The sequence below is a fragment of the Muntiacus reevesi genome, chromosome 1 (genome assembly GCF_963930625.1).
Source record: "Muntiacus reevesi chromosome 1, mMunRee1.1, whole genome shotgun sequence".
Taxonomy (NCBI): domain Eukaryota; kingdom Metazoa; phylum Chordata; class Mammalia; order Artiodactyla; family Cervidae; genus Muntiacus; species Muntiacus reevesi.
In genome coordinates this window covers 95,433,565-95,505,504 of record NC_089249.1, presented here as the reverse complement: position 1 = coordinate 95,505,504, position 71,940 = coordinate 95,433,565, and the positions used below count along the sequence as shown (strand labels likewise).

General features: G+C 41.6%; 1 protein-coding gene and 1 pseudogene across 2 annotated transcripts; both read left to right on the top strand.

Moving 5' to 3' along the window:
• The first annotated feature begins 24,506 nt into the window (after window positions 1-24,506).
• On the top strand, window positions 24,507-65,166 carry AHCYL1 (adenosylhomocysteinase like 1). 2 transcript variants are annotated; one of them, XM_065907241.1, is made up of 17 exons: window positions 24,508-24,898; window positions 49,995-50,106; window positions 52,272-52,415; window positions 53,758-53,858; window positions 54,265-54,367; window positions 55,985-56,079; window positions 56,662-56,768; window positions 57,593-57,709; window positions 57,955-58,018; window positions 59,061-59,149; window positions 59,486-59,556; window positions 60,129-60,223; window positions 60,303-60,401; window positions 60,799-60,867; window positions 61,310-61,388; window positions 62,506-62,626; window positions 63,115-65,166. In XM_065907241.1, exons 1-17 carry the CDS (start codon window positions 24,779-24,781, stop codon window positions 63,119-63,121), a joined length of 1,593 nt encoding a protein of 530 aa, XP_065763313.1. In that variant the 5' UTR covers window positions 24,508-24,778; the 3' UTR covers window positions 63,122-65,166. The 2 variants fall into 2 exon arrangements, with proteins under 2 accessions (XP_065763314.1, XP_065763313.1); XM_065907242.1 differs by lacking the exon at window positions 63,115-65,166 and having other exon boundaries at window positions 24,507-24,898; window positions 62,506-62,630.
• Window positions 41,822-42,558, top strand: LOC136162992 (M-phase phosphoprotein 6 pseudogene; annotated as a pseudogene).
• Window positions 65,167-71,940: the final 6,774 nt, after the last annotated feature.

The window sequence follows — 71,940 nt, the reverse complement described above, 5'->3', positions numbered from 1 at the left end:
ATGGATCAAATTAATTTTTTTCCAAATGGCCAATAGTTGATAAAAAAAAAAGGACACCTTTACCATATATTAAATTTCCTTATTTTGAATACTTATTATTGAATCTTGTACTTACAGAGTCCGAAGTTCAGTAGATCCAAAAAACGATTCATGAAAGGAGAATCATACAATTGAACAGCTAGACTTTGCTCTGCATTGTTAGTCACTCTAAAAGGGGCAACAGTGGACAAACAACAGACAGTTAAAACATAATTAATACTGCATTTTGTAATACTGTGGTCAATGTTTCATCTCCTTCATTTACCAGATGTTGCTGGCTGTGGAGACATTGCCCTATCTTGACATATTGTGGTTTGAATTATAGCTTCTTCCTCTGGAGAATATCGTAAAATATAAATGCAGTTTGATATGGCCATTTTTATCTGGCATGGTCTGTGGAATATCCTCAAAGGTGCTTAAAGTGCCAAGAGACTGAGGTGAATAGGAAAAAGAAGAAAAAATACATTTAAGAACCTAGACCTCTGAAACAACCCTTGGCATATAGCATCAACCATTCCTTGTGCACCCCAACACAATTTTAATGTTGAGTTATTCACAGTCTATCCCTCCAGGTTAGACTCTAAGTTTCTTAGGGACATATACTGGATGGAGACTTGTCTGTGTTTAATCGCAGGGCTTAGCCTAGAGCCTGAAACACAGTAGTTGCTTAAAACATGTTTGGGGGATTAAGGAAATAAAGATCAGGATAATGAATCAATTCAAACCACCTCCTTTGAATGCTTTATCTGACACCAACACTACTCCCTTCAACCTGACCTGGATTCTGAGGTCCCAGTATGCCCTTTTACTTAATCATTGATTTCCCCACTTATCCACTTGTCTGTCTTCTCCATGACAGTGTGAACTCTTTTTTTTTTTTAATTGAAGTATAGTTGATTTACAATATTTTGTTAGTTTCAGGTACACAAGAAAGTGATTCAGATATTTATATATATATAATTTTGGATTATTTTCCATTTATAGATTATTAAGATATTGAATATAGTTCCCTGTGCTACACAGTCAGTCCTTGTTGTTTATTTTATATATAGTAGTGTGTATCTGTTAAACTCAGACTCCTAATTTATCCCCCTTCCCCTTTTGTAATGGTAGGTTTGTTTTCTATGTCTTGAGTCTATTTCTATTTTGTAAATCAGTTCATTAGTACCATCTCAGATTCCACATATAAGTGTTATCATATAGTATTTGTCTTTCTCTGTCTGACTTACTTCACCTAGTAATAGATAATCTCTATCAACGTGGTCCATCCATGTTGCTGAAGAGTGTGAACTCTTTAGAGACATGGACTCTTCTCCAGTTTTGAATCCCTATAGCACCTAGTGAACACTCACTAAACATCCGTGGAATGAATAAATGAATTGCAGTTACAGAGGCAAATTATTAGAAAAGGTCTGAAAGTTATTAGGGGTAGCTAGTGTCTCTGGTCTTCATGTCCAGAGAAGAGATGTCTTCCCAGGAGAGACAATGTGGTTGAGAAGAAAGAGTATATGCTTCAGAGAAAGACTTGAATTCTGATTCCAACTCTTGCCACGTTGGACAAGGTGCTTTTTTGTTCTGAGCTTCAGTTTCCTGCACTGTAAACTAGAAATAATTAGGACTGAAGATAAAGTTTGGAAAGTTCCACCATAGGGAAGGGCATGCAGCAGGCCCACTATAATAGCTGGGCTACTGCTATTGTTATTAATATCTACTATTATTGTTAATAAGTGGTATAAAGGAAACACAGAGGAAACTGTTAGAGTTTAGATAGCTTTGGAGGAGAGAGTGTGGGCATAGATTGGAGTATGGCAGAGGGGCCTCCAGTAACCATCAAAGATACCTACTCTGTCAGGCACTCCACACGTGTCATTTCATTAAATCCTTGCAACAAACCTTAACATCAGTGGTATCATCCTAACTGCCAAAGTGAGGAAACTTAATCACAGAGCAGTTCCCTGAGTTTCAAAGTCACAGAGCTAGTAAGTTATTAAACTTAATACTTATCCTATCCTGAATAATTCAGGAGCTGAGAATGTTCTGGGAAGAAAACCTAGATTAGAGACCTCAAGAACTTAGATTTTGAGTTAAGCTGGGCTAAGTTCTTAAGTAAGATTACAAGGCTACACATACTTATTTTTTCATTAACCTGAAACTTATCACCCCTACTGTTATTAAAGATGCCTTAGCATTTTTAAATAACTGAGCTTGTGCTGAACCACATGGATTGCATTTGGTGTGGGAAGCTGGTCCTTAGAAAAAAAATCTCTACCTGTACCTCTGCCTTTAGCAGCAGAAAGTTACCAGTAGTTTCAGGAAAGCTGCCTTTTAAGGAACAGTCCTGGGCCTAGCTTATCACATGAAGAGAGAAGTTCATTGGTTTGCATTTCCCGAGCACACATCAGATGTTTGCCTTAGCATACCACACATTCTCAAAGGGCACAGAACATGGAGACTCACCCCAGGCCTGGCTGTCGCAACGCATCATCTCGCTGCAGCTTCTCTGACCCCCCTCTCTGGTGTATCTGAAGTATCTGACCTCATCTTGGTTATATACGTCTCTTCAGCATCAGTTCCCACGCATTGCCTGCCATTGTTGTGCAAGCCTGCTCTCCACCAACCAGATGGTCTTAAATGTGCTCTGACTGCCCCCCGCCCAGTTCCCAATAAGTTGCAGAGTGCTTGATAGGTATTCCAAAAATATGCTCTGAACTGAGAGGTTCACTGAACAAGAGGATACGAGCAATACCTCCTCTTGGCATCAGTTTTATGTAGCATCAGTATTCAGGAGGGGTGGAGGGGGTTGTGGAGCAGGGAAAACTTCTTTAAAACCTCTCTGTTTGTGTATACGTCTCCCCTACAGAGAGTCCTGCTGAAAATAAACATACCCTCCCCTGTGTGTCTCCACCACAGGCGGGTCATAAGACATGGATAAGAACTGGCTTCTCTAGAGGAGCTTTTCCAAAGGATAGCATCTATTTACTCAGCAAATATTTGCTGAGCAAAATGGGAGGAGGAACGGCATTCCAGGGAGAGGAAACAGTTTGAACAAAGTTAAAGATGAGGGAAAGCTAGGTGTATGTATGGGGTCCAGTGAGCAGAGAAATTTAGATGATAAAATCTGAAAGGCAGGAGGGAACTGATCAAGAAGAGCTTTGAATTCTTGGCAAAGGAGTTTGGGCTTATTTCAACAGGCAAGAGGGAGTCAAAGAAAAATTTTGAGCAAGAGATGGACAGAATCAAAACAGCTCATTAGGAAAATCAATTTGACAGTAGTGGCTAAAATAAACTGAGATGAAGAATAATTATATAAAGCAATCAGCAATGGTAGAATACTTACTATGTATCCAGCACCATGCCAAGCCCTTTATATATATTGTCTCATTCAATAAAAGTAATCGTGCATTTAAGATTCTGTGCCTGGCACATGGTGTCTTCCAATCCTCATAATCACCTTGGGAGTTGAGTATTACCACCTTAGTTTTACAGATGATGCTTGACCTCAAAGCAAGGATGTTAAGAATATTACATTCAAGGTCAAAAACAGAGAGAGTGGCAAAGCCAGGATTTAGAGTCAGATCAGTTCTGATTTAAAAACTGATTTTTTTTTTTTTTTTTTTGCCTGAGCTACATGGCATGCAGGGATCTAGTTCCCTGAGCAGGGATCAAATCCGTGGACCCTGTAGTGGAAGCAAAGTCTTAACACTGGACCACCAGGAAAAGTCTCCTGAAGCTGACTGTTATGAGAGAGAGATGTTAGGAAATAATTGCAAAAGTCCTAACAAATGGTGATGAACTGGGGGAGGGGCAGGAGGTAAGAAAAAGAGAAAATGGATATACAGCTAAATTCTGAATACATAATAGATGGGACATGGCAACTGACAGACGATTGGAAAGAAAGAGTAGCCAAAGAGGGCCCAAGGTTTGGAGTGTGGGTGACCAACAGGAAAGGGGGCACTATAATGAAAATCAAGAACAGAGGAAGCAAAGTGAGTTAGAAGGATTTAAAATATGCTGAAATATGTCAGTGGCATTATCAAGTATAGGTATCTTGCAAGAATTTGGAAAAATTACTCTATTCCTTACATGCTGTTCTTCATATATAAATTCTAATTCTTTCCTTTGAAAAAAATTGTTTATCATTTAAAATATACATAATATAAAAGTTACATTTTAACCATTTTAAGAGTTCTTTCTTTTTTAAATTAACATAAATGGATTTCTGGTCTAGCATGCAAGGAGCTTGGAAATCATCACTCCATCATAACACCAAGTAAAAGTCTGGACAGACTGGAAAATCAGCAACTCTTCTTAGATCCATCAGAGAAATGAGGTCTCAGGGCAAACTGCTGCTCCTCAGATTGGAGAGACAGACAGACAGACACAGAGACAGACACAGAGCATCACTACTTCCCAGAGCAGGAACTTCCGTGAAAACAAGTATTGGGGTGGAACAACATACACTGTAATTAATTAATTGCTAGATGCTCAGGATGGACAAGTATGAGAGCTTAAAACTCCAGGAGGTCCAATCAGGGGAGATTCCCCACACTTCTGTGAGTTTTAGCTATAGGAACTCTACCAGGCTCTCATAGAGAGATTCTGGCAGGGGAAGGGGAAAATGACCATACTGAAATAAGCTAGCAAATTCTTTCCGTTCCTCTTAACAAGGCCTGCTCTCAAGAGGAACTGCTTTACCCAACTTATTGGACCCAACTTACTGGGGTTTTATCACAGCTTAATCAACCTGGGGGAAGGGAAATACTCAATTCCACTCTTGACATTCTGTTCCACCAAAGGGGAGAGAAAATTGAGAATCACATATGAAATTCACAACCCAGGGGCACAGACTCACTAACAGCCTAAGTCCTAGTCATAACAGTACAGAATGCTTACCTTCCCCCCACACCTTCCCCCCATAACACAAAAGGCCTTTTTACCAATGTTCCTTTTATCCGGTACCCCATGTCAGGCCTTCAACCAATTTTTTTAAGTTGCAAGGCATGTTAAGAGGCAAAAAACATAGTTTGAAGGGACAGAGCATACACATAAAAACCAGATTCAGATATGGCAGGAAAGTAGGAATTATTAGACCAGAAATTTAAAACAACTATGACTAATATGCTAAGTGCTCTAATGGGAAAAATAGACAACATTCAATAACAGATGGATAATGTAAACAGAGAGATGGAAAGTCTAAGATAGAATCAAAAAGAAATGCTAGAGATAAAAAAAGAATACAGTAACAGAAATAAAGAATGCCTTTGATGGATTTGTTAGTAGACTGGATATGGCTGAGGAAAAAAACCCTGAGTTTGAGGATATGCCAATACAGCTCTCAAATTGAAAAACAAAGAGAAAAAAATGCTGAAAAAAATGGAACAGAATATCCAAGAACTGTGAGACAACTACACAAGGAGTAACATTTGTACAATGGGAATACTAGAAGAAGAAAAGGAGAAAATAACAGGAAATATTTGAAGCAAATCATGGCTGAGAACTTCTCCTGAATTACTGACAGACACCAAACCACAGATCAGGAAGCTCAGAGTACACAGAACAGGATAGATGCCAATAATAATAATAATAACCCTACACCTAAATATATTATATCCAAGCTGCATGAAATCAGAAATGAATAGAAAATCTTGAAAGAAGCCAGAGGAAAACTCCACTACACCTATAGAGGAACAAATATAAGAATTAATTTGACTTTTTAGAAACCATGCAAACCAAGTACTGACAGAAAAAAATCAACCTAGAGTTCTATACCTTGTGAAATTATCTTTCAAAAATGAAGGAAAAATATAAGCTTTCTCAAACAAACAAAAACTGAGGAACTCTGTTGCTGGTAGATCTGACTTGTAAAAGATGCTCATTTCTTCAGAGAAAAGGAAAACTACATCAGTCAGAAACTCAGATCTACATAGAGAAAGGAAGAACATCAAAGAAGAACTAAATGGAAGTAAAATTAAAACTTTTATTTTTCTATTCTTAATTGATCTGATAGATAACAATTTGTTCAGAGGGAGAAATTAGGAATACTTTGTTATTAGAAGATACAGCACTATTTCTGCTGTGGTATAGTGTTATTTGAAAATGGACTTGGATTAGCTGTAAAAGCATATTACAAATTCTAGGGTACATTAAAAAAAGTTGTAAAAGACCTATAATTGGGGACCTCCCTGGTGGCCCAGTGGCTAAGACTCCATGCTCCCAATGCAGGGGGCCTGAGTTAGATCCATGGTCAGGGAACTAGCTCCCACACGCCACAACTAAAAGATTCCGCAGGCTGCAAGGAAGACAGATATGTGCTTCAGCTGTCACCTGGTAAGCCACAGAATAAATACTTGTTTTAAAAAAAGTATAATTGGCATGCTAAGAAAAGAAAGAAAAATGGAAATATAAAAATGGATCAATTAAAACTACAAAAGCCAGAAAACAAGTAAAAGAAATGAGAACAAAGAATAGGGATAATGAATAGAAAATAGTAACAATTATGGTATATATTCATATATCCAACTATATCCATAATCACTTTAAATTGTTAATAATCTACTACACCAAGTAAAAGATACAGATTGTCAGAGTGGATAAAAAACCAAGACCCAATTACATGTGGTCTATAAGAAACACTTTAGATGTAATATAGATTCTATATAAATACAATTAAAACTAAAGGGATGGGGCAAGATATGCTTTGCTAACAATAATTAAGAGAGTAGCAGGGACTTCTTTCACTCAGCATAATGCCTCAGAGATTCATCAAGATTGTTTCCTATATCAATAGTTTCTTTCTTTTTAATCCATTATATGGATGAGCTATAGTTTTTTTGTTTTGTTTTTTTAAATCTATTTACTTACTGAAGAACATTTGCTTGTTTCAATTTTGGCAATTGTGAATACTCTGGCCACCTCATGTGAAGAGTTGACTCATTGGAAAAGACCCTGATGCTGGGAGGGATTGGGGGCAGGAGGAGAAGGTGATGTCAGAGGATGAGATGGCTGGATGGCATCACCGACTCAATGGGTGTGAGTCTGAGTAAACTCCAGGAGTTGGTGATGGACAGGAAGGCCTGGCGTGCTGCGATTCATGGGGTCGCAGAGTCGGACACAACTGAGCGACTGAACTGAACTGAAATATTCCTGTACAGGTTTTCATAGGAACATAAATTTTCACTTCTTTAGGGTAACCACCTATGAGTGCAACTACTGGGTCATATGGTAATCTGTGTTTCATTTAGAAAGAATTTGTCCAGTTGTCTTCCTGCACGGCTGCACCATTTTGCATCCCTACTAACAATGTATGGGAACAACATTCCATTGTACGAGAGCACCCATACGATGAACTTGGTATTGTCAGCAAGCACTTGGTATTGTCAGTATCAGTATTTTTATTTTAGCCATTCTAACATGTGTTGTGCTATTTCACAGAGGTTTTAATATGTATTTTCCTAATGATTAATGATGTTGAACATCATCTCTTGTTTATTTGCTTTGTTTATCCTCATAAGCCAAATGTTTAATAAGTCTTTTACTCATTTTATTGGATCATTTGCCTTCTTATTGTCAAGTAAGAAACATTTGAGAATTCTTTAGATATTTTTACACATCTATTGTTGGACATAAAATTTGCAAATATTTTCTCCTAGTCTGTAACTTGTCTTTTCATTTTCCTTAATTGTTTCTTTTATAGCAAAAGTTTTTAACTTTGACGAAGTTCACTGTGTCAATATTTTCTTTTTGGACCATGCTTTTCTTGTCAAGTCTTAGAGCTCTTTGCCTAACTTCAGGCCATGAAGATTTTCTCCTATTTTTTATCTGCAAGTTTTGTGGTTTTAAACTCATGATCCATTCTGAGTTAATTTTTATATAAGGTGTGAAGTTTGCTTTTCCTTGTATGGATGTCCAACAGCTATAACACAGTTTGTTGAAAAAAAGCTATCCTTTCCGGAATGAATTGACTTTGCACCTTTGTAAAATTTCCATTGTCCATATTTATGTGTTTATTTTCTAGAGTCTCTATTCTGTTTCACTGATCTATGGGTCTCTTCTGTTGCCTATATCACACTCTTTTGAATACTGTATCTAAGAAGTAAGTCTTAAAATCAGGCCAGATTTGTTTTTCTTTCAAAATTGTTTTAGCAATTCTGGTTCCTTAGCTGTTCTGTTGTATCTGTCTACCAAAAATCCCCTGAAGTTTTGATTAGAATTTAGTTAAATTTCCTTATCAATTTGGAGAGAATTAAATCTATACAGTGAGTCTTCTAATCCCTGAAGATGGTGTGCTGCTCCACTATTTAGCTCTACCTCGATTTCATTCATCAGTGTGTTATCGTTTTTGGCACATAGATCTTCTATATGTCTTAAGAGATTTATATTTAAATATTTCATCTTTAGCTATTGTGAATGGTATTGGTTTTTAACATTTTTTATTTCCAAATTTTATTTCTAGTATATAGAAATATGACTGATTTTTACGTATTGACCTTACATTCTACAATTTTGTTAAACTCATTTATTAGTTCTAGGTGATTTTTGTGTGTGTGTATGCAAATTCTTTGGTCTTCCTTGCGAATAGGGACAGTTATATTTCTTCCTTTGCAACTGGCCTTCCTTTCATATCCTTTCTAAAATCATAACCGGATGTTTAATTCTGCCAAATGCTTTGTGTGCATCAAACCGCTATCATTATGTTGCTTCTTTGCTTTGGGTGGTGGAATGGGCTGGTTAATCGAACATTTAATGTGACAGTATAACCTGATTGAGAAATTCATCATATCTGGTTTTCTTGGTTGTGGACTCTTCAGAAAAGAATGTGAAGTATTTTTCCCACATCCTCCCAGGACAACAGCTGGGGCTTCCAGTCCTGGAGGTCACAGAGGATTGGGGCTAGTTTTCCAACTGGGAAATGGGAGTAGCCTTACCTGTGGGGGGGGGGGGGCACTGATTTCTGGTACCTGAGAAAAGGGTGGGGGATCATGAGCATCCACATGTGGCAGAAGTTGAGATCCAACTGGAACACACACAGCCTCCAGCCTCTCAAGATGGCAAAACCTGATATGAAGACGGCCATGAAGGGGAGGCAGGAAGAAAGACCACTAAGTGGTCAGCTGTTGGGAGAGGACTCTGTGAGTGGGCAGCCCAGCAGTCCGACTGGAGAAGCAGTGCCCACAGACAGAAAGGACCAGCACTCAACACCAGTTACAAGGAACAGAGTCACCAGCGCTATCTCTACTGAACGAGAACCAGCTTCCCCAGTTCTACAAGACCAGGCTCTTGGTGTGCTTGTCTGGGGATTTTTTTTTTTTTTTTTTGAGTTTTATTTTTAAACCAGTGAGCCAACAGATGGCTATCACCCTAATATGATACTAAAATTCTCACCAACTATAATGGTGCTTGGGACCTGATTAAATAAACTTGGAAAAATAAAGAATATTGGCCTTTCTTTCCTATCCAGTATCATGGGGCTATTCATTCTTTGCTTACATGCAACATCATGAGGAACACTTGTTGCTAAGTCACTCAGTTGTGTCCAGCTTTTTGCGACACCATGGACTGTAGCCTGCCAGGCTCTTCTGTCCATGAGATTTCCCAGGCAAGAATACTGGAGAGGGTTGCCACTTCATTCCTTGGGATATCTTTCCGATCCGGGGATTGAACCTGCATCTCCTGCTTGGCAGGAGGACTCTTTACCATTGAGCCACCTTGGAAGCCCAAGTAGCTAAATTTTTGTTTTCATCCTTGCTAAGATGTGGCAAGCTTGCTGGGTCAGTCAGCTCGTGGATTAAACTCCTTGGACTAAAGGACCTGTACTGGACCAAGACAGATAAGGGTGAGGGAAACTGGTTCTAGTCCTCACTGTATCACTAATGTATTTTACAGCTCCCGAACAAGTTTCTTCAACCTCTCTCTCTGTGCCTCCGTGTTTTGGTCTATACAATTCTCAGAACCAAAACGTCTTTGTCTCGTGGGAGCCCTCAGCCTGCAGCAAGGGTAGACAACATACTTGTAAGTTAAATGACACATGTGTAGAAACTGTAAACATCAATACTCTCCCATGTGCTCCAGTCAAACCAGACTGTGGACCATGTTCCAGAACATACTCTTAAGTTTTGCCCCTATAGGTTTGCTCTTGCTGTTCCTTCCATCCAGAATAAATGCCCCTCATTTCTGCCTTTTGAAATCCTACTCAGTCTTTGAGATTCAACAAAAACAACTCTCCTCCACAAGTCTGCTTCCACTCCTTACGCAGAAAACCATCTTTCTTCTCCTGCAGGCATCATGTGCCTTTGGCTTTAGTCACAGGGAACATTTTACAAGCTCCCTGAAGGCAGAGGCTGAACCTCATTCATCTCTACATCCCCTACAGGACCCAGCCTAGGATTCTGCAAGTCATGGTGCAGCCAAATGTTTGTGGAACTAAATTTGGGAACTGGGCCTAGGCTTGGATGAAGTTTCAGGCTATTTCAGGCCCTGAAATGGGTGGGGTAGTAAGGGGAAGGCTGGGGCTGGGAGATGAAAGTCCTGAGCAGGAATGTGGCCTGGGCCTTACTCACTGGAAGGGCCTCTCTGCACTCCTCCTGTCCCCACCACGCCCCCCATGCCTCCTCGCCCAGCCCCTACAGGAGCGGGGAAACACTGTGTACTTGGGACTCTCCTCTATCAGCTCCGTGGGCCCCTGAGGGCCCTCGCTCCACCCACACCTCCCCTGGTCCCTATAAACAGGGCAAAGGCCCGAGCAGGTCTGTAGGAAACAGGGTGCTATGGAACCAGGCCAAGGTCCATGCGCCTGGATTCTGGCTTGGGCCCCGCTCTTCGTCTTGGTCTGAAACGTTGTGTTGACCCTTTGTCTGACTCTGTTTGGAGTGTGGAAGTGGCATGAGCTCATGATGGAGGCTGAGTGTCTTTCCTCACTGCTGCAGAATGGGACAAATGCTGAGGGTGGGGATGAGGGAGGTTAACTCTTTTCCTGGGGAAGAGGCGAGGCGTTCATTGGGGAAGGTGGGGCCTCCAACCCCCAAAGGGCTGCCAAGGCAGAACACCTGTGCATCGTGAAGCAGAAGGGAAGTTTTTAAGGTCTGGACAGGCAGGCTTGAGGGACAGCCTTGGGGATCCAGGTCTGCTAGAGGGAGGCCCAGGAGGACGAAATGGTTAATGATTTGTTGAAAAACAGGGAGAGTCCCTCCTCCAGGGGCCCAGCTGGCTGCAAAGCCAGGAGCAGAGGCTCCAAGGGTGATGCAATGGGGCCCGCCCTGCACACCAGAGAGGGTGAGGAAGGCGTGTTCCCACCCAGCAGCAGCCTCCACACAACCAGCAGCTGACCACTTTGTCTCCTCCAGCTCCAACAGACTGACCACAGGCAGGGCCTTTGGGGTGAACAGGGGCAAGAGCCTGGCCACTTGAGATTTGAGAAGCTGTAGCTTCCACCTGTCCCGCCAGTCCCACTAGTATCTTTCCAATCAAGACAGATGGCTCTACTAGCTCCCAGCAGGGTCTCTAATTGACCTGGCAAGGAGAGGTAGCAGGCAGTGGGTGGGAGGCAGTATGTGTGAGAGGCACAGATAGGCCCTGCTGCGCCAGCTCTCAGCACACTGGCACCTCCACCAGCCCACTCTCCATTGCCTTGGGAAAGGGTATCTGTCAGGGAGACAGTGTTCTAGAAGCTTCTAAAAGACTCGGGGCAACTCCAAGTGTTGGTAAGTCAATCTGAACTCGGGCTGGGCTGCTGTCCTCCTCCCCACCCTGGGGTCTGGCAGCATCTCAGAGACATGGAGAGGATGACTTTTACTTCTAGGAAGGACTCTTCAGGGTGGGGCACAGGGAGAGAGTAAAGAAGAGGGCTCCTCTCTCAGAAGGAACCCAGATTTGGAACCCAGATTTGGTGACCAAGCTCTGCTATTGACTCTAAGCCCCATGAGGACAGGAAGTGTGCCTGTCTTGCTGACTTTGGGCTCCCTGGCACCTAGCAGAGTTGGTGATCAATAAATAACTGACTGGCAGAGACATGGGCAGAGGCTGGAGGCCAAAGCCAGTTTCACAATTTCTGGAGTCTGCCTTTTCGGTAAACTCCTCACCATTAACAAACACACGGAAAAGTACACAAAGCAGCACAAAGAATCATCAGCACAGATTCCTTGAATATTGTTTACAATTACTGGATGACTTCTCAGCCTTAATTTTTATGAGCTTAATCTTTTCAGCTTCAGAAACTAAAAAGAGATATATCAGACTCTCTGGTCCAACCCAGAAAAAAGTACCTGTGGAAGTCTGGAGGGGCTGCTAGACACACAGTAGCCAGACCCAGGGCCAAGTTGAGCCAGCGAAGTGACAGCTGCTCACGGCTGGAGCAGGTCCGGCCCTCCTTTTCAAGGAAGTACAATCCCAGTGTAAACAAGTACTCAGGATCAGCAGTGACAACCCTTTTCTGCAGCCAGCAGGTTTCTGTTTATTCCTATCATTCTGGGAAGCAGGGCACAGACAGAGTTCCAAATTCTCAACAGTAACTCCATTCCCATCCAGATTTCTAGCCTGGACCCACATCTTAATAACTGACATTTGCACAATACATGCAACTTGTTCAAAGCTCTTGGATATTTATTATTTTGCTGGACTGGATCATCACAAGCCCTAGATGGAGAGCTATCATCCTGTTTTCCATGAGGAAGCAGAGACCAGGGAAAACACAGGATTCCAGTGGCCAACTTGGTAGTCGAGTCAAGACTGGAGGCCACACCTCCATCTGCCTGGATGCCCAGCTTCCCTCCACACCATGCAGCCTCCACATGAGTCAGCCCTTGTGAATTCCAGGCACTGGACCTCACATGCCCTTACGGCCAAAGTGTGACTTCTCCCAGGCCCTGTTTACAGCCAGGACAATTGACCCCACTGCTTAACATTATTGCTCCTTCTCTCCAGCAGGACCTGGTGCTGTGACCCTGGCTTGTCAACTTTGCTTAAAAGCCATTCCCATACTGTTCCTACCCTGACACACACTCTGTTTATATTGCACTGAGTTGGAAAGAACTCTAAGAACAAGAGGATAATGGCTAAGCAAACTCTTATGGCAATATGATGGCACCCTTGGGAAGCACTGACAATGATGAGTATGTAAACAATCTCAGTATGTGGTAACGTGTTTTCAAAATACTGTAATTTGACCAAAACGGAATGACATGTACGTACCAATCACAGGTATGCAAAAGTGAACTTCTGCAAACTGAGAAGACCTGCAAGTGAACCTATGTGGGTCTAGAGATTTTCATCTTCATAGGTTTTTCTTTCCTCTAAAGATTATGTTCAAAGTGAGCATAAATAGTAAAATAAATCATCCATATGATCATCATAAGCAGAAGAGGAAGAGGAGCCATTCTCCTTGGCCTTGGCCCTCGGAGAATCTTCCCGACAGGACCGGGATTGCAGAGGAGAGCAGGAAGGAGGCTAGAAGAGGGGAACGGCATTGAGGGAAGTAGGAGAAAGGCCACCAGGGGAGCCAGCGCCCAGAGACACAGAGGTACAGCCAGCAGTCTTGCCCCAGGCGTCCCCACAGGGCCAGCAGGGCAGATCAGCAATCCGAAGCCGTGTTCCCAGGGCACCTTTCACATCACTTACTACACCTATGGTGCCTCCCAGGGTTGCACAATCAGGCAGCTCTGGGACAGAAAGAAGATGGCTAAAGTGGGGCCAGTACCACAGGAGGTGAAGGGGCCTTAGGGAGAGCACAGCCCTGCCCTGAGTGTGCCAGGCCAGCAGGGAGCAGGCAGGTGTGAAAGGCGCCACCCTAGGATCGCCGGGGCCTCTGGGGTATGTGTGCACTGCACGCACATGTTAAACTCAAACGGCTCAAGTTCACCCCTTATCTCAGCAGTCTCTCCACCTGACCTGCTTCTCCTCCTCCTCACGTTCACCACTACCCACCCACAGCTCACGAGGCTCCACAGGATCTTGCTCTCAGAGCGGATCTCATTCCACACAGCCCTGCCCCTATGCCCCACCCACACTGAAATCTTTACAGTTCCCCTAATATGCCAGGATGCCTCAGGGCCCTGCCTTTTCTCAGGCTATTCCTTCAGCCTGAGATACCTTCTCTGGATTGTCCAGCCGCTTATCTGTCAAAAGTCAGCTGGAGCAGCATCTTCTGTATAAAGTCTTTCTTGCTCACCCTCCCATCCTCCACCCACTGTCACGCCCAGGTAGGGATCAGCACTTCACTTGTCTCTGTGTTCCCAGCATCTAGCACTGCTCTGAACACGTCTTCAGCAGTCACGGTGTGTGTCAGTCGCTCAGTCGTTCCTGATACTTTGCGACCCCATGGACTGTAGCCCGTCAGGCTCCTCTGTTCATGGGATTCTCCGAGCAAGAATGCTGGAGTGGGTAGCTATTTCCTTCTCCAGGGTATCTTCCCAACCCAGGGATCGAACCAGGGTCTCCTGCATTGCAGGCAGACTCTTTACCATCTGAGCCACCAGGGAAGCCCAGCATTCACTGTAGATTTTACGAATTAAAAAAAGAATGCACATGGAGTGTAATTTGGGGGATAGACAGAAGAATAAATTTGATTAAGCAGTCCCAGCCCACAATGGTAGCTGTGTGCTACCATGCTTGTGGTGACACCTCCTAGTTCTCCTGTCTCTCCTCAGACTGCTCTTTTCTAGAGCATGGGCCCCTCTGATTTCCAAACTCTTTGGAGACTACTTCCCTCCACCACACACAACAGGTGCGCCTGTCCTTGGGTCCCTGCTGTCCTCAGACCTTGGGTCCCCATAGCATCTGCCATCTCTGGGTGGGTGGTGCGGTTCAGGGGAGTAAGCCCTGACTCACCCACCTGACTCAGCAAAGAGGCTCAGTCCAGACAGCTGGGTGGGTAGGCTGGTAGCAGACCCAGGCCAGGCTGGGTAGGACATTTATTTCCTTCACGCATAAGCGGTCAAAGCCATGGCGGTGTGCGGCCATCTGGAGGGAGGAGGGAGCATGCAATGGTTCTCACCAGTGTCATGTCATCACACTCTGACTGCGTGAACTCTTTGATCTGCAGCCCACACATGGCGGGTGGGATGGCAACCACCCACGTCCTCTGTAGAGGGCTGGTTTCCAGGAATGCCCTTGGTGGCTCTTGCCTGACATGAACCACCTAGGCCTACTACCTTTCCACCAGGGCAAGGAGTGCTGGCCCTCCCACCTTCAGTGTAAGCACTCTGACTCCCCTCGGTCAGCCTCCCCGGGCTCCATTTGGGCCGGGCACTCAGGTAAGTGGAGTCACATCTCTTGATCTTCTTTCGGCTCAGACTGCAAAGTTACTGCTTCCTCTAGGTCTGGCCCTGTTGTTACCATTGTCCACAGCAGCAGCAGGCAATTCTGTGAGTCAGCTACGAGGGGAAAACCTGTTACTTTGGTTCAGGCGGAATAAAAGAGAGACTGAACTCCACTCCCCAGCCAGCTCGCTAGCAGTCTGAACATTAACATGCACGGCAGAGCTGGGGCTGAGACACAAAGCTCTCAGACAACAGGAGTTTTAAAACATCAAATCCAAAATACACGTATGCTTTTTTCTTTTTTTTTTTTTCAAATAAGCTAACCTAAGTCACATGCTTTCCTATTCATGGGATATGGAGTTTTCACCTCTATTCTAGCTAGCTCTGTCTCTGTTCTCTAAGGAGACAGCTCTGATCCCTGGATGCTGACAACAGTTTGGGCAAACCCACACGATGAAAGCTACTTTAGGCCATATATCCAAAGAGTCCTGGCTGGGCAGTCACAGCTCCTGGCCCCAGCTGAGAAATAAGAAAAGTGCCGACTGGCAGACTTGGCACCCTTATGGATCAATCTTGTATTCTGCTCCCCAATCTTTGTCCCTTCTGCTACACGAATACTGAGAGGGAAGTCGAGGGGCCTGAAAGAGGGGCATAAGCGGGACTTCCCTGGTGGTCCAGTGGTTAAGACTCTGTGCTTCAACTGCAGGGGCTTGAGTTTGATTCCTACTCAGGGAACTAAGATCCCAGAGGCAGGATGGCGCGGCCAGAAAGAAAAAAAAGTATTTACACCATCCAAAACTAACAGAACATTGTAAATCAACTATATTTGAATTTACTTTTTTTTTTTTAATTAAAAAAGAGTGGGCAGAGGAGAGAATCCTAAAATGAAGATTTGCAGAAGTGCATCCTTCCAGACACTTCCACAACCTATTTCAAACATGCAACCTCATGGGGGTGGGCGGTTGTGTTGCAGGAAGGGGGACGCCTTCCAGGGCCCGAAACTGGGCTCTTGTCTAACACTCGGAAATGAATTGTCCGAGGAGACACATGCTGACAAAGCAAGAGATTTTATTGGGAAAGGGCACCCGGGTGGAGAGCAGGAGGGTAAGGGAACCCAGGAGAACTGCTCTGCCGCATGGCTCGCAGTCTTGGGTTTTATGGTGATGGGATTCGTTTCCGGGTAGTCTTTGGCCAATCATTCTAATTCAGAGTCTTTCCTGGTGGCGCACGCATCGCTCAGCCAAGATGGATGCTAGCGAGAGGGATTCTGGGAAGTGGACGGACAGGTAGTGTCTCCTCTCGATCTTTCCCGAACTCTTCCGGCTGGTGGTGGCTTATTAGTTCCGTATTCCTTATCAGGATCTCCTGCCATAAAACAACTCATGCAAATGGTTACTATGGTGCCTGGCCAGGGTGGGCGGTTTCAGTCAGTGTGCTTCCCCTAACAACTCCCCCCTGAGAGACTTCACACTCAAGATGCTTCTTGGGAATTGGGGCGGAGGTCTCTTTCTTCTGTAACTTCTTCCTGCTGTGCCTGGGCGTAGGCCTGCCTAGCAGAGCAGAAGTCTCTCTCTACCTGATCTAAGTTGGGGTGTTTTACATCTGAAACCAGCTTTTACTCTTGTAATAACAGCGACTTAGTTTGAAACTGTCAGCGCCTCTCAGAGGTAAAATAGACAGGGGCCAAACAGGAGACCTAACAGGATGGTCATCACTGGTCCCCAGAAACAGGAGGCACCGCTGGGATGATTGGCTGGTGGTCAAGCGACAGAGCTGTGTTCTAAGAATCTTATGTTTAGTCTGAAGTTACCATCTTCCACCTGGGTGGGGGCTCTAGTTCTGTAGAAGAACTCAAAAGACATTGTTATGCATATTTTTTTTTTTTTTTTTTTTTTGAGTAGGAACCAGGACCTGTCTCAAGGCTGTACCACCATTTGATTGTTTCCCCTCTGTTTCTATATTTTTTTCCTTCTCTGATTGGCAATTGTTTGAATCTACCCGTTGGAACTCAGGGAAGGTCAAGGAGGCTGAATAAAGCCTATATTTTACAGTACAGCAGATCTGTACTCCAGAGTCGCCACTCCGCAGAGTCCTGTTCAGTTTTATTTAGGGAACAGGGCAACTATGACTGTGATAACTTTTTGTCAAAATGGGGCATAGGATCGCCTCAGCTTGGAGAAGAGACACTGAATTGGAAGTATTCCTGAGTTCTAAGTCTTAAATCTGAGTCTTGTATGATTAAAATCTCAATCTCTTGGTCTGCCATTTTGTTGTAACATACCCAGTTAGTAGTAGCTGGAGAAGGGATAACTGGAGTTTTAATAGACAAAGTAAATCTCTTTCTTTTAGAAGAATAGGCCTGAAATCCAGTCCGGACCTGGCACTTCAGGGAGACTTGTAGCCAGGTGGCCAGTTGCCTAGTTTTATAAAAAGTAAGATAGAAGTTACTAGCTTCCAGCAGACACTTTTGAGAATGGTAGCATCTAAGCCTGACACGACTCAGAAAACTCAAGTGTCTAGCAATACAATGTCTAATCTGAAATTATACCCATAGTAACACCTGGTTATTTTCTAGGATGTCTGAACCATAGCTGAGTACTCTATTTTGACTTTTAATTGTAAAATTTTTCTTTAATAGCCAAAGCAGATGGCACCATTAATGATGTCAGTGTTTCTCTAGGTATGAGAAGATGCAAGAATTGAGACTCATAAAATCTCTTGAAAAGATCTAACTATCTGAAGGCCTGTTCTGCCAGTTTTTCCCAGAGCACGGAGCGCCTCATTCCTTATCTTCACCCTGAACTCCTTTCAGGGCTGTTGAAAGTCAGCAGTTGCAGTGGCCATGATATAATCACTGTAGATGTAGATGGCAAGTGTCAATCTTCAATTGGCAAAGCCCCTTTTTGCTCACAAACTTGACGACGACTTTGAGGGGGGCATTTCATGACCATTTTATCCCATGGTGCTGAGAATGTCCATTCTCAGGTTTGGCAAAGATTTTGTCGACCGGCTTCTCAATGTGCTGTTACTGGATTAGGCCATAAAACAGTATCTAAAATTCTCTGGACCACCTGTCTTACTAGCCTCTTGGTCCAGGAAAACATTCCCTCTTGTTGCTTTTTCTCATATCTAGAGTTACACTGTCATATCATCGATTTCATAAGGAACTATATATTATTTTATCAGAGGCCTCAGTCACACATTTGGCAGTGTAAGAAACAGCAATTTTGTAAAACAGGTGAAATACAAAGAACATAGCCAGCAGTATTAGTAAAGTCACGAGTAAGACTTTAGAGCTTCCATTAGATGTAGCCCAGTATATCCCAGGTCGTCTGACTTAGTCTACTCTGTACGAATCTTTATCTTTCAGGGAAATTATACATTGGCACCACCATCTATAACGCACATAGTCCAGTTTTTTTAGTGTTACTAGACTGATTATCCTTAGTATGATTTAATTGTTTTTAACACAGAGGAGACTTTAAACCTAAAGTACCATAGCTTAGTGTTATCTATATAAATCTATCTCATAATTGTGGGAGACTTTTTTCTCCTTTGCTAAAACTTTTTTGTTGCTCTGATTTAGCTTGAGGAATAGAAAAAGGCTCAAATTTATGGCCAGAGTCAGAGTAGGCATTATTAATTGGCCCAGTGAGGGGATCTCGTCTGGTAGTATCACAGTGACCTGAATATGACTATAATTTTCTTTTTTTAAGTAAATTTCCTCAGGGCCAACCAGTTAGAGTCTTGTAGTAGAGAAATTTACCAAGGTAACCCAGAACTAGATACAGGTAATTGGCCACAAACCCACCAATTGGATTGATTTTTAAAACTAGCATAGGATCAGGCCTATGATAGAAAAGCATTTGATTTATATGCAAAGGTCTAAGAAGTCAAGAAAACATTATAAATGATCAGATGAATCAGGTCCAGCATCTTGGACAAGCTGTCTACCTCTGATGTCGTTGTCGTCTCATCCTGGTGTACTGTAGTTTCTCTTGTTTGAGCATCATTTTAAGGTGAGATCAGGTCAGCTGTCTTCTCTATAGACCAATCCAGTGTAGGGGCCTTTGGAAGTGGGAATTAATCTAAGAGTTAATTTTCTTTAGTTTCATTGTGCAAGAGCTAGTTAAGAGTACCTGATAAAAAGTCCTTCCATCCAGGTTGGAGACAGTCCCTTAAATTATGTCTTTTTCCAGTCCTGGTTGCAGGTCATGAGGCATCTAATCTTCATCCAAAGATAGATTATTGAGGTAAGCTTCAGAAACAAACTTAGGGTGTTCTTTAAGAATTTAATTAAATTTTGCATTAATATCACATAACAGCAAAGAACTATCTAAGAAATGAGTCTTACTACATGCAGACCTCCATGAACAAACTGGGATTTAACATTTTTTGAAATATCTTTTTTCCCAAAGTTACCCTCATTTTTATCAAATATAACCAAATTAAGGCTATTTTGTTTGCAAAATAGGTCTGTTCTCACTAATTTTGGTCTGATGATTTATATAACCATAATTGATTATAGACTTTTTATTTTGCTGAAACACCTATAGAATCTCAGACTGAATTTTAATATAAAACAGGGCTGGGAAACTCACACCAAAGGCTTATCACAGATTTTGAATAACAAATCTAGGTGAACTCTTCTCTTTTTAAGGTCTCAAAAATTCCTTGAGATTTTTGTACCTGTTAGTGAGATAACATTTTTAGCTCATTTGATAAACTTACTGGAAACTTAAGAGTTTCAAATTTCTGGAGGAGTCAGATAGAGAGAAAATATAATTGTTTTGTTCATAACGTATAATTTTACCAAATTATTTTCATAATTAGTTTGAGAGGAATGTTTTCCTTACTCCCAGAAAACACAAGATTTAAACCTGTAATTTTTCAGATAGAAACCATAAAAACTATAAGCATATTTGCTGGTTCATTTAGTCTCTTGTTAACTTTTGTGAAGTCATCAGGTTTCTCATTAGAACACCAAGACATATCAAAATGTTAAGAACTCCATATAATTTCTAGGATATCTGTATTAGTAATTTTACCATACATTATAACATGAGCAGATTTTTTGCTCATTTGATAATCTTTTTCATGTAATTTAACCAACCAAATAAACACAGTTTAATATCTCTCTTTGGGATGTTTCAGGGGCCCTCTGAAGCACCCCAAAGTTAGCTAGAGGTCAAAGGAACTTTAAAAGAATTCGATTTAGGAATTTTTATCGAAAAGATCAATTAAAAGCGTTTAGAACATTTGGTCAGATTTAGTCAATGTTGATGGCTGTATCATTTAGCTTGTTGATATGTCACAATGGGCGTAAATACCAAGGCTCAAGGTCTAGTGAAAGTCAGCTCAGCCATCTTGGACCTAATTGGCTCTAAGCAGTTTTCTTACAACCATGTCATTCCTAACAAAATCCACTTATCTAACTAATTGTAATCCAATTTTAGAAAATCCTGATTATGCATAACTCTTTTTAATATTTTTTCATACTTTTTACTGAAAGCACACTTCCTGCTTTCCTTTAGCAACCAAGAGCTAATTTTTATATTAGCATTTTATAGATTGGTGAGCATAAATACCAGTGATAAATTCTAAAACCCTTGCTTTCTTAAAACATTTTAGGATGGCATAAAACATTATTCATTTATGGTCCCAAATCTCTTTAGTTTTTCTGTAAAAGGAAATCAGTGTTTAGTAGTAAATGTTTCAAAATCTTATTTCATTTGGAAATGACCTAATTATTTAATAGACTTCCAATACTTGGTTTAGCACAACCCTTAGAAATTCAAGTTACGCCAATCTGGGGAGACTATTGTAGACAGATATTCTTAAAGAATACAAACTCATATCTCATTTACATTTTTTAGAAGTTTCTTCACTCGAGGTAATTTCCTTGTTGACAAACTTGTAACAGATATAATATATAACTTATATTAAACCTAGGTTTAATCTTCTTCTTGATGTTAATTACTCTAAGACATGTCTATATTAGATAGGTCAACAAACAAACATTAATATCAGATATTTAATACTGAATATTTCCCAGTTCACCTGAACCTGGAATTTATTGTTTAATTTAGAATTATTTGATTTGTAAGCGCTTACCTTTTTTAAGCCAATTAAATAGAGCTCATTTACAAATTAACCTAAAAAATATTACCCAGAGACAAAAACATACCAAGACATATTTAGACAGACACACTGCAAGATCTAGCTTCATTTTCGAAGTTTGGTCATGAATTAGATATTACAATATAAAATTTAAATAACATTTTAAAAGGCTTTTTTCCTTTTTCTCTCAGTCTCAGGTGTTAGAGATGGTCTAGATAAGTGTTCCTGAGAGCCCTGGCCTCAAGGCACAGGGAAAGAAAATGAAGTTTTAACAAAATGGCAGCAGGTCTAAATGGTGGCCAGACAAAGCAAAATGGCCGTCACAAATCACAACACAGAACAGAGTTAAAACACACACATATAAACCTGGCAGTCCTCATCAGACACTCCCTTAAATACAAGAATGCAGTCTCTCAGAAAACCTTCCATAGAGACACAGAACTTCAGATGTCTTCAAAGATTTCAAAAGGAGGAAAGGAAGCCAGGTTGAAAGAAGAAGGAGGAGGAGGCGGGAAAGGGGGGCAAAAGGGGTGGCCTTACAGACGTCTCCTGCCACCTGCAGACACCCAGGCGTTATGGGACTTTTCCCTGGGCTTCCAGAGAAGGGAGGACTGGAACTCGGCCCTACCAGAAACAAGACCAGAATTCGAGTTCTCTGCCAAGAGGAGGTGATCAGTCTCCAATCCACAGCTCAGGCTGAGGCCCTTCGACCAGATTCCTGCGTCCAGGACCGGGGGACTAGAAAAACGGGAAGGATAGGAAGGGCTAAGGAGAGGAAAGAGAGAGGGAAGGGGAGGGAGGTCAATAAAATCTCTTGTTCCTTACAGGTCGGGGCACTCTGGCCAGTTGTCCGCGTCAGGAGGAGACCAGGGACAAAAGGGTCCCAGTCGCGGCCGCTGGGTCTGGTCCATTGGCAGGCAAGCTGGCCCCTGAGTACCCCGAGTGGTCAGGATGTCAGTCTCAGCGAAGAAGATGTCCCTTCGTGGTCGCCATTTGTTGCAGGAAGGGGGACGCCTTCCAGGGCCCGAAACTGGGCTCTTGTCTAACACTCGGAAATGAATTGTCCGAGGAGACACATGCTGACAAAGCAAGAGATTTTATTGGGAAAGGGCACCCGGGTGGAGAGCAGGAGGGTAAGGGAACCCAGGAGAACTGCTCTGCCGCATGGCTCGCAGTCTTGGGTTTTATGGTGATGGGATTCGTTTCCGGGTAGTCTTTGGCCAATCATTCTAATTCAGAGTCTTTCCTGGTGGCGCACGCATCGCTCAGCCAAGATGGATGCTAGCGAGAGGGATTCTGGGAAGTGGACGGACAGGTAGTGTCTCCTCTCGATCTTTCCCGAACTCTTCCGGCTGGTGGTGGCTTATTAGTTCCGTATTCCTTATCAGGATCTCCTGCCATAAAACAACTCATGCAAATGGTTACTATGGTGCCTGGCCAGGGTGGGCGGTTTCAGTCAGTGTGCTTCCCCTAACAGTTGGAACATGGGATTCTCTGACTAAGACTTCTGAGGCCCCAGAAGCAAGTATTTCACACTCTTCCCAACCTTTTGTAAACCAGTGGGGGAAACGTTACTTCAAGCCACAACTTCTTTCTTCAGAGTTGACCTGCTGGGTCTCTGAGGTGGGAGGAAGAAGGTGGGATGGGAGGAATTTAGGAAAAGGGCCCTGGGAAGTCTTGAACACTCAGCAGAGTGGAGAGGAATCTGGCTTCCCAGTCAATCAAAGAGGGAAGGGTGAGACAGAGGGATGAGAAGGGAGGAACAGGAGGAAGGGGGATGAGACCAGCAATGAACTAGGAAGCTTTGTGCGGTGGTGGGGCTAATGAGAAGTCCCCGGTGACGAGATGGCCAAAATAACTTTTCAGAACATTTCAGAAATGTGACTTCAAATTGTTTGTGGTGTGATGTAACCTCTCCCTTGTGGCCCACAAAACTTCATTAAAAGTTCTGCTACATGTTACAGCATTATTTTTGTGGTTGTTTTGGAATAGGGGTGGGGGTTGAAAGGAGAAGAGACTGTTCTCTGCATTTGAATTGACAAGCAGGAACTAAAGAAACATCCACAAAGACCAGAATGGTGACTAAAACTTCAGATGTGGCAGAAAACTAGAGCCAGAGATAACCTTGAAAATTTCTGTCCCCCCAGTAATTCACAGAAATCGGGGAGGGGGGAGCATTGGACTTTCCACAGGACATGGAAGTTTGAGCCAATGTCATTTGAATGTCAAAGGACAAGCAACCTCAGCTGACATTGCCTCATCAGCTGGACTAAGCGTTTAGAAACAAAAAAACGTATTACACACATCTGTACTATCCAGGGCCTTGGCACAGGGGTAGCACATAGCCGGGCCCAGTAAAAGCATGTGAATAGTTCCTGAGTGCCCTAGTGCTGGCCTGGAAGCTGGCAGAGTGAAACGCTTGGGGGTGGGGGCAGGAGGGGCACGTCGACTTCTCTTCCCCTCCCCCACCCCTTCTTCTCTCCCACCCTCTTACCCTATCCCATCAGCCTCGTGACATTAAGAACTTGTAAACAAGCAAGGCCCAGCGGAGACGGTGGTGGAGGAGGTCACAAAGTGTTGCGTAGAAACCACACTGCTCTGGTTCTGTTCTGACCACTCTTACAGTGTCAAAGAGGCAAACGCTGCCTCTTGGGAAGGAGGTTCTGGTTCAAAAAGCTTGGGCATGGGGCAGTAAGCTAGTGGGCTACCTAGGGCGCCGGAAGCTTCCTAGGACTGGCTGTAGGCTGTGTTGTGTAAGGCTCTGGTACTCGTTCCCAAGCATCCCTACACCATTCTGACATTCCTACACCATTCTGGCATCCCGCAGTCCAAAGGCCCTCCAGCACCGCGGCAACCTTGCAGGAACCGCGCGCTGCTCGCAAGGTAATGGCGCCACCTGGCGGCATATAAGGGCGCGGCGCACCCCTTGAGCTTCCCTTCACCCGCGAGAGAGGAAGAAAATGTGGCTTCAGTGGCCCAGTCCAGCGTGGTGACGTCATGACAGAGCGCCGTTCTCCCCGCCTCTGCCCTCGTCCGCTGGGAGCTGCCAGTACTCGACGTGGCGTCACCGCCCTCTACCCTTACTTTGCGTCCGTGTTTGCGTGCGGCGGAGGTGGCGGCGCGGGCCGGTCGGAGCTCTGCGTTGCTGCTTCTGGTGCTCCTTTCGCCGCTGTCGCTGTCCGGCTGTCTTGGACCGCGGAGCAGAGGAGGCGCGGGCCACAGGACCTCAGCACCCGACGCGGCTTGGCGCGGGGCCCGGCGGGAGGGTGGGCGAGCGCGTGTCGGAGGGCGCCGCGCGGGCAGGCGGGCGGGCGCCGGTGAGGGAAGGAGGCGGGGGCGGCGGGTCAGCCGCGGGCCCGGCCGGCCGGGGGATGTCGATGCCTGACGCGATGCCGCTGCCCGGTGTCGGGGAGGAGCTGAAGCAGGCCAAGGAGATTGAGGACGCCGAGAAGTACTCCTTCATGGCCACCGTCACCAAGGCGCCCAAGAAGGTGCGGGGGCTCTGGGTGGCGGCGGGGGTCCGGGTTGGGGCCTCGAGGAAGGGGCGCGAGCCAGCCCCGGCCCCGGGCTCCAGTTAGTTTGGAACTTAAGGAGCGAGGTTTCAGGGACCCAGGACTACGGAGGTGGTGTGAGGGGTGGAGGGTGAGCGGCCCCAGGCCTATCCCAAGCTGGAAAGGCCGACCCAGACCTCACTTTCCTTTGTCCCTCGGCCCAAGTCCTCTGGGATCTTTTCGAAACCCGGCAGGGCCAGGCCTTAAATTTGCGGTTGACTTATCCTAGATGAAGGGCCTCAGAGACGGGAGTGGGAGAGAGGTGAGCGAAATCTGCTGACCCCAGTGACCAGCCCCAGGGGATGAGGGTGTACGGGAACTCTCCCCTCAGGTGAGCGGGTAAATCTGATAGTGCTTCTTTGAGAGCAGTGGCCGGCTTATCCAACAACTGCGTGTGATCTTGGAGGCAAGATGGGGAAAAAAAAAATGCGTGGAGCTAGCTAGCTCTTTCATGCAGGTTAAAAGCATGAGGGCAGCGTGAAATTGAAGACTGATTTTCACCTTCTGTGGTCGTCTAGTTGCTTCGACACATGTAAGAAATTAACAGTTGGAGGTTGGTGACAGCAGACACTGTCATGGATACAGGTTGATCGTAGAGTCGTGTGAATAGATCACTTTGGCATCCCTTGAGAAAGGAGCTTGGGTGGGTTGGAGGGGTGGGTGGAAAGGAGCGATTGCTCATTCTTTACTGCACTTACTGAGGCAGAACGAGTTCAGTCTATTATGCTGTGGGTTGAGCTCAAAGAACATCCTTCTAATTCTTTTATTTTGGAAGATTAAATGGCAGCCTTTGGAAGTATTAATCTAACCAGTTCTCTGAGTGGTGGAATTGGGATCCTTGGTGCTTTCTGAGTGTTTGCTGCCAACCACATTTTTATTTTCTACATCACTGGCACCAGTTAACGGAGAACAAGAGAACCTTTGCAGAGAGGTGACCTTTCTGAAACCAGTGAGAACCTGGGTAAATATTTCCCTCCTATATAAAGACAGAGTTTCAAGACTGTCCCCACCTGCAATGTTTGATGGGATGACTGTTGGTGTAAGCTGCACAAAGCAAGATTTGTAGATAGTGACAGTCCTTCAGGCTGTGGGAGAGATGATTTTTTTGTTTGTTTTTTCTTTTAAGGAAATTAACCTACCACTCCAGAAATCTAATACAGGATTGAAAAGATAGGTCACCATTGTGTGCTGTAGCGCTGTCTTCCCACAAAATTTAGATCTTACCCAACAGAATGACTTATAAAACCTTGCAGAATATCCCTTGATTCTAAGAAGTCTGATTAATCTTATTTTTAGTGCTCTCAGTTCAGCTGACTGCTTTGTTGGAGCAGTAACCCTTTGTAATCTACACTAGGTGGAGACACAGTGTACATAAGCAGAATGTTTAAGGATAGTACTTGTGTTGAGTTAGGGAGAAAAATGGGAACGCCCTGGTACCCTCATTCCCTGAACTCTTCCTCTGCCCGGAACCTTTTGTCGGTCTAGTGGCTTCAGGGATTAGGCCTCTTTAGTCTTACTTGCCTTTGTTTTAGTAAGGTTTTATTCCTGCAGGTGCCACTCTTAATAAAACAAAAGTTTGTATTGTTGACTGTAAACTCCATAAAGGCGGAGACACGTGTTCACCATTGTATCCGTCGTGCCCTAGCTCTGTACCAAACATATAGTAGGTACTCAAATAGTAATTGCCCATCTGGCTGGCAAACTGGTAATTGAGATGTCTGTATGGCTGCCTACCAGGAATAAATAACTCTTCCCCCCCCCCCCCTTTTTTTTCCAAGGAGGAATGTTGCTAATGTGTATAACTATCAGGCCAAGTACAAATGATTTTAGAAATTTCATGTTCGATTAGCTAAAGGAGTGGTCTCTGCCAGGAATGTGGGAAGACCCTGTTGTAAGTTTCCATTTGCTGGTAAATGTACCCCTGTGTTTCTTATTAATCTTGCTCTTTCTGAGCGTTGTTGTTAGTGTTTGCACAGCACTTTCTATGAAAGTGCTTTATAATGACTAATTACCCTTCCCCTAGTGATGATAAAAAAGGCCTTTATTTAGTTAATGGGTTCGTTGAGGACTAGTCAAGGTCATATAGCAAGTCCTAAGTAAACTGTTTTTTCATCACTATAGCTGAACTGGACATTATGACTTAGGTCACTTTTGTACTTCTGCCATGTGTTGATAATGTGAGAAAGCATGAGCAAAGTAAGAGAAAAAATTTTATCTTGGCGTGTATTGAATGGTGTGAGAAAAGCCCTCTTCAAATAGTGCTGTCCTTTGCCTGTGAGAATTCAGCATGACTCTAGACCAGCTAATCCTTGGATCATTCTAAGCCTGAGGCCCCTTAGGAAATGAGGACATTTCTGGTGCCAGCCAGAGGCTATAGGTTATTTCAGGGTGACCCTGATGGTCTTCAGTCAGATCAGATTCCTGTGTAACTTGTGAAGTTTTTTTCACTTTGGGGAAGTTTGGGTGTCCTTCTATTAAATGCATAAATAGCAAGATTCTAAAACTGTAATCACAAGTTACTCATTTTTGTATGCCGTGAGATCTACCACAGTACTATGTAGATAATATGACTCCACAGTCCTATTCACAGCTTGATCTGAGTATCAGAAAGCCAACTAAATGGGTCCCATCTTGAGCAAATGAGCTTCTGTGCCTCAATTTCCTTATCTGCCAGATCAGTGCTTTGTGTTTAGAACATGTGCAGATGGGTATATGTTGGGAGTAAGCAAAAATGATTTTTAAAAAGAAATATATTAGTATACTTATACTATCTGTCTTTAATGAGCATTTGAAATGACTTATAACACAGGACACATACAATATAAATGAGGAGCCCAAACTATAGAAAAAAGAGAAAAAATATTGTTAACCCTGAGTGCTAAGACAATTGATGAAGCTGGCTGATCATCACATGCAACCTTAAGCTTCCTAGGAGCTGGAGAATGAATCAGAATTACAGTCTCGTTAGCAGACATGGGAAATAATCTAAAGCAATTCCTCAGGGAGGCAACTTCTGCTGACACTAAGTTCTAAAGGATATTTTTATGTGATAGTATTAATAGCTATAGTATGATTCGTGTATTAAATCTTGTTCACCAACTGTCACTGGTGATTTCAGATGGAATTACCAGGAAAATTTGGGAGAGAAAAGGATACCTTGAGTTGTATGGTCCATGCATGTACATTGTATCGCAGCTGAAGAGGATCCTTGTTTAATGTTGGCAGTTATCAGTCAAAGTGAACAAGTCAGCTAGTTATCCATCTTCACTGGGTATTCATCCCTCTTTTTCTGCTACTTTGTATTGCAGTCTTAATATTTGTCCTTGGGCCTTTGGAAATTGAGATTGTGTCAAATTGGGTTGTTGGTTTTTTTAAATTTCCCCCTATAGTGTAAACCCAAGCTTGTTGATGAAGCCTCCTGAGACAGACATGTTTCTTTGGAAGGCCTGTCAGAACACCTGTACTTTTGAACATATGGAGTGACTCTTTAGAGTGAACATTAGGCATTTGACTAGATCTATACAGTCAAACCTTACCACCAACATAGTAAGGAAGAAGAGAAAAAGAACACGACAGAACTGCTTTTGCTTGTAGGATATTCTTTGTAGGATATATTTGAATAAAGCATATGTGGAACTAATTCATCAGAAGGGTCAGCTGAGACTTAGGAAGCGTACCACGTAGAGACCCAGTAAGTAATGCTTAGACGTTTAACCTATTAGGTGAAATCCAGGATGATTTTTTTTTTTAATCAAGGTTTTCTTATGGCTAATTCTTGGTGCAGTTTTGTAAAATTCACACCAGTACTTCTTAGATTCACTGAGAAGTGATCTGATCGATTGGCATTTCCTATCCTCTCCACATCATTAGTATCTGTTACTTCTCTTTAGAAGTGACCACTGTTTTAGTGCCAGTCTTTGAACAGGAGTCGGAGTTGTAAGAAGATCCTATCTCTTTTAGATTTCTCTACAGATATTGATTACTTCTCTTTTTCTTATTTGATTCTGTTCAGTTTGTCAGGCACAGTTTTCATATTACTTTTTTGTAAGTTCCTTGAGATTTTTAGCTTGTAACAGAAATCTGTTCATTGTCTACATTCCTTGCTGTCAGTATTATAAATCTGTACCTTTTGTTTCTTGAGGAGGGTGTCATCTGGCTCCAGTGTGTTACCCAATATAATATTCTTGTAAAATTGTTTGTAAAAGATTTTTTGATACATAGAATCATGTTGATCTTTAGTTGCCTGTGACTCCTAAAAGTTTATTCTGCCACCTCAAGTAGAGGTTTATTTATAATAATTATTTATAATAAATATTTATTTATTTATAATCTGTAAATAAACACTTTAATGCTCTCTTGAAGCTGTTATTTAAAGGAACTTGCCAGTAAAGGGGAATCATGTATACCTGACTGTTTCTCAAGTTTGGAAATTTGAATATTAAAATTTTATAAAGAAAGGCCACCCTTATACTGGGTATAATAATTCAGAATACATCACATTGAGGTAGGTCAGAAACACACCCCTCATACATGAAGAACAATCCATTCACATAGACTAGAATTTTTTTCCTGAAATCCAAGAATCCAAAGTTAAGGACAGATTCTTACCACAGATTTTCCTTCCAACTCTTGTCAATGCTATCAGTGCCTTAAATTTGGTAAGTATTTAAAAATTCACACCAATTTCTCTTCACATGAATTACTGTTCTGATTCCATATTTCCCTTTGTCTCATTTCCCTTTGTCTCATTCAGGTAGTTCTCTTGCGATCCCACTTTGGTTTTGCTGTTACATAAGACCTCTTAATGTCCCCCTTTCTGTTTCTAAAACTGTGAGGAGTAGTACAACGTAAGTTAAGCACTTGATTTTTGGAGTAAGGTTTGCCTTCAGAATCTACCATCTTGAAGTTGTGTGACCTTTGGACAACCTGGGTGGCTTAACCTGTTTGAACCTCCGTGTTCTTTTTGTTTGTTTTTTTTAATCTGTGAAATGAGGAATTATGATAGTACTATAGGATAGTTGAGATTAGCATTTAATAAAGATTAATTAGTGTCTTTATTTGTTTATAACTAGAGTGACCATATGTCCTGGTTTGCCTAGTACAATTCTGGCTTATGCCTGTTATCCCAGCCTGCTATTCAACGAGTGCCTTCTTACACAAAAGTACCCTGCTTTGTATGGAATTTCAAAATACTCTCAAAGAGCCAAAACAAAGATGTTTCTATTGGAATATCTTTCAACAGGAAATTTCCCTGACAAAAATGTTATTTTATGTAGAGCTTACTCTTGTTGAACACTAGTCTGAGTTCCAGGAGGTACATAGACAGTGGGAGAGCTTAGAGCTTATAATGGAAATGAGGTAGGTTCTACCCGACCACTCCCCCACCTCTTTCCCTGTAACACACAGTGCACCTATGGAGTATCGGTGTTGGTCAGGCATTGGCCTAGCTGAGTCCAGGAGGTTATTTCCTCAACCTGCAGTCAGTAGTTTGGGAGTCTTCCCAAACTAGAATCCTTGAATCACAGGAAGCAGTTCCAAAGGCTCTTCTGAGTTGTAACCTTAGCTTTGTGTATACAGTCACCTTCAGATCCCGTCCCTGTGTACCCCAGCTCCCTCCAGACCCACTCAGATTCTGTTTCTCTCTCCTCTGTCAGCCTGCTCTTGATTGCGTGTAACCGGTTTTCTGTTGTAGAAGTGTGTGGCCTTTACCCCACAGCAGTTCTGGACCTAGGGTGGCTCACCCTTTGCCTTTGTTAACAGTCATATGGGTTTCATTTTTGTTCCTATCTCTGTTCAGTTTTTCTAAAACAATTCAGTCAAGTACCTTAATCTCAGAATGTATATAGTGATTAGTACTGCTTAGCAATGTACAGTGGGGTTAATCATTTACTGCCCAAACAGGACACACAGTAAAAAAGTGTAATGAACTGCTGGTAAAAGATAGTATTTGTGATGTTGAGTAGAGACTGAGAAAGGACTTTTGACAACCTGAGATCTAGGACTGCAAAGCTTGTGTCTGCCCTCTTGTCTTGAAAGCCCCAATGCCTCAGCTAATGTGCCTCTGTACTTAATTTCTCCGGCTTAATGGACTTGAAGTGTTCTCCTTTACCAGCCCAAACCAGTTCAGTTCTTTTATAATGGGCACCCTGTTCTTAGTTGTGTGCTAGCAGGGAGGCTTAAACAGGAAGGGTTTGGGACTGCTCACTGTTCCATGCTGTTAATCTTGGACCTGCCACAAGTTTAGTTCTTTACAATCTGAAGAACTGCCCAGCTCGAACACGCCCTGCTGCTTCCGTGTTTGTCCCTTCTTCCCTAACCTGTGTGTGTGCAGTGGCGTCAGTGGGACCCACTGTGCCTGTGTGCTCAGGTCCCAAGGAAGATGCTCACGTGCTGGTCTGCAGTGGGCACGGCTCTGAGCTAGATGGTGAGCTGGTGAGCAGCTGAATGAAGGGCTGAAGGCCTGGGGCAGATGAGTGTAACCATGTTTCTTTCATTTTGGCCTCCCTAATGAAGCTGTTCATATCTCTGAGCTTTGAGCAGTGTTAGGATTTTGGAAGCCCTGTTTTTAATAAATGGCTCCAACTCTTCTAGTACTTTTTAATTGTATTAAGGTGAACCTTTGGAGTATAGATTTCCATGGGTGTAATGGAAATCACTGTGTCCCTTTACCCCAGGACTGGCTTGACTGCAAGTCAAAGTTTTGGGGCTATGACCTGTTCCTATTACGGTTTGAAGATCCTGAAGTCAGAAAAGAGACCTGTCAGGAAAGTTAAGAGGACTGATTCTTCTCTACCTTCTTTGACCACCCTGCACTGTTTCCTTACTCAGAGGCTTTAAGGGAAACCTTTTGGGGCTCTCATGACGGTTAGCTTTATTTTGGGCATGTAGAAAAGAGCTATTTGCTTTGAATTCTCAAAATGCAGCATCCTGTCTCTAACTTCAAAAGAGAGGTCAATTAGTAGACAAATTTGTGTGAAAGCTAGATAAATAGGTTTTTCTTTTGCCAGTTTGAGGGAATGCTCAAACCAGTGAAGTAGTCACTGGATTAGAGACTCTAGAACAGTGATTCCTATCTTTTGAGTCATGGATCCCTTTAAAAATCTTATAAAAATCACTGTTCTTTCCTCAGCAAAATTCTAGAGCACAAAAACTTACTTATGCTTTCAGAGAATTTATGGGACTCCCTGAAACTCAACTCTGGATCCTGGCTTTAAAAACCTTGATTTACAAGGACAGGGCTCTAAGCCATGGTATCTTTCTCCCTTACAGATTCAGAAACAGCTGAGATTAAATTTCCAGGCTTGCAGTTTGTCCTTGGAACAAAGCTGAGGTTGTTGTGTTCTTTTCACCTCCCTCTTTGGGATGCTCCTCAGCTTTCTAAGAGACTCATTATCAATGCCTTGAGGGTTCAACTCAGGAACTTGTGTGCACTGAAACCAGCATTTCAGTAACTTGGGGGGGGGGGGGGTTGTACCTTCTCAGCCCCATTGCCCTCAAATGAACTTTTGATACCCCAAGAGCTCTAGAGTTCATTCCATAGGAGTATTTAGAATAGGGGGCTCACATCTTTAGGCTGAGTATCAAAACTCAATAAAATTATTTGCTTCACTGTGTCTCAGAAGTAGGTTTGATTTCAGTGTAGTACTTTTCAGACTGTTTTCAGTACTGACTTGATATCTGAATTTTACTTTTCATTCAATTTCTCTAGACCAACTCTATTAAGGACAAGGACCATACATATGTATAGTATGAAGGGCTTGGCACCCTACCATGTCAATAATTGTTTACTGAGTAAAATACTGTGAGAGGATTATCCCTAAGGGAAAGTGGGTTGGACTCTCTTGGTGACTCTGTCTTACTTTCCCCTTCAGCTGGCCACTGTTGTTTTTCTTGAACCCCTCCAATGTGAACGCTAACGGAGCACCAAGAACTGCAACTGAGAAACTGATGGGCGTTTTCAGCAGCTTAGAATTGCCAGAAATAGGTCAGAGGATCTTTGGAGCTAAGATGGTGAGAACCTCAAGACAGTAGGCTAGAAGCTTAGAGGTGTCCTTAGACATAATGGGAAAGGTAATTTGAATTTCCCACCAAGTTTTGAACACTTAGCATTATTAGAGACACTGCCCACAGAATACCAGCTGAAACTGGTATTCTGGTTTACTCTTGATTTTAGCTTACTCTTAGGGTGCTTGAGATTTGGGGGCCAGTGATGACCTGAGCAGTTTCATTTTGGAATCTGTGTTGGAATCCTAAAAGCAATAAACAACAGCTCTGCCTGGCAGTGCTGAGCAAACTTGTGATTCTTCTCATTCTGCAATCCCGACTGCCCCTTCTGCACCAGAGGCTGAGCTCTGTGCTCAAAAGCTATATGTGCCCTTGTTTTTGAAACACACCTTCTTCAGAGTCACAGTCTTCAGGGAGCTGGGCCAGTGCTTGCCGTAATCAAGAACTTAGACTCTGGTTGGCACTGAAAATTCTGTGTAGGTTGTTTTTCTATAGTAGGTAACCCAGGCAGGATTCAGGGGAATGGAAGACCTCCAGAATTTTTCAGCTTTGAAAGTAGAAATCTGCTTTATAAAGGTGGCAAATGTTCAGTTGTTCCAGTAACTAATTCAGTTTCCTGTGGGTGGCCAGGTGGTATCCAGCCTCCAATAGTTGTTTCTAGTGTCCAGAGCACCAGACTTCTTTGCAAGCAAGACATGAAGATTCCCATTGTTCAGCTCTTATGGAGAATAGCCCAGCTGGCTTGTCATACTGAACTAGATGAATTGTGAATGTTAATTATACTGATCAATACAGTGACCTTGGTAACAGGCTTGTAGCTGCTGTAGAATCTGTTTACTTCGGGTTTGTAACAGAAAAGAGACCAAGCTGGTTGGGAACATGGTGTTCTAAGTGCAAGTCCAAGCAAGATGCATACTGGACAGACTGACCCTATCACACCCCTTCCCCGGAATTTCCCGGAGGGAAGCATTACTCTGGTGATGGTTTCTGTTCTTTTTTGCCAGTTGAGAATGATCAAGGTTGACAGAGGCTTGGTATTTGGTGGGGTAAAGGGTGTTCACAAATCATGAAGGTTAAAGAGAATACCCATGTTGAGGGGCACCTCCTCTCTACCTTGTTTGTAATTACGAGTGGAGAGTTGATGGGATTAATTTCAACCTTTGCATTCAGGAGAAGGAACCTCTCCTATTTGGCAAGTAGAGGGTTCAGAATTCTGCACATTCTTTTCCGACTCCACAGGGAAGGGATTAGCTGAGCACTGGGCATGTTTGGAATGAGAATACCTTGCCAATTTTTACTGAATTTGGACAAACCCATTGTAAAAATACAGTCTCTCTTCCTTAGACAGGCTCTTTGTCATGTTCTACTAAACCTCTGTGGATCCGTCTAATGGATTGTCCACAACTGACAGATGGAGTTGGTATTAAAAGCAGATTTTCTATTTCCTTGGCCTTATTTATTTCTGAAGAATACTGTCTAACTCATTTGTTCCCTGTGTTCCTTGAGTCACTTTATCAAGAGCCTGGTAAACTCCATGTGCCTGTGTTTGCTTTTTCAGATCCTGCTTAGATTGTCTCAGATCAGTCCTTCTTATGCGGTAGGAAGGGATAAAAGGTACAGTCACCTAGGCAGGTTTTTTTTTCCCCAAAATATTCATTACCTATTCATTACCGGGGCCTTAGCCTAAACCTACTTAATCAGAATGGGGAGGGGTGTGAAAGTAAGGGGCAAGTGGAGAATGGGATGAGATGTGAATTTCGGTACAGCTTCCTTAGTTAAACTTGAGAGATCCCGGACTTAGAACACTCTTTTAGATTATCTAGCAAGGCTAGTCAAAATTTTGAAATCTGATATTTGGATGGTAATGCAGCTACCACCTGTCTTGGATGACTTTGGCCTTGAGGGAAATCTTGTGCCCCATGTGAGAGGTCCTGAAAACAGCCTCTACTTGCTCTCCTTTTCCAAGGTGTACAGGGTAAGCCATAACCAGAAATCATGCCACCCTGTCAGCTTAAGGTGGAGGACCTCCGGTGTCCCGAGACCTGTGCCGGCCACTTAGGGTACATCGGTGAACAAGACAAGCATCCCTGTCTGTACTGTGACATTTACATTCTTAGGTTGTTACTTGGGTCATGTGAGTCTGGTGTAGTAGTCCTAACAATTTGGAGTTTAGGGCCCTATCAGAGCTATGCTTATCTTCCAGAAAAATTACATATGTGTAACAGTTTGCATATAAGGGGGAGTGGGCAGCCTGAAGCCCATCCATGGACCCCAGGCTGAAAACCTAGAAAACTTGCCTGGAATTGAGAATGTCGTGATTGGGATAAAGCAAGGCCGGGAGTTTGGGTGTTTGGACATTGTTTTCTCCTAACAAGACTGGGTTGTGGCTTCTTCATCCATATAGCCAAGGTAGTTTGCCAAGAACTCAAGAGTACCTCTAGAAAAAGTATAAGGAATGGCTAGAACTCCACGAAACCAATAGCGTTTCTTTAGTCTGTGTTGTCTTTGAAATGCAGAAAATGATTTTGACTCTCCATCTGCATTGCCACCTCTAGCTTCTGGTTGGCTGAGCTTCTTGGACTCAATAGAATAAAAGTCAGGTCAGAATATAAGATTTCCTTAACATGGTTATTTATATTGTGAATTCCTGGACTGAGGGTGATAGTAAAATTATACGAGATGACATTTTCGTGAAATTCTGGCTTCAAAACGTAGAAAAATCACAGGAGTTGATTGAGGGGCTGAGGCAATAGCCAAAGAGTAAAGATTGGAGAAAGATGGTAGAAGAAAAAGGAGGGCACAGCTCAGAAAGACAGTTAACTAAGCTGGTAAGCCAGGTAGCCAGGAGAGCAGCTTCCTCCTTAAGCCAAAGTGAATGGACTTAAGACCCAGACAAAAGATTATTCCTTTTTAGCCCTCAAGGGGCCTGTCACTATTGCTTTTTTATTAAATAGAACTCAGGATAAAAGGGGGAGGGCAGATAAGGTTTGGCTTTATTGGTACAAATATTAACATGTCTACCCCTAGAAAAGTTGTTGTGTGACTTGCATGAATGGCCAAACGATTGCCCAGTGTTATTACAATGTGTAACATGCTACAGAAATGTGAATGAGATTTCATTTGGGCGTTAGGAGAAAGAATTACATAAAAAGGACACAGCCCGATTCAGAGATTGGAGCACGGTGCGCTGCAGAACCCTGTGCCAACTCTGCCTTTGCCGCCCTGAACTCTGAACCACAGGCCAAGACCTCTTTCAGGTGGTCTTCACAGGGATATTCTTGTTTCTAAGGGAAGCTTTCCAGATCCACATTGAGGGATTGCTGAATAAGTGCTGTATTCAAGGCCCTTCAGGCCAAACTTCTGTAAATTCAGAGAACAGAGATCACAGTCCTTCCCAGAGGAGCCAGGAGACTCTAGATGATTCCAGCTGTAACTGCTCTAGCATATGGAAAAACAGTTCTGCTGTGAAACCTTACAACCTGCTATTTAACATAAAAGACATCTCATTGTTTGCTTAATGATGCATTGAAGCCAAAGCTACCTAATCTAGTGGAATATAATCATACCACCAGTTATCTTTGTTTTCTATTTTTAAAGAAGCCCGTTAAAATGATCAAAGGAATTTCAGACTTCACTTCCTGCATCTGTTTAGATTTGTTTTGAGGTTCTATTCAGTTTACAAAGCTTTATAGTTAAAACCTGCTCTTCAGTTTTTGGAAAATTTCTATTCTTAAAAACCATATAGCCAAGATTTTTTTACTTATTCATTAAATGAGTACTTTAAATAATGTCTACCATGGATAGGAAACCAAGATCCAGTAATCACATATCATGTCATGTAAGTCCAGAATACGTCAATAAAATTAATAACCTTACAGGAACTTTTTGTTACTTGTAGAGTTAGAGAAGTGGTACCAGAAAATGGGAAAGCATCAATGACAAAATGTATTTTTATTTAAAATTTTTACTGGGAGGTCCCCAAACTTATTATAGCTCCTTTTGAATTGGGAAAATGCAACCTCACTTGGTCTTTCAGACATGTACAAAGTACAAGGTGAGTTGAGGTGGGTGGTGTTTGAGTGGCATGCCACCATTGAGAAAAGAACCTAGTAGAATGTTCTTAATTTTATGACACATTCTCTAACTACACTAAGTGTTGGTCTGTGAAAGAAAAGTCCTCCCATCACTATTCTACACAGGATAAATACTAACACTGATAAAATCCAAATTTAAAGTATATTCTTTTGCATGTTTCAAAGCATGGTCATATCTTATGAAAATAGCCAGCGGTTTCCAAAATGACACCCCCAAAATTATTATTCAGTTTTAACCATACCAAATTGAAAATCTCTTTGTATGTATAAATAAATACAGGTGGAGTTTTAAAATTGCTTTTGATTCTGATGGTAAGCTCTGGGGTCATTTCTTTCATCCTAGTAAAGTATCAGGATTGGGTTCCCTATACATTCTCCTCCTCCCCATTCCATCCCCAAAAGACAGTTGAAGTATATATTGGAGTGGAGCTTTTTGCTTCCTCAATGTTTGGGCTTAATTTGTCTCCTCACCCTTTCCAAGTCTAAGGTATCTCTCAATGGCAATTCATAGGCAACTTTTAAAATATTTTCTTTGCATTGTTTCACTTCTCCAAAATCAGTCTGGATTTTGGAACTGGAAATTCTTTTCCCACCCCAAAGCTTACCGTGTTCATCTGGTGTTGTAAGTTCCGAAAGCAGCAGTGCAGTAGTGGGGTGTTCTGTAAACCGACCCTCTGAAGATAAAGGGAAGGCTGCTGCTTCCCCTAGACTGTTCCAAAAGAAAGATAATAGTACCATTTTTGGAGGGTTGGTTTTTTTTTTTTTTTTTTTTGGTGGGTTTTTTGGTTTGTTTGTTGCTTTTTACTCTTTGAGTTTTTGTTCTTGTTTTAATCTTAATGTTGATAGCAAATTGCCTTGACCAAGATGCTTAACCACCCCCCTGTTCTGTCATCTGTAAAGTGTAGATCCAACAGTCAAAAGATTCCAAAATGTTTCAAAAATACAAATCCTCTATAAGAAAAATCTTAAGTCACATGCCACTAATTTTGAAGCAGGTGCTTAAACTAGAAAGGCATAGAAATCTTGGCATTCAGGACCTTGGTTTTCGCTATACTATTAAATGTGAATTTCAAACTTCTAATCAGCTTTAAGTAAAAGGTCTAATTGAGTGCTCTGGTGGTTTTACTTGTTCTTTGTATGTCAAGATTTAAACAAAAATGGTGTGAAAAGACATGTAGATTAATGTTATTTTAGCAGTGTTACTGGTAAAATTTGCTGAATAACTTTTCCTATGCAAAAGTTGATTTTGACTTTTCATTTACTATACAGCCCAAAGTAAGAGACCTTTATCCTTGTGCATCTGTCCGCTTTACTCATTAGAAAATGGCTAGTCAGGAAGTCATAAGTCAGGAAAACCCAGACTTTTGTCTTCTGGTCTAGGAGGCAGAGAGTGGAGGGGGATTGTACTGTATTCATTCTGGAGCTCAGGTTTCAGTAGCTCCAGAGAAGTTGCAGCCGACAGTTTCTTTCGGCCAGCTTGTTTCTTACAGGCTATCTAAGGTTATGATTTTAAGCTGAGATTTTTAACTAAAATTGAACATAAACACCTCAAGTTAGAAAGTCAAGAAGGACGGCAAATACTGCCTCTCTACAATTAAAAATACAATTATATTTTTAATGTGACATTATCTTTGATAGATTCTTGTACATATATTAATGTTTCTACTCTCACTCTAGAAGCTTAATATTATGTATTTTAAAGAGCTGGGAAACTGAAGCTTGTGCTGCTTATCTTTAAAGTGGTTTCACCTTGTCCATTGAACTTGAAAATATCCAGTCCAACTACTGAATGGATTCTGAAAGGTCCCATTGACCCACTCATCTTTAGAAACAATACCTGTTACTACATAGTTAGTATTTAATGTTAGATCTTTAAAGTCAGGTTATGTTATTTAATATTGAGTTTTGATGGTTTTTTCCTCCCTTGATGGGAAGCAGTAGATGGTGACTTAAAAAAAGTCTCATTAACCTTTGTTGAGTGTTAGTCTAGGGTTCTGGAAACTGATCCTTTTTAGACTCAGCTGCCACTTATTGGGAATTACTTGTATTTCTTCTGCCATATCGCAGATGGGATTCACTCACTCAGATGAATATGTGAAGAGGATTTGTTTAAGTTTCTAAGATGCCATTGACTTTCAACTTTATTTACGCTAGCCTTCCAAATCAAGGAAGGAAGAATTAATCTTGTTCCAACTTGATAGGCTAAGAAATTACACAGATGACATTTATTCAATCTATGTGGCTTTCCTTCCAAAATGCCACAGACTCTGTCTTCCTCCTAGAGCTGTCCACTGATTACTTGCTTTCGGTGTTAACTTTTTTTTCTCATAGCGATTTGTTTGAAGAATACAGATTTGCCTAATTTGTAAGCAGTTGACAAGTTTTCATCTTAAAGAACATTCCAGCATACTTGGCAGTAAGGTTTGCCAGTTTAACATCTTGTACGAGCGTGTGCGTGCTCAGTTGTGTCCAACTCTGTGCAACCCTGTGGACTGTAGCCCACCAGGCTTCTCTGTCCCTGGGATTTTTCCCAACAAGAATACTTGCGTGGGTTGCCATTTCCTCCTCCAAGGATCTTCTCAACCCACGAGATTAAACCCCCAACTCCTGCATTGCAAGCAGATTCTTTACCGCTTGAGCCATCAGGGAAGCCCCTAACATCTTGTGAGCTTCCCTTAAGATCAATATTGGCACCAAAGAGCAAATTAAGGCTGATGACTTTTGATTACAACATATAAGGTTTGTAACCTTATATATATATATACACACACACCCCCACACCCACCCCTTATATAAACCAGACTTGGTCTTCCCCAGCATTCAAGAATTGTTGATTCTTTAAAAAAAAAAAAAGAATTGTTGATTCTTATACTCTATGAACCAATACAAATGATTTCCAAGTGAAAAAAAAAAGTGCAGAATATTTTAGCATGCTACCTTTTTAGAAAATGTAGAAAAAAGAGAAGGAAAATAAGAATATAAATTCATATTTGCTTTCCTCACCTCAAAAATGAACGTAACAAGTATAAACCAGAAACTAATAGAGGAGAGTGGAACAGAGTTGGAATAGGAATGGAAATGAGACTTCCCTGAGTATATCTTTTAAATTTGAGATGTATTTTATATGTCAAAAATAAAATTAGAGATGACAAAGGAAACCTTAAAGTTGTGTTTAAACAAACAGGTGAACCTGACTGCATACCTGGAAGATTACACAGTCACCTAGAAAAAAAATACTCTGCTTATGCAGTACTCTTTGTGAAATATATTCCTTTTTTGTATGAAATATATCCTAAGGACAAGAAGAACTTCAATGAAATATTGACACTTCACTGCAAAGATTATTGTTAATAATAATATTAGTCTTGTAATTTTGAAATTATTTTATATGCATTATAGGCTAAAGCAAATAAGTAAATATTTTATTGCTATTCAAAGTCAGGATTGTCACCGAAGAGAAAAGATATAAAAAGGAAAATTAGAAGTTTAAAAAATGTGTTAAATTTGAAATAGAAGTATCGATGTGAATTCATGAGTAAAACCAAAAGATTAATTTCTGTCTCTACTGCAAGAACCTAGAAACACTGACACCTCTCATAGCAATGGGGAGACATTGTATCCAGATTTTAGTTTCTAAATACCTTTTCCCTCTGAAAGAAGTGAGGGCTCCTTGGAGAAATGACTGATTCTAGACTGGAAGCAAAGAAAGAACAAAATGAGCCTGATATATCTTCTTTTGTCAGAAAGAGAGGAGTCATTTAAAGGCGATCATGTCAGAAGAAAAGTCAGCTTAAAGGAAGTTCCCGCTGGCCCAGTTTGGGACAACTGGAGCATTCAGTGCACTCATGCAATTGAGTGTAACATAGATAAATAAAAATATGGATGACAAGTTAAAAATAAAAGAAGAATAACTTTTCTTTGCAAAAGAATGCCAGCTAATATATGTGGAAGGAATGACAGAAATCATGGTTCTGTAACCCCCTCCTCCCCAATATAACTGACTCAGGCAAGGATTATGAACAGATGGTAAAGTCACTAGGGAACAGGACATTCACAGGCTGACAAGGATCACCGCACAAATTAACCTTTGCTTGCAAAGGAGAAAATTTTCTTTTCAAAGACTGATGTTAATCACTTTAACCAAGGGTTCAAGTTAGTGTCCCTGAGAGTGGAACAACCTGACTTTAGGTGCCTCCTGATGTGCAAAGTAAAATGTATAACATCAACTATTTCTTGCCAAATTTAATCTCTCTCTAATCCAGCTTCAAAGCTTTACTTTCAGTTCACAGGAGGGAAGCAATCTGAGAAATTCAAATTATGGGAGATTCTATAATGCAACTGACCTGGACTGGAGGAAAATTTTGGGGGGGGGGGGTCAGGGGGAGGGCAGGGATAGAACTTGTTTAGATTAGCAGAGACAAAAGAACCTAACAACCAAATGCATTTTGTGAACCTTGATTCCATCCTGGGATGGTAGAGTTGAGTTTACAACTATGAAAGATATACTTGAGAAAAATTAATTTTAATACAGATTGAATATTTGATGATATGGAACTGTTAATGTTCTTAAGTATTATAATGTTATAGTGGTTCTTCAGGAGAATAGCTTTGCTAGAAAGTATGCATGTGTGCATATAGAGAAAGAAATCTAATATGGAAAAGGAAAAGTTTCGGTCTAGACAGAGGGTATACAAATGTCCTTTATATTAAATTTTTTATGTTGAAAATGATCATAATAAAGATAGACAAGCATGTGCGGTGGGTCCAGTTGCAGACCGCGGCGCCCAGTGGGAGTCAGTATGGCGGCCGAGCGCAAAACTAAGCTGTCCAAGAACTTGCTGCGCATGAAGTTCATGCAAAGGGGACTGGACTCGGAAACCAAGAAACAACTAGAAGAGGAAGAAAAGAAAATCATTAGTGAAGAGCACTGGTACTTGGATTTGCCTGAGCTGAAAGAGAAAGAGAGTTTCATTATAGAAGAGCAGAGTTTCTTGTTGTGTGAAGATCTCTATGGAAGAATGTCATTCAGAGGATTTAATCCTGAGGTTGAGAAATTAATGTTTCAGATGAACGCTAAGAACAAAGCAGAAGTTGAAGAGCAAGCAGTGGACCTCGATGTGTCAGATGAAGAAATGGCTAGAAGATATGAGACCTTGGTGGGGACAATTGGGAAAAAGTTTGCCAAGAAAAGAGACTGTGCCATTTACGAAGAAGATGAAAATGGAGAAATAAAACCAATTAAAGCAAAGAAGATGTTCTTAAAGCCCCACGATTAAAGTGGAGGCCTTAAGATATGGCTCAGGGATGAAAGCATATTTTGGATCTCACTCTGTCAGCTCCTTTATCGTTATTAGGGCCATAATGTTTATTTGTAAAGAAATGTATACTTTTGGAAACATGCTGGTTTTGGAACAGATGTGTGATGGATGTTATACATCCTTTGCTTAGTGGTGTTCATTAAGAGTGGACTTTTAACCCTAGGTCTTCAAATATACATAGGTATGTGGTAGCTTCCTAAAGATTATTTTATCTCAGGTTTTTTTTCTAATATAACTCTCCAGTCACTAACCTTAAATTGAACTCATGAAAACTAATACCAGTGTTTAAATTGCCCTTATGTTTATAAACATGTCAAGTCAGTTCTACATATATTTTGGAATCATGTCATGAGAATTTATTATATGTTAATTCATCAAGAACAAACTTGCCTGTTATGGCTAAGAATTTTCATGCTACAAAGTCAATGTCAATGTGTGGAATTATGTTTGTTGTTGTTTAAGCCTTTAATTAATTTTTAGACATTGTTCTATAATAAATACCTGTTTTCATATTTAAAAAAAATAAAGATAGACAAATAAAATGCAAGAGTGATGATGGGGGGTTGCAGTGGTTGGGGTGGGGAGGAGTTTTAGTGTATGTCTAAAGATATGGGTGTATTTCAAGAACCTAAGATTTCTTCAGTCACCTATTACCCACCCTCCAAAAAAGTTAACCTGGAGTTAATGATAATTCAGTGTCAGGAGAAAAAGAGTGACAGGCATGTTTTCATACAATATTGCTGTTGATTGAAGACAAGAAACTAGGGACTGGCCAGACAGATAGCTAAATAGCGCTTTGAAACATAGTCTGGATATATGTTATGTTCTGTTGTAATTTGTGGTTTTCAGAAGATTAGGAAGCCTTTCCTCCTACTTGTTGCCATTTTTTAAACCTATTAATTTTACCTCTAGTTGGCAGTCAGAGGCCTAGATCACTCATTTTCACTGGTGCACTTTTGGAGATAATATCAGTAGAAAGCGTATGAAATGCACAGTCTGGTATGAAGAGAGGGAGAGTAGCTTATAGGGTAAAACCACTTTTTGGCAGAGTTTTTCAAGCTCTGTGTCCCTTCCTTACATTTGGAAAAGGAAATGGCAACTCACTCTAGTATTCTTGCCTGGAAAATTCCATGGACAGAGGAGCCTGGCAGGCTGCAGTCCATAGGGTTGCAGAAAGTCAGACATGACTGGGCGACATTCACTTCACTTACCATTTAAGTGACTCAACAGCATGGGCCTTGCTTGGTGTTGCCTCACCTCTTGCTTCCAGCAACATTCAAGAGGAATCAGGTTGAGTTCCATCTTGAAAGGAGTGTTTCTTCTGACTGTAGAATTGGCTTCTGGCTGTGTGTGTGTGTGTGTGTGTGTGAGAGTTCTATTACTGTTGACTGTAGAATTGGCTTCTGGCTGTGTGTGTGTGTGTGTGTGAGAGAGAGAGAGAGAGAGAGAGAGTTCTATTCTATTACTGTTGAGACAGTGTTTCTTCTGACTGTAGAATTGGCTTCTGGCTGTGTGTGTGTGTGTTACATCCTGTTACTGTTGAGACACAGAGCCAGGTGGAGTGGGGGAGGGAGATATGTGCTGTAAGTCAGCTTGCCTACCGCCCTCCCTCTAGAAACTCAGGGTCCATCTGGGGAAACTGAGAACTTAAGAAACTTGGGAAGGAGGAGAGTGAGCAGCCCAAACCTACCAAGTCTCAGAAGACTGGTTTCTGTGCCAGGGAATGGAAGAAATGACGAGGTGGCTCTGGATTTGACTATGTGGCCTGAGATCAATTCCCTTGAGATAATTGTTTTCTGATATACCTGCAGGCTACAAGTTGAGAAAAGGATGTCCTTCATCTTTGGGAAATTTCTTTTGCCATCATAATTACAAGTCTGAAAGATGTTCAGATTTATATAGTCCTTGTACCAAGAAGCTAGTGTTTATTGATAACTGTTTCTTTGGATTCATTTGAAATGGGAATCAGACTGATCAATGATAAGTATTAAGAACAGGTCTTGGACCTTTTTATCCTGATAGCCGTACTTTCTTCTTTTCCTCTGAGGGGGATAAAAAAAAGGCAGATGAGAGTAAAATCTGTAGAAGAAAGAATAAATTAGCCAGAAGATGTGTGGGAAAAAAAGATTAGAAAGATGTGGTAGGAATCCTGGAAGGTGTTCTAGCATACTGTTTAATAATTGCCTTTGTTAAAATTTCTAGCTTCTGATAGTCACTTTTTTGCTCAGTTGCCAAGGGTTAGCTAAGAGATGCGCTGACCATGATTTCTAAACAGAAGAGATTGCACGATACATGCTGGGGACAGGGGGACATTATGTAAATTTGAGAATATCTCAGAAAACCAGCAGTGTACCGGGAAAGGTGTATTGGCCCTTCAGATAATCCTCAGCAGTAAGGAGGACCGATCCCTCTGTTCACGTCCAAGCTGTGCTTTCTTAATGATGTGTTTTCCTAATAATTGCTGTTTACCTTTGAGCCTAGTTCTTCACCCTTAGGAGGAAACCTTTCTGAGGAAATTAAAAACTATTGGATAGGCATGTGAAATTATATCTTAATAATAAGTTTTCTAGCCTAACCTCTGGTTTTTGGAGGCCTCAGTTAAACAATATCCAGATTAGGCTGTGAAGACTACAGTATCTAGAATGTTCCTAAAGAAGCAGTAAAATTCTATGACAAAGCCATTTGTCATATGGCTTTGGGTTGTTATACTGTGGATCAGAACACTTCTACAGATTGTAAGGGACCATATTTCCTTTCTTAGCTCTTTTCTATAATAGCACCGACAACTTAGTTGGTGCCTACTGGATGTGTTGACTAAATGAATGTAATACTCTGAGTATTACCCTGATAACTGTCCATTGGCTCTAGAGTCATAGTAGAATTCTCGTGGCTGTTAATTCTCTGATTTAGGAGCTAGAAAGCAAAATCGGGTGGTACCTGGGAAGGAAGTGTAACTAAGCTATTTAAATATCTGAGTAGATAGACCATGTGTTTGTGGAAGTAAACTTCTCAGCTTCTGATGGTAAAAAATATCAATTAGGATCAACTAAGGAATAGTAAACAACTGTTTTTCTTCTCTGGAGTTGTTTTCAATTGCCTGTGATTCCTTTTTCTTGCTAAGTTTTGTAGAGCAAATCTTAGCTCACTGTCACCAGACTTACCACGAGATGGTGGTATACCATACCCCAATTTGTTTCTTCAGTAGAACTTTTTTTTTTTTTTTTTTTTTTTTTTTTACCATTCTCAGTATCACATAGATAAGAATCATGTTTTTAAAAGTGCTCTAAGATAGTTAGCATGTAAAATTGGCCTGACATTTAATTGAGTTTTTAAGGCACAGCAAGTAGACTTCCATATTTGGGTGTACTGTTTGGAGAATGGGTCAGTCTGATATTTTAACCTTTCTCAGATGTGACTGATATTAGTTCAAGAATAGAGCACTGGTGGGAATTCTCTGGCGGTCCGTTGGTTAGGACTTGGTGCTTTCACTGCTGTGGATCCAGATTCAGTTCCTGGTCAGGAACCAGGATCCTACAAGCCATGTGGCATGGCCAAAAATAAACAAACAAACAAAAAGGAACACTGGTATGTTTGCTGTGTGTTTGCTGTTTATGGAGGTGAGTATCAAAACACAGATTAGTTCTTTAGCATAGGACTTTTTGGTTTTCAGATCCACTTTAGATTTCAACCTATCTTCTTTCCCCTCCCTTCCATCCCCATCCTACCTCGTATTTAGACCTGGCAATCTTTACAGATCTAGATTTGAAGAAATATGAAAGCATACCAGTTAAAACTTAATAATGGTTAGAAGAAATCATAATAAATAGGAAGTAATGCAAACATAACAACTTTGTAGTCATTGTCTGTATTTTGTTTTCACCTAAATGACTGAGTTTAGCTTAAATGGAGTGAGTCCAATCCAATTAGAAGGGTATTATTGAGATCTGGTTTCACTAGAGAGAAAACTTGTGATATCTGTAAATTGCTTCTGGCAGCACTGTCTTTATCTACAATGTGAAGGTGAATAACACTCCAGGTGGTCCTTCACCACAGAGAAGACAGCTTTTTGCTGTGAAGACAGCCAGTGGAGCTTGCAGGCCTGGTGGAATCTGGCAGAGAAGCTGCATTTCACAACAGCAGCTGTTGATACAGGTTCTCTTCTGCACGTTATTCAGGGTCGGAGAGAAGACAAGGTTATCGTGCATCTGTGTGTATCTGAATCGTCTTGCTTGTAAGCACTGAGATTGTCAAAATGCTGTAAGAATAGACAGTAACCCATTCATGTCACGGCCTGAGTTAACTTTACTCACTTCAAATATGGACCATATTCATTATCTGAGAGTTGAGGTGCTGCAGTGGTTAGTAAGCCACTTGCAACAGTCTCGTGTTTTTAGATGGGAAAGATTTTGCTAAGCTTTAGGCTACCGATGAGCTGTAATAATACAAGGTGAGATTATGACTGTTAGTTCTTAGGTTGCCAAAGAAATACATTTCTATCTTGACACAGAAGGCTCTCTCTCTGTTTTCTGTTTTAAAAACTGAAAAGGTTACTGCAGTTCCCTCCCCCACCCTTCTACCCCCAGGTAGGTGGTATCTGAAAATATATCCAGAACCTTTGGAAGTAAAAAGATGATGAGGGGAGGGAATTGTAACAGCTATTACAGACAGGAGAGTGGCTTCCAAACAGGCGCCCTTATCAGGAGCAGGGAAGCTGTTGGAGGAGCTGCCTCTGCACAGTGTTGAATGGTGTTGATAGTCTCTTGACTGTGTGTTTTTTCTGCCACCAAAATAACTGCGTATTGGGTTGAAAGTCATTACCTTGGTCCTGGATTAATCCCTTCAGTAAAACTAGCTTTGCTGACTGCAGAAGTCATGTGAACAGGCAGTGGGAAATCCTATCTAGAAGGCCACATGCTGACTAGTGGCCACTTCAGTAAGTGCGTTTGTTTGGGTTTGGAAAGGCAGTTGTGTTTTTGACATTTAAGCTATTTAAAGTTTTAGCATCTAAACTGAAAAAACTGTTTCTTCAGATGCTTAAAGGTGCTTGTTAATTAAGTTCAGGTGTAGTATATGTAGTTTTGCTTGAGTCTTTAGTATTTGTTTTTGAAATTTGATTGGTTTGATCTTACAGAAGAAATATGAAAGGCTCACTCATCCCACAGATAATTATTGAATGCTTTCTATGTGCAAGACCCTGGCTAGGTGCCAAGAATGTAGCTCTCTTTCCCTTCCACACCTTTAGGATCTGTCCTTATACTTGAAAAAAAAAAAAAAAGAGTTTGTGGACTCTGCCTCCTCTATTTTACAAAATAACCTAAAGAAAAACCACAAAATTGGATACCTATGACATCAGTATTATTGTTGATTCAGTTGCTCAGTCGTGTCCAACTCTTTGCAACTCCATGGACTGCAGCACACCAGTCTTCCCTGTTCTTCAACATCTCCCAGAGCTTACTCAAACTCATGTCTGTTGAGTTGGTAATACCATCCAACCATCTCGTCCTCTGTCGCCCCCTTCTCCTGCCTTCAATCTTTTCCAGCATCAAGGTCTTTTCCAATGAGTTGTTTCTCACATCAGGTGGCCAAAGTATTGGAGCTTCAGCTTCAGTCCTTTTAATGAATATTCGGGATTGGTTTCCTTTAGGATTGACTGATTTGATCTCCTAGCTCTCCAAAGGATTCTGAAGAGTCTTCTTCAACACCACAGTTCAAAAGCATCAGTTCTTCAGCACTCGGCCTTCTTTATGGCCCAGCTCTCACATCCATACATGGCCACTGGAAAAACCATAGTTTTGACTATACGGACCTTTGTTGGCAAAGTAACGTCAGCATGGTTTTTCCAGTAGCCATGTATGGATGTGAGAGTTTGACCATAAAGAAGGCTGAATGCCAAAGACAGTATTCTCTGCTTTGATTCTTGGTATAAAAACACAAATCTTGATTCTCTTGATTACTGCTTCCTTATTTTTTCCTCCTAAATCAGTAATCGCCTTGTTCATATTAGCTGCACATTTAAGCCTGACTCTTATACTGCCACCAGATGCTGTCCTAGCTGGAGGGTACATGTGACAGGAGGGGAACCTTTAGCAGAGGTAAATAATGGACAGTTTACTAATGCTGGCTTCAAAATGCCTATAACCAGGCTGCCAGCATTATGGAGAGAAGATTTTCATCTGTAATAGGTTACATTTCCAGTAATAGGTTACATTTCCAGTTGTTTGCTGAAAGCTTAGATTAATGAATTCTCTGTGGGAACCTTTTCAGATTTAGTCAGATTGTAAGCAGAAGCTTGATTCAAGTTCTCAAACTTAAATTGTTTCTCAATTCAGAATCTCAGGTTCTGTTTTTCAGCTGAGGTTGAGGTTTATTTTACATTTCAAAGAAAGGGTTTATCAGTTTAAACAGGAATTCAGGAAGGTCTAAACCACTTCATAGAGTGTTTTCCTACACTTTAGAGACACTCATGAATTTATCTATAAATAATTTTAATTGTAAGCTGTTTGCCATTTATTAAAGCCAGTCTTCCAAGTATCCTTTCAACAGTTATCTTGTTCTGCTTTATTTCATTAAAGAAGGTTTTAAACACAGAGTTTACCAAGTTATTATTTTCTCCTTCCTTCAAATTAGTTGGAATTTATTATGGTGAGTGTTTTTAAATTTTTATTAGGATATTCTAGTATTTTACTGGATATAGCAGGTTCTGGTGTTATTCCATTGCCTTTGTAAAGGATAGGTATATGACTGGACTCTGGCTATTAGCACCCCCATGCCCATTGGCATTTAAGGCATCTCTTCATAATCTTTTCAAATAACAAAACCATTGCTAACTTCAGGATAAGATATACTACAAGAGAATATTCAGAAATAAAAAACAAGAAGAAACCCTAAGAGATTATGCCTGCTTTTGGATAGAGTTGTGAACAAGGGGGTAAAAAGTTTAATGTGTCAAGGTTATAAGAGGAAAGAAAACCTTATGGAATGTGAAAAAGAAGACCTGTAAAATTAGACAAATGCTGAATGAAGTTGGATCTTAAGCTTTCTCTCTCTGCTCCCCTTCTTCTCTCTGCCGCCCCCTCCCCCCGCCCCAAATTCTGCTGAAACCTTTGAGAAGAGATAGTAATTGGCATTTTGGGAGGAGTCAGAGAATAGCTTCTGCCACGCTCATTTCTGGTGGAAGAATTGCTGATTTAGTAGGAGCCACATGATGACATTAGGGCTTCCTTGATAGCTCAGTTGGTAAAGAATTCACCTGCAATGCAGGAGACCCTAGTTCAATTCCTGGGTCAGGAAGCTCTGCTGGAGAAGGGATAGGCTACCCACTCCAGTATTCTTGGGCTTGCCTTGTGGCTCAGCTGGTAAAGAACCCACCTGCAGTGCGGGAGACCCGGGTTCTATCCTTCAGTTGGGAAGATCCCCTGGAGAAGGGAAAGGCTACCCACTCCAGTATTCTGGTCTGGAGAATTCCATGGACTGTAGTCCATGGGGGTCGGACGCAACTGAGCCACTTTCACTTTCACGTGATAACATTAACTTTTAGGGGAGACATTGTATGGCCTTTAAAAATGAAACATTTCATAGAATCCTTGTTTTAAGTTAAAGCTTTTCGTCTTCCTCTTACAGCAAATTCAGTTTGCTGATGACATGCAGGAGTTCACCAAATTTCCCACCAAGACTGGCCGGCGGTCTTTGTCTCGCTCTATCTCTCAGTCCTCCACTGACAGCTACAGTTCAGGTAGGTGTGAACTTGTTCTCTCTGCTCTCTCTTCCCTGTTCCAGAGCCTTGAGCTAGTGCTCTACCCAGTTCTCTTCACTTATCTAGGATCTGAAAATACCTCTTGTCAGGACTGCCCATCTTTGTGCTCAAAGCTGATAACTTGTGGGTGGCAATGGGAATGTTCCCAGCAAGGCTTATAGCTGGAGAAGCTTTTGTTGTCTTGAGACTTTCCTCCCCTGATGATTTCTGATTGTGGTTTGTGGCCAGTGCGTGGTTGATAGTACTGGGCTGGTTCCCATTCCCACGTTTATCTACCCACATTGAGACGGGAGAAAGTCATTTTGGCTGACAGAGCTGGCCTTGAAAAAGAGGTATACTTTGGAAGCATAATTTCTGATTTCTTTGTTTAAGATATACCCTGCCACCTATTTTTTTTCTTGCCTTTTAACTGCGTGAATCATCACAATAAAAATTGGTATTTCACTCTTTTTAGTTTTCCTCTTCTATCTTAACCTTATGTAAGTAATCTTTTTTTTTTTTTTTTCTGCTTTGAATTGTGCCGCTCTCAACTTTAGAGGAGGATGTTAGAAAATTACCATAGAAAAGGATATACAATATTAGTTTGAGTACTGGAGGAAATGGGGCATATAATCCAACCCCCTCAATGTTCAACTTGAGGAAACATTGTTAAAAGATTAAAAGACTTGCCCAAGGTCATAGATTGCTGTAAATGTCAGCAAAGGAATTTGTACCAAAAACCATTTCTTCTCTTTTGCCAGAATCTTGTTTGTATTGTATTATTAACTTAAGGACTGGGCTTGAGGTACAAGGACTTTTAAAAAATAAACAGTTTTTGAAAACTTTTTATCTGCCCTGTGCCACCACACTGTGTCCCACCGTGGACAGGATAAGCAGACAAGTACAAATGGTAGTGTATGTACATGGTTCATTCGAAAAGAAGTGAATATAAAAAAAGTGAATATGCACACTCACTGTGGCCGTGTGTGCAGGGAAAGTTCCAAATATCATGGCTGTCATAAATGAAGAAGTGTCTTGGAGTGAGATAGATACAAAAAGTGATAGGTGACAAGCAGGCTAGTTATAGCTAAGAAAGAAAAAATTTTGGAAGATTGAGTTATAAGAGAAAGTAAGTTGAGATGAGTGACAAAAGCTTTAAGGAAGTTTTAAAGATCTTGATGGCCATGTTTTATGGGGACCTAGTAGAGCATTTTAAAAAGCTTAGTGATAGAGTTAAATTGTCCTAGTGGGTAGATAACCTTTAGTACTATTTGTGCTAGCTGGACAGAGGAGGATGTGTATGTAGCACTCAGTGAGAGACCTGGTATACTGGCTGAGACAGTGATCAGGAAAGCGGAAAAGAAGTGATTTGAAAGGTAAAGAGTGATTGTTATATATTCTCTTGCATATCTATCTGAAAGGACATTTTTAGCTTTTTGTGAGGCTCCTTTTATAAAGTTGACTATCTTGAGTGATCTCAGAGCTGGCAATAGAACCAGAGCTGCTTATCTTTTGTGTCATTTCTCTGTTCCTTGGTGCAACCTAATGTAAAATCTCTATAAAATTTTGTAATAAAAGATTATCTTATTGTTTTTACCCTTTTGCATTAATGGTTCTCAGAGTTTGTTCCTCTAAACAGCAACATTAGCAGCACTTGGGAACTTGTTTGAAATGTTAATTCCTGGGTGCCACCTGAAACCTACCGAATGGGAATTTCTGGCAGTGGGACCTAGCCTTTTGTGTTTCAGTGAACCTTCCATGTGATTCTGATAGATGTTTTAGATACTTTGAGAACTGGTGATCTATAGAAATAGCATTCCTTATATGCCCTAAATTACTCTTCCATTTTTGCCGTGTCTGGTTCCAGTCGCAGTTGGGACCAAGTGCCCCATGAGCTGGTGCATATTTTGGGATCAATAACTCCTTATCACAGGCACTGATGGCAAAATTATCAGGATGGGTAAAAGAGCTGCAACACTGAAGGATCTACAGGAGTTTCATTCATACCATTTCTTAGACCTGAAGTAGAACGGAGAATGATGTAAAAGGTGGCTCCAATTAAGAGCGTTTGCTTAACTTAAATGAGAGTCCTTTGGGGACTGTACTCTGTGGAGTTGGGGCCGTTGAGGTTTTTCTTTCCTCATTTCTTTCTTTCCTGCCTTTAGCTGCATCCTACACAGATAGCTCTGATGATGAGGTTTCCCCCCGAGAAAAGCAGCAAACCAACTCCAAGGGCAGCAGCAATTTCTGTGTGAAGAACATCAAGCAGGCGGAATTTGGACGCCGGGAGATTGAGATTGCAGAGCAAGGTAAAGAAAGGGGGTGGGTCGGGGACCAGAAGCAACGCACTTGCTGGTCATCAGGATGCACAAACAATTTAAGACTTGAAAGCTAGCGAAAGTCTCCTGGGAAACTCCAATATCCTGAACTTTTAAATAAACAGCTCTCTCTGTATGGAGCTTGAGCCTCAGGATTCTTGTTCTCTCTGCTGCTTCCTGTTCTCAGCGTGTGGTAATTACACAGAGTAGTTTCTCTTTTCCTCCCCCATGACACCATATTCAGAGATCTGCTTGCAGAGTCAGCAAATCCTGGATCAGTACATAGTGGTTAGTTCTGCGGGATCCTACCATCGCTGCCAATCTCAGAGACGCAGATTTCCCAGAAGTAGCAAATGTTGGGAGGGTTTTCAGCTAAGGATGTGGTGACCTAGGGTCTCTTTTGGTCTTTGATCCTAAGCACCCTCTGCTGGATCAAGAGTAAAAATAATTTGACAATCAGTTAAATCTTGGTTTCTCTACTCAGCTCTACTTAAAATAATGTCTCTTTACTTTTTTATCACACTGGAGACATGTTCTATACTGAGTGGGAGTACAGAACTCAAAAAAACCAACGGAATAGGATTAGACAGCATAGATAAACAGAAGCAAGTGGCTTCTGCTGATGCAAAGTCTTTCTTCCAGGTCTCATGATTTTACTCTGTAGGAATCCATTACCCAGTGACATAACTACTCCTTCTCCCAAATGAAGGATGACACTCACCTTCCACTTTTGAGAATTTGACTACATATAAACCCTCTATGGGCTTCCCTGGTGGCTCAGATGGTAAAGAATCTGCCTGTAATGCAGGATACCTGGGTTTGATCCCTGGGTTGGGAAGATCCCCCTGGAGAAGGGAATGGCTATCCACTCCAGTATTCTTGCCTGGGAAATCCCACGGACAGAAGAGTGTGACGGGCTGCAGTCCATGCGGTCACAAAGAGTCAGACACAACTGAGTGACTAACACTTTCACTTTTCACTTTCAAGCCCTCTACATATAAGTCTGAAATAGTAGAGGAAGAGAGAAATTCCAGGTGGTTGGATGACAACTCCCTGCTCTTGTTCTGCAGTTGAAGCTGCCTGACATCAAATAAATATGCTTAGAGGGAATTCCCTGGTGGTCCAGTGGTTAGTACTCTGTGCTCTCACTGACAAGGGCTCAGGTTCAGTCCCTGATTGGGGAACTAAAGTTCCACAAACTGTGTGGCAAGGCCAAAAAAGAAAAATAGTTTTTCTCCCTTACCTCACCATATCTCAGCCCTAGATGTTGCTGGGGCAGAAATTAATGATCTCACTAGTGCAGACCTAGCTCAAATCCTCTGTTCTTTCACAGACATGTCTGCTCTGATTTCACTCAGGAAACGTGCTCAGGGGGAGAAGCCCTTGGCTGGTGCTAAAATAGTGGGCTGTACACACATCACAGCCCAGACAGCGGTGAGTTTGTTGGGAGAAAATGTTGGACTTCTGGTGGTGGGTTGAGGAGGGGCATGGTGATTTTTTTTTTGACTGGCTTTTCCTTCCCTATCTAACCTCCAAATGCTAGCTATTAACTGGACCTTCCAGTTACATTATAACGGGGTTTTCTACTTTGATTGTATAACTTACTTTTAACAAACCTGCCTTAGGGAGATCTAGATTTGCAAAATATGATAGCTATAAATATGTTACTAAGATTACCTGTTTTGGGTCAAGGTAGATTCTGGTGCATTAAGTAGTGGATTATACCCTGTTGTTACTTGCCAGTGTTGCGCCTGTTGCCACTGAGTTCCTAGGTATTGTCCTGTTAATCAGCACTCCTGCCTGGCCGCCTTCCTCACCATCTCTTTGTACACCTGCACAGGTGTTGATTGAGACACTCTGCGCCCTGGGGGCTCAGTGCCGTTGGTCTGCCTGCAATATCTACTCCACTCAGAATGAGGTGGCTGCAGCGCTGGCTGAGGCTGGTAAGTTCAGCTTTTGTCCACTGTTTACCTCAAAGTAAATATCCAAACATCATTTTTACATACCAGAATTATCTTTACTGTCATATATGTCTCGGAGCTATAAAATGTAGAGGGTAATAAAAAATGTCAAAAGGAAGGAAATGGACAGTGAAAATCCAGATCCATAGTGGAACATTATATAGTCATTTAAAATGATCTTTGTACACATTCACTTTTTTAAAAAGTGATCTTTGTAAAGAATCTAATATGTGGAGAAATGCCTAATTCTAATGTTAAATGAATAAGAACTTTAAACTATGTGAGCTATATGAGTATGAGCTCAGCTGGTTTCCTTTCACAAAAGTTTCATCACTTTTGAGAGGACACAAAAAGTAAGTACCTTGTGTTCATTAGATCTGATAGTTCATTAGATAATTTGGTGTTCAGTATTGCACTGAAAATATATGAACTAGTTATGAGTTCAGTTAAACATAAAACAATTTTTATTGTTAAAATGTTCAAAGGAAAATCACTCTGAAGTTTTTTTAAGGTTCTTCCACTTTCCTTTGATCCTCAGAAAGCAGCTGTATCTCACTTTTGTTTTTCTTCTTTACTCTTTTCAGATGTTTATTGCAGAAAATTTTAGAGGTTCCCAAAAAAACCTAAAATCTTACTACACAGAGATAATATATTATCTCCTTTTTAAATTATCATATATTATCATATTATGATATAGGATAAATATATTATCATATTTCTCATTTTTTCTGTTCACTCTTTACAGAGGTGAAATAAGTCTCAGTATGTATCCAATTTTATAACCTAAATATAACATTTTCAGAAGTAGTTTCCATGTCTTTCAAAAATTTGACCATATCATTTATAACAGTCATGTGACCATGTGATTTTTACTTCACTATTTTCCTAATGTTGAACATTTAGGTTGTTTCAAGATATTTGCTAACATAAGCAATGTAATGAACAACTTCATTTGGATTCCCGCTTCATTTTATCTCCTTAGAAGAAAGTTGCATATAAAAAAAGTACCAAAGAGGGGCTTGCCTGGTGGCTCGGTGGTAAAGACTCCACCTGCCAATACAGGAGACATGGGCTTGGTCCCTGGTCCAGGGAGATCCCACATGCCACAGAGCAGCTGAGCCCGTGCGCCTCAACTGTCGAGCCTGTGCTCTAGAGCCCGGCAGCCGCAACTACTGAGCCCATGCGCTCAGCTACTGAAACCTGTGTGCTCTAGAACCCATGCTCCAAAACAAGAGAAGCCACCACAGTGAGAAACCCACACGCCTGCAAGGAGAGTAGTCCCTGCTCGCCACAGCTGGAGAAAAGCCCATGCAGCAACGGAGAGCCAGCACGGCCAAAAATAAATAAATAAAATCATTCAAAAGAAAAATTTGACCAAAGAGAATAACATTTTAAGGTTCTAAAATACTTTTAAAAATAAAAATCCCTTAAATTCTTGCCTGATTTCTGGACTAAAGATGCTCCCTTAACTTTTTGCCCTTCGTAAGTTGTTTCCTTTCCAGAATAATTTCCGTAGCCTTTTTCTCTTCAGGTCTTAGAGATGTTGGGATAGGACACTCCCCAAAGGAGGAATCAGCTGATTTGTTTTCATCTCTACAGGAGTTGCAGTGTTTGCTTGGAAGGGCGAGTCAGAAGATGACTTCTGGTGGTGTATTGACCGCTGTGTGAACATGGATGGGTGGCAAGCCAATATGGTAATAATGCATATTCATCCTATACTTTTGACAATGGATTTCTTTCCTTTTTTCCCTCAAAGCATGGTTCCCTAAATATGTTTTGGATGTTTGGTCTTACACACTTACTTTGTTGCCAAAGTGGTTAGCTTGATACCTTTTCAAAATGGGTCTCAGTACTGAATGGAAAGGCGGGGGAAGGGTAAGACCAACTGAACACATTTGGCTCAAACACAGCAGAATGAAATAGAAGAACATGATATGGTATCTCTTTGGAGTAGAGTTATGGTTTCTTTCCTCCCTGCCCCAGCTCTCCTTTTGTGTTCCAAGGGGCTGTATTTCAGGGCTCTAGACTGAAAATGAGTCTGTGATTAGCCTACTGCTACTCTTCATTGTAGCCTAGAACAAACTTAGGAATCCTTTTAACCATTTTACACCAACAAATTTGACTGTGTTTCCACTATCTAAACCTGCTCTAAGGAGCTCTGAGAAGTGCTCTTCCAAAACATATAGGGCTCTCTTACTAGTGCAGAAAGTGGGTTCAAAGTTCCCCCCAGCTCTAGCAGCCTGAATGCCCATAGAAGTCTTCTGGCTGTTCTATAGATCCTGGATGATGGGGGAGACTTAACCCACTGGGTTTATAAGAAGTATCCAAACGTGTTTAAGAAGATCCGAGGCATTGTGGAAGAGAGCGTGACTGGTGTTCACAGGTAACAGATTCTGGAGTAGCTGCCCCTTGTGTCCTTGCCTCAGCAGATTCTTCTGGTCTCTTTTAGGCTTTAGGGCTGTGTTTCAGGCTTGTAACTTAAATGGGAGTATTTTCATTAGCTAACACTTTTGAGTTTTTACCTTTAAAAAATCAGGGAGACCCTCCTAAAAGAAGTTATTTCAGATTCTAGTTCAGACGTTTTCTCACCTATTTATTCACTGTGATTCCCCATCAGTGCTGGGAGGTAGGGAGCGAGTATATCTTGAAAAGCTGTATTCAATTTTAGATTATACTTTTATATTTGAATTTTAAAAATCTATTGTAAAACTACATGTTATACATATTATAAAAAATAAACCTGGGCAAAATATGATTTGCTTGTTGTAATACCTAAAAAATACCTAAGAGAGTATTTCTCATTTGGGGGTACCTTGCATATGCTTAAACACACACACGCACGGAACCATATCAGAATCATTGATAATCTTTATCAGAAGTAGGCGTGGGTTTGTTGTTTTTTTTTTAAAGATTGAGAAAATGCTTGGTCTAAGGAACTATATCCCCTTTTATGGAAGAGAAGTAAATTTCTTAAATTGAAAGATTGGTTTTATTCCTTCCAAAAAAAGTAGTGGGGGTTGGGGAAGAGAAAATGAAAAGACATGAGGAGGAATAACAAGGAAATACCTTGTTTACTGATATTCTTGGGCAAAAAATAAGACTGGGGAGGGCAGCACAGAGCTTGAAGAGAATTAGGCAGACTTTGCCAGTTACTGTGTTTTACCAGCTAACTTTGTTTTTGTTTTTGTGGCTTTCTTCTCCCTTTAGGCTATATCAGCTCTCCAAAGCTGGGAAGCTCTGTGTTCCAGCCATGAACGTCAATGATTCTGTTACCAAACAGAAGTTTGATAACTTATACTGCTGCCGAGAATCCATTTTGGATGGGTAGGTTGAAATGTATAATTATTCAGATTTGTAGGAGATAAATTTGGGTTGGGTTATAATGTTAGTCTGATATCATTCCAGTTTTGCCCCCTGGTCTTCCAGTGGCTTTAAAAGTTTGTTAGAGGGGTTCTGAGCCCAGCCAGCTTCTAGTTGAAGTTTTCACGGGGCGTTGCACCACACTTATTTTCAGAGGGACTGTGTTTCAGCTGATAATGTTTGAGTTAAGCCCTTGTCTATTTCCACAGCCTGAAGAGGACCACAGATGTAATGTTTGGTGGGAAACAAGTGGTAGTGTGTGGCTATGGTGAGGTAAGTAGCTGGGCCTCAGTGTCTGCCTTTTCATGGGCTTGTTACAAATGTCGAGTGAAGGAGATTTGTGTTGTCAGTGTAGAGTACTGATAAAGAGTTTAGAATATGCTTTTAGATAAAGTATCTCAAAATTGTAGCAAAAGTCCTTTATTCACACAAATGCAGACATATGGAATGAATTGAGTTTTCAGATTGCACCACTTTGTCTTATGATATGGAATGTTGGCATCATTTCCCCCCAGTTATAACAGTAACCTTTTATGAGACTTAACTCAAGTTAAATATGTAGCATTTTGGCTCCACAGGTGGCCAGTGAAGGGTAGAATCTGAAGTGGCCTATAGTTGATTATCTCTAAACTAGATCAGATGATGAGATTGTATTTATTTGTCATAAACAATGATCCACAGAAGTTCCTGAGCTGCTAGACTGTCTTGAGTTAGATACTTCTCAAGTGACAGTTAATCAAGTTTTCCTAGAATAAGAATCTGAAGGTAACCTTCAGACCAAGCTGCTCTTCCTTGGTCTCATTTCCCTGATGGTGATACTTTTATTTCCTTTATCTCTTTTACTGCCCCAGTCTCCAGCCTTTGCTATGAAATGTCTGGTAAAATCACTTCTCTGATCACAATATAATCAGGATCAGTTTCTCCTCTGCTTGGATTGAAGCGTCTTTGCCAGGATTTGCTAGATGATTGATGGGTTCAAGGGGGTTAATTCCCATCTCCCAGAGAGCATGCCTGCCCAAATATGTGTGTGTGCTCTGCTCAGTTACTCAGTCGTGTCCAGCCCTTTGGACTGTAGCCCACCAGGCTCCTGTGTCCCTGGGATATTCAGGCAGGAGTACAGGCGTGGATAGCCATCCCCTTCTCCAGCAAGAGTACTGAAATGCGTTGCCATTTCCTACTCCAGGGGATCTCACAAACCAGGGATTGAACCTGCACCTCCTGCATTGCAGGTGGATCCTTTACTGCTGAGCCACCAGGGAAACCCATCCTAAATACCCACGCCTTAGTGGACCTGACTTCTGTTTTACATCTGCAGGTGGGAAAGGGCTGCTGTGCTGCCCTCAAGGCCCTTGGAGCAATTGTCTATATCACGGAAATTGACCCCATCTGTGCGCTGCAGGCCTGGTAAGAACAGAGTGGTCATACCATTAGATTCACTCCAGGTACTTTATATTTCCAAGAGTTTGTGATTGATTGTATTGGGAAAATTCCTCAAAGAAGGAGACAGCTATAATTGCTCTGTTCTCTCCATTGTAATCATAGGGCACTCATAGAGCTTCTTGGTATTTTCCCTTCCTGGATGGAACCTTGGAGAGTTTGAAGGGGCCAGTGTGTGTATTTTAGCACAGCTTATCACTTATCATTCCAGTGAGGTAGCCCTACTTCAGAAATAGATTTGCCTCATTTTGTGACCAGCTTCTGTCCCACTTTTGCTCATGGTATTCCTTTCTTTTCTTCCAGCATGGATGGGTTCAGGGTGGTAAAGCTAAATGAAGTCATTCGGCAAGTTGATGTTGTAATAACTTGCACAGGTGAGTGTCAGAGCTTTGTGTTAGTCAGTCATGTCTGACTCTTTGTGACCCCATGACTGTAACCTGCTAGGCTCTTCTGTCCAGGATTTCTCTCGGCAAGAATACCAGAGTGGATAGCCATTCCCTTCTCCAGGGGATCTTCCTGACCCAGGGATGGAACCCAGGTCTCCTGCACTGCAGGGAATTTCTTTACTGTCTCAGCTATCAGGAAAGCCCAGCAGTGCTTTGGTGTACATGAAAGAGTATTAACTGAGGTTGAATCTTGAATGTGATCTAGTTGACTTGCATATAAAGTAGGTAAGACCTATGTCCTACATAAAAGTCTGAGAACTAGAGTAAGCAGTCAGAACCTTAACATATTTTCTGGAACAAAGAGCCTTTTTTCTTGATGTCTTTATGTACTGCTTGATCTTAAAAGGAAATAACTGAACCTTAAAGAGCTGTTATGCAACACACATGTCTTTCCTCACATGCTCTTTAGTGCCAGGAGTTCTCTTTCCCATGTTTTAACTGAAAGTCAGTACCTTTCCCCCACAGGATCTCTTTCCTCAGCTACTCTGTTTTACTTTTAGGAAATAAGAATGTAGTGACACGGGAGCATTTGGATCGCATGAAGAACAGTTGTATTGTATGCAATATGGGCCACTCAAACACAGAAATTGATGTGGTAAGGTTTCTCTTACCTGTTGCTAGACCTTTTTTCCTTCTTCCATTATAGCCATTCAGCTTCGCTCTCTTCGTTTCAGACCAGCCTCCGCACTCCTGAGCTGACATGGGAGCGAGTACGTTCTCAGGTGGATCATGTCATCTGGCCGGACGGCAAACGTGTCGTCCTTCTGGCAGAGGTGCACATCCTGAAGGGTTCGGGCAGCGCGGCAGTGGGCTTAGCCCCCGGGGAGGGGTGGCAGGGTAAACACATTCGGCCAGTTTTTCCCTGAGCTCTATCTTTGGATGGAAGTATATTTCTCAAATATAGTCTGGTCCCCAAAATAGAATCACTCAAAAAGTATCTACTTTTTACTAAACAACACACTACTTCCTGACCACAGCTGATTCCTTAGTGTGTCAGACTCAGGTGGACTTACAGAAAACCAGATAAAACCTAGAGTCCTGATTTAGAACTGTACTTCTTCCTCTACCAGCTGAGTCGAGGGGTATAAAGTCCTTTCCTGCAGTTGTGTGGCTTTCGAGATGGGACAGGGATCACTCAGCTCACCGCAGGGCTCTGTTCCCACATTTCAGGGTCGCCTGCTCAACCTGAGCTGCTCCACGGTCCCCACCTTTGTTCTGTCCATCACAGCTACAACGCAGGTACGTGACCAGATGTCAGCCTCGCCCGCACTGAGATGGCTGGGTCTGGGCCTGGGTCCGCGTTCCAGTGAGAGCGTGGCCTCCGATGTTCTTAGCAGCCTGTTTTCTTCAAGTTACAAGTTGTAGAGATTTAGGCTTTCTCAAGTATAGAAAATAATCGTTAGTTAGAGTCAGTGTTTGTGTTCCTTTGCGTTAACTATTTTCATTAGGAATACAGTGTTCCAGCTTAGTTGTGTTTAGTCTGTTCTTTTATTAGGACCTAAACAAAAGCACCAATAAATCCTCTTATGATGTGTGCTGGTGTTTATTACCGCCGACGTCCTGGGTGCTGCCACTGTGGTAGTTTACTGAGCACTTACCCTAAGGCCTTGTTAAACCTAGCTTTATTTTAATGTCCCTAAGAAGTGTTTCTGTGTTTTCTGACCCACTTTTCCTGCCTTAGGCTTTGGCACTGATAGAACTCTATAATGCGCCTGAGGGACGATACAAACAAGATGTATACTTGCTCCCTAAGAAAATGGGTGAGTGAAAACAGTAGAAACCTGTGTTGATCCCTAGACTGTTACGTGGTTTGGTAAAATGAGTATCATGAAAAGCATTGGATTTAGAGTCAGGATTATAATCCCTCTTCTGACACTTAGTGGTTTTCGGACCTCAGGACAAGTTCTAATCTCCATGAACCTCAGTTTCTTTGTCAGTAAGTTGAGAATACATACATTGCAAAATTGTAGCAAGAAATACAGCTAATGAGTAGAGGTGCTTTAGCACAGTGGTTTAGAGTAGACACTCTTATCCCAAGTAGTTTATGAAATTTAGTAAACTTAACTACCACTGATTACAGCCAGGGACCAAAATGGAAGAAACAGAAAACCAAGTCTAGGTTTTATTGTCCATCCTGTATGAGACATACAGTCTCTTGTCATTGCAGCAGTCAGCAGTGCTGTATTCACATGACAATACATCTAACACATTAGATCCTTACCTTTCCAGATAGGATGCCAATCTCCCCTCGCATTCGTCAGCCCAAACCCCTGTCCTCTTAAAGCTGAAAACCACCTTGGTTTTGTCCCCTCCAGTAGCTTACCTCAGATTGCTTTTTGGTTTTTAATTCATATTCATAAAGGGTAAAAGCCCAGGAAGCTTATCTATAGAAAACTAATATAGTTGTGCCAGCTGCCATAGAAATCCATGATCCAAAGATTTGAGGCCGTTATGGATCTTACTCTAGGTAAATGTGGATGACTTAACTCTTTTGAGCTCACTAGGATCCACCTTGATTCAGAATTTGACTATAATTCAGCTAAGGAATTTGTTGCAGGAAGGTGAGGGTAGTACGTGGTATGTTGGCCATTGAGGTAAACCCAAAAGCTTTACCAGAGAAGAATGGAGGGTGCAAGTCGCCGTATTTTGTCACCCTGGCAAATGGCTTTCTTGATATGTTCTGGTTGTACTGAAAGATACCTTAAAGACAACCTTGAGTGGTTTTTTAATTAGGCAGATGTTCCAAGTTAGATCCTTTCAGTGTTATTCCAAGCTTGTCCTCTCTCTCAGAAAGCTTCAGATGAAATAATGGGGAGGCTATGCCCTGAGAGGCATAATTTAAATGGAGTCTGCTCCCTGCTGCTTTGTTCTTCTTAGATGAGTACGTTGCCAGCTTGCACCTGCCATCATTTGATGCCCACCTGACAGAGCTGACAGATGACCAAGCAAAATATCTGGGACTCAACAAAAATGGGCCATTCAAACCCAATTATTACAGGTAACTTGGGGGAAAGTAAATGAAAAGATATTCTCCCTGATATAATGCCAAGCAGACTTTTCTAAATAGTATTATAGCTGATTTTGAAATGTACAAGAACTCTGCCCCACACTAAAAAGCAAACAGAGAAATTATTTAGTAGTAGATGTAAAGAAGTCAGTAAAAAGAAGATACAAAAAAAATTTCTAAAATTTTGGAGCTTGAGCCTCCCCCACAGAGATTCTGATAGATTTAGTCTAGAATGGGGCCCAGGCTTATTTTGTAAAACTTCTTCAGATTATTTTAACATATTGTCACGTTGAAAGTCACTGACTTATTAGGGAGTAGGAGAGAAAGCTAGAGATGGCATTGTTGGAAATCCTGTGGAAGCACAGTGAGAAATGATCCCTGGGGAATGACTGCAGGAATACCTGGCCTGATATTTGATTCTTCTCTTGGAACTCTCATGTGGAAAATACAAGTGCTAACCAGTCACTCTTTCTTTACAGATACTAATGGACCATATTACCAAGGACCAGAACACATGAACCACACAATTCTAAAAGAAATATTTTTTAAGATAACTTTTATTTTCTTCTTAATCCTTTCCTTTTGATTTTTTTTTCCTATAATTTCTTTCTTGTTTTTTTCATCTCATTATCCAAGTTCTACAGACCACACAGGAACTTGCTTCATGGCTCTTTAGATGAAACTGAGATTATAGGTTTCTCACCCTAGTCACTAAAGAAGGATTTTACTCTCCCAGCCCAGAAAGGTGATCCTTTCTTTTCCATTTCTGGGGACTTAATAGTCTTAATTGGGTACCTTATTAACAGGAGATGCTAAGGTACCGTCTGTGTGGAACAATCTGCAATGTCTAAATTGCCTTAAAAGAGCCCATTTCTCAGCTGCTGAAATCAGTGCTCTTTCACTTCTTCAGAGGAGCAGGGATGGTACCTACCAGGCAGGTAGGTTAGACGTAGGTGGTGCATGTTAATTTCCCCTAGATGTTCCAAGCCCTGTTTCCTGTGTAAAGGTGGTATGTTTGGTCCGGAGACGTATACTAGTGAGCGTTGCTTGTTAAGACCCAGTAGGCCCACTTGGATTTAGTACAGCCCTTCCTCCACTCCCACCAGACCCTCTCATTTTTCAGATTTTTAACCAGACTATTCTGTTAAGTTGAATTTTGTCCCCTAGCATTTATTTCTGTTTTTGTTTTAGGGTTTTGGGGGTTTTTTTTAAGTAAGAAAAATGTTTAGTCTTAATATTGAGGAGCTCCTTGAGTGATTAGTTGTTATCAATTTATCTTTTGAACCTTTGGAGCTAAAAGTACAGAGTTGAGTCTAGAGAAATGCTGATTTCAAACTCTGATAATCCCAGTTTCTAGCCCATAGTTCATAGCATCAATGAACTGGGGCCATAATAGTGGATTTTATCAGCTCTGCCCATCAGCTTGTGCTGGAAGCAAATTTCTTGAGTCATTAGTTAGTATATAGCACTGAACTCTCTTTAAGAGCAAATTTCTGATCAGCTGTGCTTCTGCAATTTAAAATATTTAAAAGGAGGTAGGTGTGGATGGGAGGAGGAAGGCTAAATTGGGCCAGGGCGAGGGAAATTAGCTCTGTTTAACTTGTCTGGGACATTAGGCCCCATATAACTTAGTTTTACAGAAGCAGTACCACTTTTGATTCACACGTGACACAGAAGATGCGTGAACTGAGACCTCAAAGGGCAGTGTGTGCATAGAGTAATCGGTATGTCCTCCTCATGCCCTCTAAGAACCCAGAGAGGCACTCTCAGAGATCAGCGAGATGATGTATTCCCCTGCCATGAACCCTGCTTACCAGCATTTCTGCATGGTCAGACGAGCTCTATGCTCATGAGCTTTAAGTGCATAATTATCCAGGATTCTAAATCCTCAACTTGTTCTAGCTTGTGATCCTTCAAAGTTGGGTCAGGCATTAGTGCTAGATACTAGAAATTTTCATTTCCCTATTGCCATTGATCAGAGAGACAGGCATTAATTAAAAACAGAAATATAAGAAAGGAAAGCTTCCACCCTGTGACTTCCTATCAGGGGACAGTGATCTTGCCAAAAATTTTTTCCCTTTCCTTTTTCTCCCCACCCTGCCCCTTCCCACTCCTTGCCAGTGCAACCATGCTTTCTTCTCTGTAGATGCTAACAGTTCAAGCCCTTTTCCCAGGGCATTTAACCAGCCAATCAGAACAGCACATCCTTTAGGGGAGATAACCTGGCCAACAGTGGTATCCATCATGTCAGCTCTGCTGGAGGGAAGGGGCTCGGGTCCTGCTGCCCTCTGGCTTGCCCCCTGCTCCCATATCTATTACTGTGTCCATAGGAATACTCGGTAAGGGCTCCGTCTCTGTCAAGCCATGTAACAAAGGACACTGTGGGAAAATGTCTGGCATCAGAGGGAGCATGTGGAGAGCAACTTGGGAGGAACAAGTTTATTTTGTATTGAATGATTTTTAATGAATGCAATATTAATCCTTGCAGATGAGCAATAATCATTAAAGTCAATTAAAATGATAAGACCTCATTGGAATCCGTGTCATTCTTGGTTGAACAACACCTTCATTTAGAATCTATTTTCCAAGATGAGACAAGTCATGGGTCAGTTAGCAATATCTAAGAGAGATTTTTTAGGACCTAGTATGTAGAGGAACAGGCTAGATGCAGAGTTCCTCAGTAATGTCTTAAATTTTGTTTCTGCTCTGTGCCCAGCATTGGGTCTGAACACTTTGACTCTAACTTCGTTCCTTCAACTTGCTGCCTAAAATTCAGGCCTCCTCAGGTACACAGTCCCCTTCATAAGACCCTGTACCTAATTCTTAAAAAATGCCTCCAAAGTTATGTAAGTTTTAGCCCATCCCCACCCCACACCATACCTGTATCCATCTCTGAAGTAGTCTCCATATTTTCTGATTAACAGTGTATCTGTTAATATTGTTCAAAAGTAATACCTTTTCTATTTTATTAAACTGATCCCAAACAATGTTGATGTTTGCAGTACAGATTGGTAAAATGAGTGTTTTTAGTTCTTCAAGGTTTTATCCATGCACATAAATCCAAATATAAACTTCACATTGCCTAGAGTGAAACTTTTTAAAAAACTGTTTCCTGAATCTGTTTGATAACTTTATAAAAAGTTTATCTATTATGATAGGAAAATATTTGGAAGTATTTGAATATAAAGAATTTACATGAACTGTTGACTGTGCAGTTTTATAAAATTTATTCTTCAAAGTGTCTTGTATTGCTTTCCATGTGCTAGGAACTGTTTTAGATATTTGGGATACATCAGTGAAAACCAGGATCTCTTCCTTTACCCACAGTTCAACATTAGGTAGGGCTGCCATCCAAATGGGTTCCCAGCCTGGGATATGTGGGTGAGAGCTGGGATGTGGCCTAGTTCTGGGAGTCTTCTTACACTTGGGATGGGGAGGACATCCATGCAGGAAATGGATGGCAATGTTGGATTGTGTAGGAACAGGGAACTCGATTAAACCGAAGAAATACTAAGGATAATGGAAACCAGCTCTCTGATTTTTAGAAGAGTTGTTACCAGAAAGGGAAAAGACTAGAACAAACTCTAGTGTTGAGTTTGAATAGGAGGTACAGGGTTTTGGTGTGAACTCATGAATTTCAACATAAAGAAATGGGAATGGGTGTATGTACAAACATTGCCTGGCTCTGTCTACTAAGTGAGCCTTGGAGCAGCAGTCCCCCTCTGCCTCTAGTGCAGTGCATGCTCCTAGCATCCAGATTCAAGCACTACATTCTCCACTTAAAGAGAGGACTCTGGAGAAATGGCTGTGCAGAAGTACTCGAAGAGCAGGAAAGCAAGGAAGTACTCAAAAAAGGATTGCATGTCAAAAGGGCACAGAAACCAATCATTAAGGACTTATACTGGGCAAATCTGGAAAAATCTGAGCATCCAAGTAATAGTTTATAAAGCACTGAATAGAAGAGGAAACTATAAGTCTATACTGACATAAATGAATAATAAAGAATGAGATATATTAGTAATTACAGAACACTTCTCCATAAAACACTTCTTAACACATTATTGACCAGAGACATTAATATGCCTTTTGTTACCTGAATATTATTGACCAGGGACAACATCAATATGTTTTTAGAGAGTGATACAATTAACTTTACCATGCTAAATTGTTAGAGCTTGAAATTGATCAAGGGTTCATTATACAACTCAATGATTGTCTTTATCATTCACATTTTGCTTCATTAGGTTTTTGTTCCAACCTTGTGTATATTATTAACACAAAATTATTACTGGAAAATTTTCAAAAGTGATGCATCATGAACTTTTGAGTGAAGAATTTTTCAGTGAATTTTATGCAGATTCTTTCTCTGATTGTCCTAGCAGTTACATACTAGTATCTCAGAAGATGGTAGTTCTTCAGAATCTAGTTCTGATTCAGGCAGTCCTGGCGGGATTCAGATTTCAGTGTCCATAAATGAAGTTTTGAATATAACCCACAGTCATTAGTTTATGTAATGTCTATGACTACTTTCATTCACAGTGGCAGAGTTGAGGAGGCATAACCAAATGGCCCACTAAGTCCGAAATAGTCCTCAGTGTAAAAACTTCGCTGACCCTAGGCGTAAAGGTTATGTTAGGTATAAAGGGATAAAGGGAACGATGTATCTGAAGGCATCTACTGCTGCTGCTAAGTCGCGTCAGTCGTGTCCGACTCTGTGACCCTATGGACTGTAGCCCACCAGCTGCTCTCTGCGTGGGATTTTCCAGGCAAGAATACTGGAGAGGATTGCTATTCCCTCCTCCAGGGACTCTTCCTGACCCAGGGGTCGAACTTGCATCTGTTATGTCTCCTGCATCAGCAAGCAAGTTTTTTACCACTAGCACCACCTGGGAAGACCCCTGAAGGCATTTGACTTGCATTCTATTAGGTAAGAAGAGGAAGTCTGTGACAGCAGAAAATGAGAGAATGAAAGCATCAGAAAATAGCATTAAAACATCTACATTTCCATATATAAAATTAGATAGCCAGTGGAAATTTGCTGTATGATGCAGGGAGCTCAAATCCAGTGCTCTGTGACAACCTAGAGGGGTAGAATGGTGTGGGAGGTGGGAAGGAGGTTCAAGAGGGAGGAGACATACATATACCTATAGGTGATTTATGTAGATAGATGTATGCCAGAAATCAACACCATGTTGTAAAGCAATTATTCTCCAATTAAAAATAAGTTAAAAAAGAGAATACACACCTTGAAGTATACATGACATTCTAAAAAAAGGAGAATGAATATCAAACAGAGTATTCTAGTCAAAGGGCATGCATGCTAAGTTGCTTCAGTCGTGTCTGATTCTTTGTGACCCTATGGACTGTAGCCCACCAGGCTTTTCTGTCCATGGGATTCTCTAGGCAAGAATACTGGAGTAGGTTGCCATTTCCTTCTCCAGGGACTCTTTCTGACACAGGGATTGAACCCATGTCTCCTGCATTGGCAGGCTGATTCTTTACCACTGAGGCACGGTGGATTAACTTCTTTTTTCTTCCCTGGTGGTTCAGATGGTAAAGAATCTGGGATCAGGAAATCTCAGCAAACCAAGAAAGCAATTTTAAGGGATTTCACTGGCTGTCCAATGGTTAAGACCGCACTGCCAATGCAGGGGGGCAACCATTGTTTGATCCTTGGTTGGGGAACTAAGATCCCACATAACCACATGGCCAAAAGATTAATAATAATTATAAAATTATTAACAATTTTGTGACTCCAATTTAGAGTGTGTGTAATCAATTTAAACTTAGTAATCAACTTTAAGTTGCAATCAATTTTTTTGTATATATACAGTGTTGGAAGTTACATAATTGGAACGTTTAATAATAGTATTTTGTTTATTTTGCTTTATTTTTGTTTGTTCTCCACTGCAACCACTAGATGGCGAGTTTTCTCACTGGTTGTCGGGTAGGGTCTCTGGCCAACAAAGGATAATAAAATAGGTTCACAATTCCTTCTCTGAAACTCCTATGTTTTAAAATTGAGAATATTTTAGATTTTTAGGAAATACACAAATATATAATTTATTATGTTATACCTCTTATGTGGATGTGGAGCAGCATTCCATAGACAGGTTCAGTTCAGTTGCTTAGTCATGTCCAACTCTGCAGCCCCATGGACTGCAGCACACCAGACCTCCCTGTCTACCAACTCCCAGAGTTTACTCAAACTCATGTCCATTGAGTCAGTGATGCCTTCTAACCAACTCTGTCGTCCCCTTCTCCTCCTGCCTTCAATCTTTCCAAGCATCAGGGTCTCCCCTCCCTAAATAGAACCTCCAGGAAAGACCACAGCCTTGGCCAGTAGCTTTGACTATAACTTCAGGAGAGACCTTGACAAAGACTCTCCACTTGACCAAACTCTAGTCAGGGTCCTCTGGCCTTTCTTCTTGACTTGGCCTTGACCTTGGCCCCATCTTGAATAGCTCAGTTGTAACAAGGATCCAGCTAAGTCATTTTAGCAAGAATCCCTTCACCCTTGCTATCTGATCATATTCCCCATCCCCTATCCACGCTATCTAATCACCCTAGCCTAACTTCAGCAAGAATTCTATTCAATTAACTCAGCAAGAGTTCCCCTACCCTTGATGTCTCCTCTGAGTAACTTTTCACCCACTGACCCCTTCATTCCACTGTTGGCTACAAATTCCCAGCTGTCTTTGTCACACTTGGAGTTGAGCCCAACCTCTCTTGCCTATTCCAGTAGCATTGACACCTATCACAATTGTCCTGAATGAAGTCTTTACATTTTAACAAATGTCAAGAATAATTTTTTTTTTTAACAACCTTGAGCTGGAGGCACCCGGCTAAGCCATCTCCAGACTCTTGACCCATAGAAACTATGAGATAATAAATGGGTTTGTTGTTGTTGTTTGGTGTGTTTTTGTTGGCCGCATCAGGTCTTAGTTGCAGGGCATGGGCTTAGTAGTTGCAGCTTGTGGGCTTAGTTGCCCCGTGGCACATAGTATCTCAGTTCCCCGACCAGAGATTGAACCCACATCCCTGAATTGGAAGGCAGACTGAAACCCTTGGACCACCAGGAAAATTGTTTGTCGCGGCAGTCCAAACACAAGTTGGAAAAGAATTTCCAGACATAAGACAGAATGAGAGGAGAATAGAGTTTATTAGAGTGGGTGATGCTGTTACAGCCATGGGCCAACTCAAGGGAGAGCTGATGTTTTTCATGGGCTAGTAGCCAATTTTCATAGCCTCAAGAGAAAGAAATTTCCTGCTGGAAGGGTAGCATTAGATGATTCGTTAGGGTGCTATATAGAGTGAGTACTGGGGTGGGTGTTTTTGAATAATGGGTCAGGAAGCTGGCTGGCGATGATGAGGGGGGCTTTTGGCAATGGTTACCAAGGGGATTAGTCAGTTTCAGAGGTGACCTTAGTTCTAGGTTCTGTGTCTATGTCTTTGGCACAAAACCTCGCACCTGTGGCCTTGGGATAGGACTCCACACTATTGTTTTAATCCTCTGTTAGAGTAATTTGCTACACGGAACTAGAAACTAATGTGTGGTGTATCCTGGATACTGTGATGCACTGCCCCAAATCCCCCTCCAGGACTGCGGCTCTTATTCTTCTACTGCCAGGAAAGCTGGCTGCTGGTAGTTCACAGATGGATGAATGTGAAACACCTTGCCCAGTATCTGACACCCTATAGACACAATGCCACTGCTGCCAAGTCGCTTCAGTTGTGTCTGACCCTGTGTGACCCCATAGACGGCAGCCCACCAGGCTCCTCTGTCCCTGAGATTCTCCAGGTAAGAATACTGGGGTGGGTTGCCATTTCCTTCTCCGATTTAATCGCTAAGTCACGTCTAACTCTTTGGAACCTCATGGACCATAGCCCACCAGGCTCCTCTGTCTATGGGATTTCCCAGGCAAGAATACCGGAGTGGGTTGCCGTTTCCTTCTCCTCTGTAGACACACAGTATGTGCCAATTTCCTTCTACAGAGCCCAGCTGGAACAACTACTATGTTTTTGACAGTACCTGCAATGCTATAATAGCTCACACCTGAAATTTCATTTCCTCTGGTTCCTTGAACCATGACCGCTTCTGGTAAAGGAAGGGCCTTCTCATCATAGGCATCACCTCTTGGTAACAAAAATAATTCTCTTTTGAAAACAATGACGTATTATTTTTAAAAAAGGTTTCCCATGAATTAGCTCATTTGATCCATAGCCTCAGAGAGAGGTGGTATTATTCTCATTTTGTAGGTGAGGAAAGAAGATTGGAAATTCATCAAGGCACTCTGCAACTTCTACCCTCTGCTGAATTGTGCTTCTCTGAAAGTGTCTTAGCCAGTGAGGGAGGGGGAGTTCACCAGCTCTGCTTCAGCTCCTTCGCACTGGAGATTCCTCTTCCTACCAAATGCCACATGGACTACAGTTCAAGGAGTTTTTCTCAGGGTGAAGTGAGTACTCTCTGGAACTCAAAAGTGGTACTAATTTAAGTAGCTCTCCAATTTAGAATTCTTGTGTTAGTCACAGTTTGGAGACCCTGCTTTCATTCAGGAAATATTTCCACACAAGCTGGGACAATTCTTATTTAAAAAAAAAAAAAAAAAGGCATGCTACTTCTCAATATGAAGTTTAAACAAGCAAGAAAAACTGGAAACAACCCATATATGTATCAGCAGGTGATTGGATAAACAATGGAATACTATTTATGTACTATTGATATCAGGCAACAAGACGAATGAATTTCAAAATAATTATGTTGAGTGAAAGAATCTAGACAAAGAAAGAATCCAGATTCTGTTATTGTAAACTGTAGAAAATGCAAGCTAATCGGTAGTGTCAGAAAACTTAACAGTGGTTAACTGGGAATGGGAGAGGGACACAGGAATGAGTAGGAGAGAGGATTACCAAGAAAATTTCTGGGGATGATGGATTTGTTACCTTAAAAATTTTTTTTTTTTACTCTGTGGCTGCACTGGGTCTTTGTTGCTGTGCTGTCTTTAACTGTGGTGACCAGGGCTGTTCTCTAGTTTTGGTGTGCAGAGTTCTGTTTGTGGTGGCTTCTCTTTGCCGTGGAGCACGGCTCTAGGGCACGTGGGATTCAGTAGTTTGGGTGCACAGGCTTAATTTCCCTGCAGCATATGGGATCTTCCCAGACCAGAGGTCTGAACCCATCTCCCCGGCATTGGCAGGCAGATTCGTAACCACTGGACCACCAGGGAAGTTCTTGTCTTGAATATGGTCATGATTTTATGTGTTTATACATATGTCAAAACATATCAAATTGTATACTTCAAACATAT

Excerpts from the sequence above, each read along its gene's own strand:
- AHCYL1 (XM_065907241.1), top strand. The coding sequence starts at position 24,779 with ATGTCGATGCCTGACGCGATGCCGCTGCCCGGTGTCGGGGAGGAGCTG. Across the intron at positions 54,368-55,984 it reads TGCAGCGCTGGCTGAGGCTG|GAGTTGCAGTGTTTGCTTGG; the intron begins GTAAGTTCAGCT and ends TCATCTCTACAG. Across the intron at positions 56,080-56,661 it reads ATGGGTGGCAAGCCAATATG|ATCCTGGATGATGGGGGAGA; the intron begins GTAATAATGCAT and ends GCTGTTCTATAG.